Genomic DNA, 61,073 nt, shown 5'->3' with positions numbered 1-61,073 from the left:
CAATAAACTTTACTGTTTTCCCACACACTCCCTGTCTATAAATTCTTTGATTGTGACTCCCAGACCCTTTAAAACTTTCATATTGGTGAGCTAGCCAGGGGGTAAGGAGTGCATTCAAGGGGTCCCAATTTCCACTGGCTTTCTGAAAGCACTTTGGAGAAGACAAACTCTTGTTCCTAGTGCAGCTCACCTGCCCTTCCAGTTCCTCTCCACAGGGTTCCTTTCACTATTCAAGACTGCCTGTCTCTAAGGGGCCCTTTTTCTTTCCATCATGATTGCTTGCTCCCTTCTTTGCTTGATAATCCCTGTTACTGGGACAACACACTTACCCACTCCTATTTTGCCCATGCCCAATCTCTGGGGAGGATGACTGGGACTTGCCCTCTCCCTTGATGTATTGGACCTGGGCTCCCATAGTTGGATCTCCAGTATCTGAAGTCCAAGACCCTCTGCCCTTAAAACACTGGGATTCCTGTTGGTTCCTAAAACAGATACTTGAGGAATGGCTCTTAAACCTCCTCTGGAAGAGTTGCTATCTAGATGCTAGCAGTTGATTATTTACCTAGAACTTTCATTTCTCACACTTAGATATAGCCTCTGGAGGCTTCTGTCCAAGAAGTGGTGCACATCCATTCTGCTGTGAACCATGATCAGAGGGTCTGAACAGCCACTTCAGCCTCCCCCGACAGGGACTCTTTTTGGGGATACCTATCTAGACCTCTCACGTCCAGGTTCACTCCAGAGTCTAAGAGAGTTCTCACAGGTTTTTCCCATCCTTTTTGTCCCATAGGAAATATGGGAAGAACCAGTTCCACTCCAACTGAGTCTCCATTCTGCTCATCCTGAGAAGCTGGGAAGGTTTTGATCCCAATAATTTTTTTTAAAAATCAGTGTTTTCAGGAGAAATCTAAATTCCTTGCAGAGTCTGCTCTGTAAATGGGCAAGATGCAGGACATTGGAGATTTGACTGTCCGTGCTCCCAAAGAGGAGGGCATGCACCCAAGACTCCAATGGCCAAGTCAAGATTAGAGGAGGCCTGGGACACCCCCTGCTGTTCCCACAGAGAGTTGAGATTTCTTCTGCAGAATCCAGATTGATTGTGGAAGTCCACTTAGTCCCTATTGGATAATGGGGCAAATTTTTCCTGCCTGCTCTCTTTCAGAGGGAAACTGTCTTCCAGGTCCATGATTGTTGTGGGAGTGGATGGAAAACCTAAGACCCAAAGATTCAGTTCCCAAATCTCCTTTTGGAACTAATATTTTCTCACCAATTCCATATCACCCCTGAGTGTCCTACTCCCCTTTTTGTAAGAGACATACTGTCCAAGCTAGGACTGTCTCTAACAGTTCACACAGCCCATGACATGTGCTCAGTGCAGAGTCTGCCAGAAATTTCCACTGAGGTGGCATCACAAGTGAGCTGTTTGGCTTGGTATGATGGAACTCCAGGCTGAGCAAAAACCACAGATCCCATCAGTATCTTCCTCAAAGACCCCAATCAGTTTCCTGACAGGAAACAATACCCCTTAAAATCTGAAGCAAAATGGGGGCTACAGGCATTACACAAGGTTTTCTGAAACACAGGCTGTTAAAGCCCTGTGAGTCTCCCTGCAACACTCTGATCTTGCCAGTAATAAAGCCCACAAGGGAGTACAGGATGGAGCAAGCAAGACTTGCAGTTAATTAATGAGGCTCTGGTCCCCATCCACCCACTGGTGGCAGTCCCATACACTCTCCTTGCCAAGATACCACGTGACACAATCTGGTTCTCTGTTCTGGACATAAAGGATGCCTTCTTCTCTATTCCCTTACACCAGACTGCCAATTTCTCTTTGCTTTTAAATGGGAGGACCCCTAAGGAAGGGAGGAGGCAATGATCCACCTGAACAGTCCAACCCCAAGGATACAGAGACAGTCCTCATTTTTTTTGCTCAGGCTCTTAGCCAAGACTTGAGGGACCTTCAACTGAAAACATGAGAGATTCTCCTCCATGTGGATGATCTGGTGATTTGTAGCCCTACTCAGGAGGCATCAAATGTTAACACCATACAAGTTCTCAATTTCTTAGCTACAAGAGGATATAAGGTGTCAAAGAAAAGGCCCAAATTATCCAACACAAAGTACAGTATTTGGGGTACATCCTCACACCAGGGACATGACAATTATCTTGGGAAGGTATCAAGACCATTTGTGACCTAGGATCCCCCAAGAACCAAACAACAGCTCCTCTCATTCCTGGGGATGGCAGGATTCTACAATCTTTGAACCCCTCATTTTGGCCTATGGCCTGTCCTACCTGGCAACCTGGGACCCAAAAATGGAGTCTCTTGACTAGACTCAGGAAATAAACCAAGTTTTTCAGGCCCTAAAAAACTGCCCTGACAATGGCCCCAGACCTTACAAAACACTTTATCTTGTAAGTGGCTGAGAGGAAAGGAGTGGTTGTAGGAGTCCTAATATAAAAACTGGGAACAGAGTCCAGACCTGTTGCCTATTTATCTTGGACTGAACAGGATGGTCTTAAAGTGGCCTGGATGCCTATGGACCACAGCTGCTATCGACTATTTCACCAAGGAAGTCACCAAGATCACTCTGGGTCAGGCTATGATTTTTAAAAAATGTTTTTATATTTATACATATGTATATATATTGTTTGGGCCACCCCTCCCCTCTGCCCCCTTTTCCCCTTTACCCCCTACCTATGATGGTTTGGATCCCACACCTGGTAAAGGCAGTTTTAGAATTAAAAGGTCATATATGGATGACCGGGGAAAAACTGACCAGATTTTAGGCTATCCTGATAGACATTCCTCAGGTGAGTGTGGACAACTATAACACCTTCACCTAGCTTCATTGCTACCCACTGAGATGCTGGGGGATAATCATTCTAGTGAGGAGACAGTCTCCTACACAGTCTCCAGCAGACTGGACCTACTCGACATCCCCTGCCAGAGGTGGACCATGAATGGTTTACTGACTGGATTAGGTATGTGCTGGAGGGGCAATGGAGAGCAGGGTATGCAGTGGTCAGTGTTGAAGAGGTCATTGAATCAGGAACTCTCCCTCCCCCACTCTTTTTCCTCCCCTAACCTCAACTCTAAAAGCTCTTTGTCCTGAGCCTTGACCTTGGGAAAAGACAAAACACTTAATATCTAAACAGACTCAAAGTACGCCTTCCTCATGCTTCATGCACATGCAACCATCTGGAAAGAGAGAGGGCTCCTGTCTGGGGAAAAGACCCCCACCAAACATCAGAAAGAAATTGTCCAACTCCTACAGGTCATAGAGATGCCCAAAAAAGTGACTGTAATTCATTGGCACCACAGAATTGGCTTGGCTGATAAGGAAGCAAAGCAGGTTGCCCTCAGGCCCTATCCTTCAGCACTGCCACTGTTCCCCTCTCCTCCTTCTTTACCAATTAACTATAGCCCTGAGGAAGAAAATAACGTAGCACAAAGAGGAGGGACAAAGCAAGGTGATCATTGAAAGGTAAGAAACAAATTGTACCTCCCATGGTCACCCAGTAAAATATAATAAAACCTTTACAAGATTCTTTCTACGTAGGAAGTAATGCAACTCTAGGACCAATCATATGACTCTTGTTGAGTGTAGCAGGTTTACCAGGCCTGCTCTTAGTGTCCTTACAATAATCCTGGGCCTATCCTCCCCTTGCTGGTGGAACTCTTTGGAGATACAATGTTTTGTTGGTCCTAGTTGATACCTTCACCAAGTGAATTGAGGTCTTTCCATACTGAAAGGAAAGGTCTCTGAAAGTAACTAAGGTACTCTGCAAGGAGATCATTCCTAGGATTTGATGTTCAAGGTCTCTCCAAATTGATAGTAGATCTGCTTTCACCTTCCAGATCACTCAGGCAATAACCAGAGACCTAAGCATCACTTACCATTTATGCACCTCTTGGAGGCCTCAGGCCTCGGGAAAGGTGGAAAGGGGTAGTCAGTCTCTAAAACAGACTCTGGCCAGACTGTGTTTGGAAATCTCAGAGAAAAGGCTCACCCTTCTACCCATAGCCCTCATGAAGCTAAACAATACCCAAAACCTAAGATCCTTTAAGATCATACAAAATCCTTTAGGGTAGGCCATTTTCTTTCCAATAATTGCCAGTGTATTTAGAGATCAGGGAAATGATAAGGTATGTAATCCAGTTAGGACAATTCCAGGAGGACATAGAAAACAGGGAAAAGATTATGTCTGGTCCTCAACCAGGGGAGGCACTTCAGGTAAGGCCTGGGGATGTTCATTCGGACCTGGTGGGAGAGAGCACTCCAGGATCAATTGCCGCCTGAGTGGAAGTGGCCATATCCAGTGATTGTGGCCACTCTTGCAGCTGTAAATGTCCAGGGAATAGATAAACTGCATTCACCTTTCTAGGTGAAGTGCAAGCCAGAGGAAAGCTTCCCTGATGCACAGGAACCTGAGCCTGACTAATCCTGTGAGCCCCTGGATGATTTGAAATTCCTCTTCAGAAGAAAAAGGCCAGAGCTTCAGCAGACAGGTAAGTGATGCTCTCTCCTCTGACTCCTCTGCTTTAAAACATCCCCTCGTCTGGGCACTTCGCAGAATGTGGCTCTTGCTTGTGATTTTAGACTGCTGTGGTAGGAACTGCGTGTTGCCCCAAGAATGGAATTACGCTGTATACTGCTCAAATGCTTCCTCCCTAGCCCTCCCCTGGATCCTCATATGTTGGCCCCCCAACCACAGCCATAGTCCCTACCTGGCATCCTTACAGAAAAGTTGTTGTCTCCACCCTCGACCTACTAAAAATAAAGTCAACTTCATGTATAAGACACACTTCGATATGTGTTGAGTCCTCCCCAGGAGGGATGGAAACAGCCTATCCAATTAACTTTAAGAAATGGGTGACAACTGAGGCCAAACTTTGAGATCCATGGGCAACTCCATTCTTGTTAGCCTAAACGTTACGAAAAGAAAGGAACACCTGTCAACGGGCCAATCTTCGAAAACATGGGCCAGCCTCACGTTTGTGTACAGGCAAATGGGTAAAGGGTACTGAGACACTGAAAGCCCTTTCAATGCCCACTGACCATTACAGTTACAGAGAAATTTAGGGACCTTCATCCACAGATGAATACAGGGAGGAGGGGAGAGGATCCTACAGGTACTGGGTGGGGACCAAGAGCACTAAACTCCAAACAATACTTTCCCTGACAAGACTCTAGACACCATGAAGGCTCAATTTTGTTCATAATACCCAAAAAAGAAATGTCCAGGAAGACACTTGTTCAAACCCCATCGGTCCCTAGGATGTAATAAGTTGATTCTGAGTACCAGTAAGCTGGGACCCAAGGCCCAGAGACTTCTTGATCTCAATAGGCATCGAATCTTTTGAGAAAATAAGACTCTGGGTGCTATTCACCATGCCTGGGCACCCCAACTGCCATGGCTCTATTGTATAGTGATACAATAGAGTACTGTGCACCAGGAGGGGCTGTGGCAGCAGTGGAGTCTTGGCACATTCAGACATGTGTCCCTTCTAACTCAGTGACATCCTCCACAGGGATGTACTTCCTATGTGGGAAACAGGCTTATCTATACCTACCTACCAATTGGACAGGGATGCACCTTGGCTTACCTGTTTCCTGATATTCATCTGGCTCCCAGAGAGGGTCTCAAACCCCCAGCCATGGTCCAGATGAGACTGTGAACACAGACCATACCACTGGTCCCTTTGCTGCTGGAACTGGAGTGGGGGGAGTCACATCAGGAATCTTAGTGGACATTGGGGGATGGCAACTGCAACTGGGTTATACAAAAACCTATTCTGGGAAATATCTGAAAGCCTAAATGAGTTAGCCACCACTTTCTAGACCTCAAAATACAGGTTGATTGTCTAGCAGTCATAGTACTGCATAACACACCTGCCTTGGATATGATCACTGCCTCCCAGGGTGGGATGTGTGCCATGTTAGGTAAAGAATGCTGCTTTTATGTTAACATATGTGGGGAAATACAAAACAACATAAGACAGATACTGGAAAACATCAGAGACCTAAGGGAAGGAGCTACAAAAGGATGGCTCTCTTGGGAAGGAACTTAGTTGTCTTTCTTCCTTGGACTCTTTCTTGTAGACCACTTATTTTGCTCATCAGTCCTTATCTTTTGAACTGCCTTTCCAGGTTCGTCTCACCCAGGTGACAAGTTGTATGCTTTCAGATGCTAGCCCAGGCTCTGAAGCCCAGTGAACTTGACATGACTGGAGAATGCTTTTGCTACCCATATACCCTGGTCCCAAGTTCAGATAGATTTAGGACAAGGATCCTCTGTAGGTAGGGTTACTGCTTCTGATAAACAAGGAAGAAGTTATGATAGAGAGAGGGAGAGAGAGAGAGAGGAACCTACTCTTCCTCAACTATTCCCAAAAGATTTGGGGAATCCTCTCTCAGTGGGGAGTTGATGTAGGGGTCCAGGGTGTACAGGGTTAACATGAAGTCTGGCAGGAGAGATAAAATCCACACCTCCCAATGACCTACAGATATACACCTTTAAGGTTTAATAAATGCTTCAATTCTTGAGGTCTCTGCATCCTGTAAAGTGTGGAGAAGTGATAACCGTTCCGATCAGTTCTGAAAGTATGTGCAAGTGTAGCTCACCTGTCACCTGTATTTACCTTTTAGGTATTTTTCCCTACTTAGGGCTTCATGAATGTTACTGACATCTCATGCATAAAACATGCACAATCAGAAATCAGTAATCATCTAGCTGTCAATCAAATCTGTTAATTGTCCTAACCCCACTTGCAGAAACACACAGGTTTCTCCCAGCAGCATGGCTCAAACCACACAAAAGCCAGTGATACCCCAGACTTGACCTGCATGGCTCTAACCCTTAGTTTCTCCCTTGACAGAGATACCTTCACTTTCCACTTTCAGTAAGCTTTGCCACACATTCCTTGTCTCTCAAATCAATTCTTTGTTCATGACCTCAGACAATAGCCTAACATGACCTCCAAGTCCCTGATAACAACCAGAATCTGAGTTAATTGAGCTTCCACCAGTGTCAAAACAGGAAAAGACCTAAGAGAAGCCAAGTATATTTTGAACTTCGTCAAAATGTGAGTCATTTATGGCCAAAAGGCAAACTTTGTGCCATTAGTGACCTTCCAGCTGGGACAAGAGTCATCATGTAGCTGACCACACTGCCCTGAACACAGACACAGTGAAACACCAAGATATACACAACACAAGCCATACTGCCCTGTCCAGTTCCCTGACCCTTAAAATTGTGACAGGTAACAAGGATTTCTATTTAAGCCATATTGTTTGTGAGAGCCATATATGGGGTCCCTTCCACACTCTGGAACAGAGGATTTATTTGAGTGTGATTCATTAGAGTCCACATTAGGGCAGGTGGAGAATAGTTCCTTGTATTTAGAACAGTGAAGTTGGGGTTTCTACTTCTTAAAATTTTCATGACAGGTTAATTTTATAACATTTATTTACTTTGGAAATATTGCAGATTGCACTTACAGAGCAGAAATGCTACTTTGCAGAACATGTTCAAGGATGGCTTTTATTTTATCCAGGATCACTCCAAGATAGTTATTCCATTGTTTGAAAGAAATATGTTTGTATATTGTTTGTACCCTAACACTTTCTTTTGTAGTGTGGTTTAACCTCAGGATCTCATGCTTGCCAGGCAGGTGCTCTACCACTTATGCCAGACTCCAACCCTAAATGAGTTTGTATATTGATATATTTTATATTTGGAGTACATTCTTCTTGTAACATAGATATCAAGTGTTAAACTGTTTAAAGAGGATATCACTGAATTCAAACGTCCATTGATAGCTCTTTCTGGGGTTGCTTGACAAGGTTTGGTGTGAGGTGAGTACCTAGCTTTACTTCCAATCTTACTTTCCTAACTACATCTTAGGGTCTAATTTACTTGTCACCCATTCTGATTTTCTGCTCAGACTGCCATAACAAAATATCACAATTCTGTGGTCCCCCAAGATTTTGAAATTCCTGCTTATGGCTGGATAGTAACTCAATTGTATGGTGCTGAAATGTAGTGCTGTATAGTACTCATAATTCTTCTTATTTCTGCAATGTCAATAGTAATGTTCCCACTTAAATTTCAAATATTGTAACATGAGTCCTCTACATTTCTTCTCTGTAGTCTTACTAAAGCTTTGTCAAGTTTGTTAGTTTTTGTCAAAGAATGAATATTTTGTGTTACTAATTTTTCTCTTCTTTTTCTATTCTCTACTTCATTGATCTCTGCCATAATCTTTATCATTTCCTTCCTTTTGCTAGCTTTGTGTTTAGATTTTTCTTTTTGGTGAGATGAAATCATTCTTTTTTTAACAGGTCTGGAGAAACATAAATTTGCCTCTGAGCAGTGCTTCTGATTCCACTGTGTGAGTAAATTTTGGTACATTCTGTTTTTGTTTTCATTGTCCCACACCTTCTTTTCTGTGTGAACTTTTTTGACCCCATGGATACTTAAGAGTGTGTTATTTTTTTCACCATATTATTATCATAAGTTAGTTTCCAGTTTTTCTTCTGCTGTTTTTAAAATTTTTATTCTACTATTGTTGACCCAATTCCTTGTATGATTTCAATCTTTTTACATGTATTAAGACTTGTTTCCTAACACATCATGCTTTGTCCTGGAGAATGTTCTATGAGCACTTGAAAAGAATGTGTACTCTGCTGGGGTTGATTTTAGTGTTCTGTGTAGTCTGCTAGACTACATTGGTTTATAGTGTTGGTCAAGTTCTCTGTTTCCCCATGGATCTTGGATATGACATGTTAAAGTCTTTATTACATAGAGTTTTGTTTCATATATTTTGGGAGTATTCATATATTGGGGAATATGATAAAAATTATTGTATTTTGGTGACTATGGATATTTAGCAATATATACTGACCTTTCTTGCTACCTTTTTGATATAAAAATCTACCCTTCAGGATAATACACTGTTTTCAAGGAACAACTTTTTCCCATCTTTCAATCATTCTGTTTCTTTGTACTCTAAGTGAGTCTCTCTGAATGCAGCTTATATGGATCATAGTCTTCAAATCCATTCTGCCACTGCCTGACTTTTAAATGGACAGTTTAACCCATTGGTTTTATGGGCATTCCTGAGTGGGAAGGTCTAACTCCTGCCATTTGGCCATTGTTTTCTGTATGTATTTTTTTTTCCTTCTGGGACTGGAATTTGAAATCAGGAGTTTGTGCTTGCAAAGTAAGCACTCTACTACTTGAACCACACCTCTAGTCCATTTTGCTCTGGTTATTTTGGAGATTGGGCCAGTGAACTATTTGTCTAGGCTGGCCTCAAACTGTGATCCTCTCTATCTCAGCCTCCCAAGTAGCTAGGATGACAGATGTGAGCCACTAGTGTCTGGCTTATATGCTTATTTCATTTCATTCCTGCATCAGCATTTTTTATGGATTTAGTTTGGTTTTCAGTGCTGGTGATTTTACCTGAGGACTTCATGGAAGCTAGGCAAGGACTCTACAACTGAGCTACATTACAGTCCTTTCAGTTGAGTTTTGCTCCTGTACAATTTTGATCCCCCTTTTCTTTCTTTTTCTATGTTCTTTTTAGGTATTTTTTTATTCATTGCCTTTGGGATTACCAGGAATATCTTAAATGTGTAGCAACCTAGTTTCAGTGGTATTAAAATACTCTGCTCTTACACAGCTCTGCTCCTTCCCTTTGTATATTCTACATCACAGATTACATCTGTATGTATAGTGTTCCTCTTCATATGGAATTGTCACTCACTTCATACATTTAACTTTAAAATCAAGCACAAAAAGAAGAGTAATTAACCCAAAGTGCAATAGTACTGGTCTTTCCAATACCTCTAGTAATGTTGTTCTTCATTTGGCTTTGCGTTACTGTCTATGCTTTTTTATTTCAGCCCATAGGACTTCCTTTTGCATTTCTGGTAAGGCCCACCAACTGTTAACAAAGTACGTTCCTTTTCGTTTATATAGAAATGCCTCAATTTCTCCTTCATCCTGAAAGGATGTTTTGCTTTTTTCTTTCAGTATATTTTATATGTGTCACCCCACTGCCTTCTGGATTGCCATATGTTCTGGAGAGAAACCAACTGTTTATTTTATTGAGGATGGCTTAAAGGGAATTGGGGAAGGAGCTTGGTTACAAAAGCAAGCTCTTTACTTCTTAGATGCCATGAAGGATGAAATTTGTTCCACTCCACACTCCCTGTCATAATGTTCTTCCTCACCATAGTCCAAAAATCAATAGAGCCAGCTGACCATGGACTTAAACCTCTGTAATGGTGACTTCCCTCCTTGTAAGTTGATGATTGTGTACTGGACAGCTAAGTGTTGCAGGGTCGTTGGTGTGAGTATACCTGACAATGTGGCTCAGAAACTTGGGAATTGGTTTGGGGAAGGAATTGGGAAAGGTTTGGAGATGTGGGCTAGAGAAGTCCTACAACACTGTAAATGAGCTTAATGGGCAATTCTGGTGAGGACTCTGAAGGCCAGATTCCTGATAGGAAAGCAGACACGAAGTTCTACTACAATGTTCAGATGGGAACCAGGACTCTGTTGGGAACCAGCCTACAGGCCATATGAATGAGAATCTGGCAAAAAACTTGTGTGCATTTTGTTATTCCCTGATATTTGTTTGAGGCTGAGTTTGTAGGAGGTGGACTAGTTCATCTGATGGTGGTCAGTTGAAGACAGCACAATACTCAGGGTATGGCATGGATATAGATGACTGCTCCTAGTCACACATACATGAGAATAGGGAGAAAGAACCAGAGAAAAAGTTTTGAAAACTTGCCTTTTGTTCAGGAAAGAAACATGTGTAAAGTTGCAGCCAAGGGGTGCTTGCTACAGAGATTAGTGTTTTTAAGAGTAAGTGAATTTATTTGCAGCAGGACTTTGGAAAGTGCCTTGAGAGCATCTTAAGAATCAGCACAACCCTACCCAGCACAGCTCCAGGGTTTGAAAGTGTAAGCTCCTTTCAGAGACTTTTTCTTTTTGGAGGGTGGGATTGGGGTTTGAACTCAGGGCTTCCTGCTATACTGCTTGAGCCACACCTCCAGCCATTTTGCTGTGGTCATTTTGGAGGTGGGTGTTTTAAGAACTATTTGCCCTAGCTGACCTTGATCCATGATCCTCCTGATCTCAACCTCTCAAGTAGCTAGTATTCAGGTGTGAGCCATAGTGGCCCTGCTGTTTTGGAGACTCTTGTGTGAAGAGAAGAGGAGAAGCCTGAGGTTCTCTGCTTTCCCTGACCACCTAGGAAATTATCTCCCTGGAATTCACTTTCCCATGGTCAGCCATCTGGGCACTCAGAGACTGCTGAAGCTAAGGCTTAAGTGGGCCCAGGCTGTACAGTATGAGCGGAAGCCAGCTTTGGCATCCTCCACATGATGCTTGCTTTTAGGTCTGCAGAATGCAAGAAATATGGGGTTATAGAGGATTCCATGGAGATTTCAAGGAAAACCTGAGAAGACAAGCAGGATATAGGGCTGGAGTCTCTGCAAGCAGCCATTGAGAGGTAAAATTGTGAAGCTGTGAGAGTGAACCTGAGCAGCCATTGAGACTCCGGGAGGTCAGTTGCCACGAAGCTGGATGATATACAGAAGGAAGGTCACAGGCAGTGAGCACAGCCAGCCTAATAGCAGCCATGTTGGTTATACCTCTCAAAGCCATAGGGACAGGACTATCTGAGATCTTTGGTGCTAAGATCACAGCACCAGTGACCCCTGATGCTGGACCTGATGCTATAGGGTTTGTTGTTGGCCATGCTTGGTTTTGGTCTTGCTTTGGTCTGATTTCTTCTTTCTTTTTGATTTTCTGGGGTTTCACAGCCAGGAGTTTGCTTTGGGTCTCAGAGGAAACTCTGAACTTCTGAGCAACTCTGGAACTGTTAAAATTATGGGAACTGTTGCAGATGGACTGAATGCATTTTCCATTGTAAGAAGAATCTGACCCTTTGAGGGTAGAGATTCAGTATTATGGTGTGGATGGTAAGTGCCCCCCAAACATTCATGTGTTAAAGAGCTTAGTGTTTTGCCAGCCATCCTCCTGTGACCATCAAGACATCTGACTCACTCATCAGCAGCCCCTCAGAGTCTCAGATGGGCTCTAAAACGGAGAGATGTCACCATGGAAAAAAACAAACCCCTTGTATGCTACAGTAGAGTTCTGGGGACAATGTCCATGCCCCATCTCTGACTCTCAGCACAATGTGGTCACAGGACATCATACTGCAATTACAGAATTCTTGTAGAATTAGGACAGAACAGTGGCCTTAAGATTCCTGATAGTCCTTCTGAAAATGGTGGCCTGCTGACACCAGTGTCTGAAGGTCACTGAGCACAGAGTCTGCATTTCTGCCATGAAGGAGCTTAGAGTGTTATCTGTTCAGAATCCCTTTTAATCATTAGCTGCTATTGGAGTAACCTAGTTTGTCTCTGAAATGACTTTTACCTTAGGCTTTTGGATAATTCCCACTACCTCATCATGTCCACTGCTGTAATAAAGCCACATATAAGTAGAGTACTAGACGGTGGAATACCTGTGGTCATCATTCAGGAAAACCCATTTCTTATAAAACTCATGAGAAACAGAAATGTAAAAGTACAGAGCAGCAAAATTACATCAGAGTGTAGCTTTGTGAACACTGGTGAATGAGGACCACAGAAAGGAGCCAAGCTGAACTTGATCCAGAGAGGTTACTCTAATAGTTTTAGGGATAATGTCATTGATTGCAACCCTAGCTGGAATAAGCTGTGGAGTGGTTGCCAATCACATAACTGCAAAACAGTTGAGCAAAGTGGTAGAGGGCACCTCAGACCAGGTTGGCCTTGCTATTAAGGACCTGCAAAGGTCTTTGTCATCCCTTGCCTGTGTGGTCATGGACCACCCCCAAGCCCTAGATTTTCTTTTGGCTAAACAAGGAGGGGTAGGTGCCATTGCCAATACTTCCTATTGTACTTATACAAACACTTCGGGCATTGTAGAGGAGCATGCAGACTACATTCTCCAATAGGCTAAGTGGCTCTGAGAACAGTCCCTCAAAACTCAGATATCCACACAGGTATGGGATCAAATAAAATCCTGGCTCCCCTCCAGGACATGGTTGCTACCCTTTCTGGGGCCTATACTTGCCATTATTTTCTTACTTATGTTTGTGCCTTGCATTTTAAACTTACCTGTCAAGTTTGTTTCCTCTTGCCTAGAATCCATCAAACTACAGATGACCCTGATGGAAATGAAAATGACCTACTATTGTGGTCCCCTCAATAAACCCTCTGGTGGTCAACCCTGACTCCGTGTATGCCTTCATTGCCCTCTTTCAGCAGGAAGCAGTCCTTGAATAGACTTCTTCATCCCTGTTCCTAACAGCAGTTAGGGCAATCATTGAGAGGCGGGACTTGAAAAGTGGACTGTGGGAGGTCTGTGTTCCCAAAAGGTGACAATTAGCCAAGGGGAAAAATGCCCCTTCTCCTTCCCAAGAAACATCTGTTTGTACCAGGGTGACACTTCTCCTTCAACATCTGTCCATGCCAAAATCTCCACGCTTGGGCAATAAATAAACCTATAAAACCTGATTTCCAACCTGACTCACTGCTGCATGACCCCATGTGGTCTTTCCTTTCTCATCTCTGCGAATAAAACTTTTTGACCTTTGCTGCTCAAGTCCACCTTTGATTTCCATCTAATAGCAGAAGATGGACCTTCACTACTGAGTTTCCCAGTGTATCAAAATGGCCACAAGTATGTTGATCAGTTTTTTGAAAATTTTTGAGGAACAGATTGGGAAGTGTCCCATTCTATTCTTTTAGGACTGATTTTGGGAGGCTTGATAGCTGAAGCAAGAGTCAATTCTAGGAAAGTGTTTTGAGTCAGTCTCAGTCACAGCTACTGTGACTACTGTCACAGCTATCAGATTTTTGTCTCTAGTAAGTTGATCATACAATAGATGTACACAAAATCTACACTAATTCTGAGTGTGCTCTTACATTGTGAAGGCTTTAGATTTACCTCTAGAGGATGTTTTAAATTATCTCTATTAATAGTTTACCTGGAGTTTCAGTACCTTTGTTATTACTCAAACCTTTAATGTAAATTTAGAGACTCTAGTCTTGGACAAAGGATATAGAATGTACAAGTCCATGTTTTATTTTATATAAAAAATTTGTTTTTAAATTAGAATTTGTATGACAGGGTGGGAGAGGGGCAGACTGTTGTAGTAAAAAGGATTACGTCTCCATTAAAACTGGTGATATCTGCCTATCTTAGTAAGTATGGAAAAGGCAGAAGTAAGGACTAAGATTCAAGTGGCCAGAGAATTTTGGTTATGAAACAGATGGGATTGAATCTGTGAGAAAAATGTTATAAGAGGCCATGGTGCACCAGGTATGATGTGGAAGCACAGAGAGCTTTCCATGTTTCTAGGTGCTTTTAAAAACCTGGGCTAACCTATGGGAGAGGAAAAACCTAAGTGACTCTTGACCACCAAAAATCAATGAGTGGGGAAGACTTTGGGTGGTCCCTGGGCTAGGGTGGTGGTTTGACCTAAGGCGTGAACAATCTGCACATATTTGCCATGGAAAGGAAGGCTCAGAGAGAGGGAGAAAAATGTTCAACCTGAAATATTATATTAAGTCAGAAGAGACCTGGTCTCTCCCTAACTTAGCCTGCATTGGTACTATTAGGTGAACAATGCAGGTCCCAGCAAAAATTGGCAACTTCATCAGATTCAATCTAACACATCCAATAGCAGCTATCATTTATTAAATACTATATTGATCCTAACAACTCTAAGCAGTAGTGACTATTATTAAAGCCCATTTTGCAGCTCCTGGCACTGAGGCTCATCTGTGCAAAGAATGGCCCAATGCATTTAAGACTCTTATAAGACAAGAGTCTGACTCCAGAGCCCACGTGTTGTCTTCTGCAATAAATCCTAAACTAAGATAGCCAGCATTGCTAGTTTTTGTAGGCAAATGTAGGCCCCAAAGTGACCACATGGAGAGGAGTGATCTGGCCAAGAGATTCTTTATTGCGGGGTGGGAGAGGGAGAGAGGGGAGGGAGAGAGAGAGAGAGAGAGAGAGAGAGAGAGAGAGAGAGAGAGAGAGAGAGATATGGGGGCTTAAATACCCTCAGTGAGACTCGGCATGATCTGATTGGTTAGGATCTTATGGTTCATGCTGATTGGAGGTTGGGGCAGAAGGAGGATTCAAGCTAGACTTGAGGCAGGACCTTGACCCTGGGAAACAGAAGCTTAAGGGTACAGTAAGAACCGAAATCCATCGGTGCCATTATTGCCAACAGTTTTCCCTCTGACATTCATAATTAGTGGATGCCAATTACACAGGCACCACTTTGGCAGCAGTATGACAGGCTAACCCATGAATTCCCTAGCTACTTGAAATTTTCCTTTCCCTGAGTCCAGGCTCTGCCCCAGCACCTCACAATTTCTCCCCCTTATTTAAAAAGATTGTTTGGAGCCAGAAATTTAATCTCTGGGATCCAAGGCCCAGCTAGGCGGGGTGGTGCATTTTTCCTCTCTTTAAGATGCCATTGCAGCTCCCGGCAGGAGCTCTTTGAGGTCAAAACCTCACGTTGTCCATCATGGAATTTCCACGACTGAAATCCAATGCCAGAAGCCCGGGGGATCCGCTGTACAGCAAAGGGATGAGCTAGGGCACAAGACAGTCCTTCATGGGGTCTCTAGAATTTTTTGCTAGGGCTGGCCTCCAACCACGATCCTTATCTCGCTCTCTGGAGTAGGTAGGATTACAGGGTCGGGTCACTGCTCTGGCCCAAAGCATTTAAGCTGAAAGTTTTAAGCTATTTGTCCCACAACGCGCTGGATGGTGAGAGCAGGATTTAATACAGACGTAGGATTCCTCCCGGTATCACGTGGGTCCGGGTCTATTTGCAATAAGACCTCCTAGGAAGTACAGTGCCCCTTACTCTTGTGGGAGCTGCGCAGAACCTTATGGGAAATGTAGTCTCACGCAGTCCGGTCACAAGCATCTTCAGGAGAGCGGCGCTTCTGTGTTTTTCTGCGCAGGCGCCGCCCCACCCCTCAGTTTCCCCCAGAACTTCCGGGACTGGCGGGTCTTAGGAAGCTGTGGCGGGGTCTTTGAGTTCTTTTGCCGAATTCCTGAAGGTTCCTGAGAGGATGAGAGAGAAAAGGCCTTGGCGACCCTGAGGAGGTGTTGGCAGAACCGCACGTGGTCGTCCCGCAGGTCCGTGACACAGGTGGCCGGCGGAGCCGAGCCGGGCTGGGAGGGAAAGTGGCAGCGGCCATGTGTGTGAGTGCGGCCAGGAAGGCGCACCTTGGAGCAAAGCCTTTCCTCACTTGGTCGTGTCACATCTGGTGGCGTCCTCGTGGCCAGGGCGCGTCAGTGGCACAGCGCAGATCGTTGTCTTGCGGGTACGCGGAGGCGCCTCCTGGAACCGTCACGGGGACGCTGCCCCCAAGGTCCAGGTACATTTGTTACGCACGAGCATCAGCAAAGTACGGAGTTGCAGCATGCATGTCTCCATGAAGAGAGGAGGAATTGCAGTGGGAGTGGCTTCTGGAGTTCTCTGGACAGTGATTAGTTTGTCGTACAGCTCAAGTGATTTTATTTATTTATTCATTTATTTTGGTTTGGACACGGACTCGCAAGCACTGCACCACTTGAGTTGCACCCCCAACCCTCTTTGCTTGTAGGCATTTTTTCAGATAGGGTGTTTTTACCGTAATTTTTTGTTTAGCGGTAGTGGGTTTTGAATTCAGGGCCTTGAAGCCAGCAGCTTTACCACTTGATCCATGTCCCAAATAGTGCTTGCTTTTGCCTGGGGAAAGCCTCAGACCATGATCCTCCTCCTACCTCACCTTCCTGTGTAGCTGGGATTGAAGGTACGTGCCACCGTATCCAGCCCCAGGTGAATTTTTTTAAGTTGTACACTTTAAAAATTTTTAAATTTAATTGTGCTGTGGGCCCCTGGTGCATTTTCATCGAAGACAATTAAAATATTCTTTAATTTTGTTTTTTTGGTAGTAGCGGGGCTTGAACTCAGGTTCTCATTCTTGCTAGGCAGGCACTCCTACACTTTAGTCACCCTGCCGGCCCATGCTCTGGTTATTTTGGAGATGGGGGTCTTGTGAAGTATTTTCCCGGGGTGGCCTCGACCTGGGAATCATTATTTATTGCTGAGTCAGTTGATTATGTACTAATTAGCCCAATTGCAATTTTGTTTTTTTTGATGGGGCTGGAGTTTGAACTCAGGGACTCAGGTTGCTACTTGAGCTACTTTCTAGCTTTTTTTTTTTTTTTTTTTTTTTTTGTGATGGGATTTTTTTGAGGCAATGTCTCTGGAACTGTACCCAAGGCTGACTACAAACTACAATCCTCCTGTTACTGGAAAAATGGTCCTGAAATTACCTCAGTTCTTCCGTCCATCAGGAGAAGAATTGAAGCAAGATGCAAAGATTCAGTGAAAGTAACAGTAAGGTTTACTAGGAAGCATTACACTTTCAAGAGACTGAAAGCTGGTTTTCTCTAGAGTGACAGCAAGGGTTAAGGGGCGGGAGAGAGAGACATTTCCCATTCTCCATACCGCAAATGGGAGCAAAAACTGGTCCCCATTTCTTAAGTGTTATATTGGAGAGCTGGAGGAATACCGCTGGTTAAAGATAGTGGGTCTGGGTGGGTGAGATGGCCATTAAAACAGGAAAGGGTCATCCTACCTAATCACATCCAATCACACCTTCATCCATCCCAAAACACTGAGACAATAGGTGTGCTTTAGAACTTTCCTTTGACTATTCCCCACCCACCCAGGGATCCCTGTAGCTCCTTAACATCTCAAAAAGGAAAGCAGAAGCTGGTAGCTCCTCTTTGTCTCCCTGTTCCTGTAAGTTAGCATCTAAAAGGACAAGGCAGAGGGCTAGCTGTTCTGGCTCTACTGGTTCCAATGTCAGAGCCTGTCCCTTTAAATTTTATTAAAATAATATAATTTCCCTATCTACTCTTGTGGTCACCACCTATGTCTAACTGCTACCTATCACTCCTGAGTAGCTAGAATTACAGACATGAGCTACCAGTGCCTGGCCCAGTAATAAATTTATGTTTAATCTCTATAGGTTAATGGGCTTGTGGGTCTGTAGTTTTTTTTTTTTTTTTTTGCTGGCACTGGGGTTTGAACTCAGGACCTTAAACTTACTTACTAGGCAGGTGCTCTATTACATTGGGGTCTTTGTTGCCTTTTCTTGTATAATGGAATATTATTTTACAGAGAAGTTTAGGGTTTGGGTTTGTTTTTGGTTTTTGGTCTGTATTTCCAGCTAACTTGTAGAGTTCTGTGCAGAGAATCAGAACCAAATAATGCCTGTAGACCCATGAGTCTGCTCTTCTCTCAGGTACACCTCCAGAATGTGCTTCTAAGAGAAATAAAAAATGAACCAATTTCCGGTGAGTTTGTTTATTCTTCATTTAGTTTTACATAGTTTTTTATGAGCTTTGTGAAGTTTGTAAAAACAAATGAACTTGTGGAAAAGAGTAAAACAGCTTTAGAGTAATGCACATAAATAAGATAGAGTTGACATACTATAGACGTAGGCAGGGGGTTTCCTTTATTTTTTTGCAGTATTGGGGTTTGAACTTAGGGCCACACATTCTACCACTTGCTAGGCAGACACTACCACTTGAGCCACTTCATCCAGCCACAAGCAGGTAATAAAACATCTGTGTTGAGTACAGATTTGTCTCTGGACTTTCATTATTGAGGTTTGAACACCTTGTACTTATTAGACATGTGCTCTACCACTTAAGCCATGCCTCCAGCCCTTTTTCCTTTAGTTACTTTTCAGGGAGGGTCTTGTGTTTTTGTCTGGGGGACCAGTATCCTCCTACCTCAATCTTCTTTGTTGCTGTGATTATAGGTGTGCTCTAACACATCCACCTTGGTTTTTGAGATCAGGTCTTGGTAACTTTTTTGTTTTTGCTTGCTTTGAACAACAATCTTCCTATATCTGACTCCAGAGTATCTAGGGTTACAAGTGTGTGCCACTGTTTCTGGCCCTATCTCTGGTCTTACTGATACCATGACAAGGGGAAGACATTTGTTACATGTTTTGAATTCTACCTGAGAAGAGAGCATGGAAACTTCTCGTGGGGCATAAAAACTTCACCAAAGGCTAAAACATCTGGTTTCATAGATGGTGTAGTGAGTTTTTCATGACCAACCTGGAAGTAGTACTTTTATTGTTTTGCAGTGGAAATGGTTATGTGGTACTAATGCAATACTCTCAATAAATTTTTCTGGAGTTGCTAATATAGTATGGTCCCAGGCAGCTTTTGGAAGGCCATATTTGATTCATGGATAAAACCTGGAATATATGAAGATTGTGTTCACCACAGCTTGTTCAGTGACTACCAGTTTGTCAGCCACCTGCACACGTGCAGACTGTTCAAAGTTAAATTTCCTGGCAGATCTACTCACTGCTCATTTGCCCTTTAGTCCATTCAGCATTGTCTTTGTTCAGCTATTCACAAGCCCATTTGTAACCTAAATTGCTGTCCACATCCATTGCATTTTGCCATATTTGAAGATATGTTTGTGGTGTCCTTCTTGACATTCTTTGTTAGTTCCTGTCACAGCCTTTCTCATGAAATTCTGTTGTGCAGAATTCTTCTCCTTTTTCTGCTCTATCCTGGGACTCATTCTACTCACTTAGTGGGTCTCCTGCATGGATCTAGCTGTCTGTAGTTCACACTTCCTTACATACAGCACAACAGCCATCCCAACCATGATCCAACCCTTAAAAATGGGATTTTTCCAGGACTCTCCTCTCTGTCAGGTCTAATCTCATTTGGTGTCAACTTTTGTTTATTGTTTTCATTTTGTCCTACTGTTTGCATACAGGTAAGGTATGGACAGGATCTGATCATGCTCAAGAATACAAATGGTAACTGATATGTCAATCCTGGTAAAACCTGAAGAGTGTATTTGCACAGAACAGTGCCTGTAAACAGAACATGTGGTGACATCCTCAGGCATCCCCTAGAAGATAGCATTCAGGAGTTAGTGGAACACATTTCAGAAAAGGTCAATGAAAAAACATGCAAAAAATAAAATCTAGAAGCAAAAATTGTTTCTAACTTAATTATATAAGTTTCTTGGTGACTGTATTTGTACGTTTTATTAATATACAGTTTTCTGTAATTCAAAAGGATCTGTCATGTATACAAACTCCTTTAAAAACTGTGTTTAAAATCTATTTTAGCTATTTAAGAATAAATAACAAAAAATGGATGTTTGCATGAGCTATGGCTATGTTTATGGATTGTAACTTTTTTACAGTTGGATAAGAATAAAAAGTGATAACTTCATTAGCTGAACGTTTTAAATTCACAATTGTGTTTTGAGAGAGAGCATAGCTGTGAAATGTGCTTTACCAGTCACTGATTTTGAGCATAACTTAAATCTAATTCTCCAAACTCCATGTTTCAATCTAAGGTACTTGGTGTGGTCTCTAGTGATGTTTAACATGTTCAAACTCAAAAATGTATGGGTTTAAATAGAACTTACTGTTTGTTACCTGTCACAGTTTTGGTTCCAAGGAGGTTTGGATCTTCTCACCTGCAGATCTTCACATTAACCCTGTAAGCCCTTGACCCCTACATCATGGTGGTCTGTTATCTCATCTGTACATACCTCGTACACTGTAAGGAGAGTGGCATGAATGTGTTGGACTTGGGGCTGTGGAAGGCACCCTGCACACACTGATCTGAGTTTATTCCCACTAAGCACCTGCACCAGTGTTTTGATTACAGCCTAGTCCTTGTCTATAGAAAAGGTGCTCATGCTTCTTCACTCTGCTTTCTAGGTTCTTGCCTTTCTCTGTGTTGATGTTATGTTTCCTTAAGAAATGCCTCAGTTTGCAGTTAAGAACTTTCCACCTATGGCTTGCTTCTTGCTCACATTAAATTGAGTATCCAATGGCCCCCTTTTCATTTTACCTGTGTGTGTGTGTGTGTGTGTGTGTGTGTGTGTGGTGATCTTGGGCCTCAGGAATGCTACGCATACACTCTACCACTGAGTGACACCCCTACTTGTCCCTACTTTTCATTTCTCTTCTCCTTGGACACAGGCAATAATACAATGTAATCAATTTTTTTTCAAGAGTATTCTTCCTGTGTACCAAAATCCATTGGACAGAAGCTGTCTCTCCTTGCCTCTCACACACTCCTTGTTGCAGGTCCTTGTTCACTGGCCTTCTGTTCTCTAAGGCCAGTGAACTGGACTTTGAATGGTCGTCTTCAATTCATCTCTCTACTCTCATTTTTTCTTAGAGGCAGGCCTGGAAATCCTTTCCACCTTCTTCCCAGAAGTCTGCTTGGGCAGACCCTGAGATGGTGAGCCTCCTTGTTAGGTTTCCATACTGTGAAAGGTAGCCATTTTGCTGACTGTTCTCCAGTCTGTGATCCACAGGACTTTTTCTGCAGGTTTCAATGAAACATTTATCCTCAAACTCACCAAGAGTCCTGACTCAGTTCCAGCCTGCATTAGGAATCCTGCAGGCTACACTTCTGCTTGGTTTCCCAGCAGTGCTGCATATTGTAAATTTTTATTCCCATAGCTCTCCTGGTTTCTAGATTTTAGTTATCCCAACTATAAAAGCTCTGCTTACCTGGGTGCCTATGCAAAATACCTGTAATCCTGGCTACTCAGGAGGCAGTAATCAGGGGGATCAAGGTTTGAAACCAGTCCCTGGCAAATAGTTCCTGAGACCCTATCTTGAAAACAATCGATCACCAAAAACAAAACAAAAACAAAAAGGTGCTGGTGAAGTGGCTCAAAGGTGTAGTAAGAGTGTCTGCCTAGCAAGCATGAGGTCCTGAATTCAAACCCTAGTGCTGCCAAAAAGGAAAAATAATTCACCAAATTGTGGTGAATAGATACAATTACTGCCTTGGCTCAATAATTTAGGGAGATTGTGGTGACTGGCTCATCACAGATAACGTGAAGTCAGAACTGAGGAGGGTCATCTGAAATCCCTACAGTTGCTGCATTGGAGTAGACTCACTGTTGTCTAGCACTGGAGCTGCTGGGACTTGTTGGGATTGTCCACAAGCACATCTACTTCCATGTGGTTCTGCACCAACGAGGTAGCAGAATAGTTGCATGTACTACCTGGTGACTGGCTTCCCCCATAATTAGTCTTCCATGAGAGACTAGTGAAGCTGCATGACTTCTGAAGTCCCCAAATGCCACTTTTTTCATGTTCCACTGGCCAACCGAGTTACTGAATCTGGGCAGATTTCAAGGCTCACATTTCCACTACAGAGGGAAGTATTGGAGAGGACTAGTGGTTCCTATAGTCTTCCAGAAAGCCATTGGTAACTGTGTACATTTGTCACAAATACTTTGTCATTTCCCTTGTGAATATTTCTTTGACTCATAGATATTTCAAAGTATTGAGACTTTCTGGATATTTTTATCCCAGCGGCACTGGTTTTTGAACTGAGGGACTCACACTTGGCAGGCTGGGGCTCTACCACTCCAATCCACTCCACCAGCCTTGTTTGATTTCAGTGTTAGGGTAATGCTGTCATTAGGGAATAAATCAGGAAGTATTGATTATGCTTCTGTTCTCTAGAAGAGATTGTAGGGAATTGAGAGAATTTGTTCTGTAATGCATGGTTGAATTTACCAGTGAACTCCTCTGGACCTTGTACTTCCTGTTTTTGAAAGGTTATTCATTGTTTCTTGAATTCTTTCTTTCTTGTGTGCTGGTAGGGTTTGGTCTCTGGGCTTTGTTCTTGCCAGCGAGGTGCCCTACCCCTTGAGCCACTCTTTTAGCACTCAATTCCTTTAATAGAAATGTGTTCACACTGTGTTTCTGACTTGTGAATTTGGATAAATTGTGACTTTTAGAAATTGTTCCATTTTATCTAGTCTATCGAATGTGTGAACATAGAATTATTCATGTTGTTCCTGTCCTATTTTCTTAATGTTCATAGAAAAAGTAGTGACACTCTTTTTTCATTTCTGTTATTAGTAGTTTGTAGCCTTTCTCTTTTACTTTCTCATAACCTGACTGTATGCTTAGGATTTTATTGATATTTTTTTTGGTGGTACAGACAAATGTTTGTTAGGCAGGTTCTCTGCAACTTGAACCATGCCCCCAAGCCGTTTTTGCTTCAGGTTTCACATAGGGACTAGTGGGTTTTGCTGGGCTGTCCTCAGACTGCAGTCCTCCTACCTACAACCTTGCAAGTAGCTGGGATCATGCTACCGCCTCCAGCTTCACCTCAAACTGGTCCTGTCCATCTCTGTCTCCTGAGGAGCTGGGCATGAGGCACAAGAACTAGGAAGTTTATTGATGGTTGTTCTTTTTTCAGCCAGGATGTTGGGTTTTTTTTCTTCATTTCTTTTTTGTTCTGGGTTGGGTTCATTATGGCATTTACAAAAGTTCTTACAATATATCAAATATATCATTTGAATTCACCCCCTCCATCATTCTCCTTTATTCTCCCTCTCCCATAGCTAGAACAGTTTCAATAGGTATCATTTTTCTATTTTCATATATGAGTACATAGTATTTGCACTGTACTCAACCTTCCACACCCTTTCCTCACCTCCTCCCCTGTCCCAGTGGTACCACCCCCCAGCCCCAAATTGGTTCGTCTTCTCTATTTTTTTATTAATGTTTTTAAGGATCCTTTTTTTTTTTCCATTATTGATTTTCTTTGTTGAGTTTCTGTTTCAATTTCACTGATTCCACTTATAATTCTTACTGTTTTTCTCCTTTTGCTGGTTTTAATTTTTATTTTCTCTGCATACTTTCCTAAGGTAGGAACTTGGATTATTGATTCTAAATTCTTGTTTTTGTCTATTATACACATTCCTGCCATCAATTGTTCTCTAAGCACTGCTTTGTGTGCATCCTATAGATTTTCATAAAATGTGCTTTCATTTTCATTTAGTTCAAAATTAAAAATTGCTCTTGAGAATTCTTTTTTTTACTGTCTGTAAATATGTTGTTTAATCTATACATATTTAGAGTTTTTTAGTTATCTTTTTGTTATTTGTTCTACTCTCATCTGAAAGCAGACACTCTGTGCTGTCTAGTCTTTTATATCTGTACAGGTGTATTTTAGGGCTGAGAAGGTGGCCTATGTTGGTGACTGTCCATGTGCTCTTGGGAAGAATGTATAATCTATTGATGGAAGCATTGATTTTATTAATGCCAATTACTGCACTAGTATAATCCTTTTGTTGAATTGAGCTATGTCGTTACTGACTATATGGCTGGCGGGTCTGTCTACTTTGGAGAGTGGATTGTTGAAGTCTCCAGTTATACTTATGGATTCATCTTTCTCTTATACTTCTAATAATGTTGGTCTCCCATAGTTTCAGAAACTGTTGTTAGATATATACAAGCTCAGAACTGTTATGTGTTGCACAACTGATCAGTGCATTTTTACCTAATGCCCCTTTCTTGGTAATGTTCCAGGCTCAAGCTCTACAACTCAGCTATGTCACTAGCCCTTGGTTTCCTTTGATTAGTAGTACCATAATATATTTTCTCCATTTATTTTTAAAATAAACATTTATTTAGTGTATGTTAATTTCACAAAGGTGTTTCAAGGTGATATTTCCATACACTTATGTGCATGTTATATACTGTGGTCACATTCACCCTGTCTCCATCCATTTCCTTTTAATTCGTATGTGTTTGTATTTATTTATTTATTTTTTTTGGTGTACTGGGGTTTGAACTCAGGGCCACATGCTTGTTAGACAGGTGCTCTACCACTTGAGCCACTCTGCCACCTGTGTTTTGTGTTGAGTATTTTCAAGATAGGGTCTCCAGAGCTATTTGGCCTGGTTGGCCTTGAACATTGATTCTCCTGATGTCTGCCTCAGATGCTAGGATTACAGGTGTGAGCCAGGCATATGTGTTTACATTTAAATGAAATTCTTGTAGCCATACCCAGTTGGTGTTTATTTTGCCCACCTGTCCTGGCATGCTGTGTGTAGTTTATCCATTAGTTTCCTTAATGCCTTAATCAGAGTTTTTAAAGAAAGTTTGCTTTGTTTTTTTTTTTTTTATTTTTATTTTTTTCATTTTTCTTTTATTATTCATATGTGCATACAAGGCTTGGTTTATTTGAAAGTTTGCTTTGTGACAATGCCATGTCTGGTTCTGATGCATCCTCTGCCACTTCAAATTGCAGTTTTTGCTTTTTAATATGCCTTGAAATATTTTCTTCATAGCCTACATGTCATGCCAAATGAAAGAAATGGTTGAAAATAGTACATTTAGTAATATGGTAAGGTATCAGGGAGGGCAAACTGTGTTATTCTATTAAGGCTACTATAATAAAATGACACAGACTGGCTGCTGTATGCTCTGTCTCTACTCTATTTTGGATAAAGGATGAGTTGTTGTATTTGGAGTTTCTTCAGCTCTGTATTTGATTTTTTGGATGGAGTGATAGTTTCCTATGATTTTCAGCTTTCTATCATTATTACAAAATACCTGAGAAAATCAACTTAACAGAAGGAAAGATTTACATTGTGTGTTGGGTTTGGAATTTTCAGTGTGTTATTGCTTGGCTCCATTGCCTCTGAGCCTGTGCAAGGCCCAAAAGTACATCATGACAGGAGCTCATGGCAGAGGAAGCTGTTTACCCCATAGCCAGGAAGGGGAAGAGAGATAAGAATTGGCTAGGTCTCAATATCTACTACAGGGCACGCCTTCCATGACCTCTTAAAGATTCCACCACCCGCCTGTCTTACCATGGACCGAGTCCTATCCTTTCACACCTAGTCCTGTATGGCATTCCATATCCTTACTAAAGCAGAACTGATACCAGGATGGTACTTGTATTTTCATTTATTTATGTGTTTTTGAGGCATGATCCCTCTTTACCTCATACTGGCCTTTTGTGCTCTGGGTAGCTTAGACTGGCCTCAAACTGTTGATCTTCCAGTTTTCACCTCCTTAGTGCTTGGATTACAGGTGTATACCACCATGTCTTGTCTAGGGTCGAATTTTAAAAGGAACCTTCTCAATGTCTTTGAGAATCATTGAAACAGTTTGTCTCCATAGAATATGAATATGCTTAATTATGTTAGTGGAGCTCCTTTTTCCCTTTTTCTTTCTGAGACAGGGTGTTACTATGTAGCCCAGGCTGGCCTGGAAGTTGTGATCCTCTTCCCTTAATTCCCCATGTCTTGGAATTACAAGCATGCACCTACCATGAAAGCCTCAGAGTTCTTATTATTGAGATTTTCTTTATTTTGGTATGAACTCTGAAAATTCTTTCTTGGTCTTTGTAATCTGTTTCTTTTCCTCTATCAGGAAATACTAGTTTCCTTATGTTCTTTTCTTGTTATTTCCTTATCTAAAGACTATGCATTTCACTCACTGTGATTACTTTTGGCAGCACTAAAATTCTGTTACTTAGCAAATTATTTTATCTTCAGCTTACATCTCTTTCCTGAACTCTGGAATCATGTATGTAATTGGTAGTTGGCTGTTCCATAAATGTGGTATCAGACATTCCAAATTTGGAATGTTCAAGTCTACGTCAGTTTGTTGGACTTGGTTTTTTTGGTGGTGCTGGGGTTTGAACTCTGGGTCTGGTGCTTCCTAGGCAGGTGCTCTACCGTTTTGGTACTCAGCCAGCCCTTTTTTTATATTGATTATTTTCTTTTCTTTCTTGTTTTGTTGGGGTTTTTTTTGTTGTTGTTGTTGTAGTTCTTGTGTGTGTGTGTCTCTTGGGTATTTTTGAGATAGTGTCTCATGAACTGTTTGCCTGGGATGGCTTCAAACCTGGATCCTGCTGGTCTCTGCCTGCAGAGTAACCAGGTTTACAGGCATGAGCTAGCAGCACCAGGCCTGCTGTTGTGTTCTTCCATTTTTCCAAATTTCATGTTATGGTGCCAGCATTTAAGTGTTGACAATCAAGCAGATCATCTGGAAGTAAAATATCTTTGTTTTCGTTCAACAAATCCTTATCAAATTCTGTTCCTGCCCTTCTTTTCTTTTTTCTCCATGAAGATTACCTCTATGTTCTGCAGTCTTACTTCTTCTCTGTGATCTGATACCTCACTCTGATTTCTCACTCTTTAATTCTCCCTTAAGCTTTTCCAGTTCTCCTCCCAGGGATGGGTGTTAGAATGTAGATCTGCTCAGTTTGCTCACCTGTTCTCACCTGACCTCTTGTTTACACCTGTTGTTTGGGAAATGGCAGAGATGCTTGGAGCAAACACCAGCAATCTTTTGGAGGCAGGGAGAAAATGTTGTGATGCCTGTGTGCATACTTTTAGTTTATTAGTCATTTGAAAAGAAACCTAAGCTTCTCAGTGAAGTGCAGACTCATCATGCAAAATAGAAGTGTGTGTCCTCCTTACCTACTTCATTTACGCTGAGGCAGTAAGTCATTTTCTCTAACAGGTTATAGGTTTTTATTCATATTTAATGGCTTCTTCATGCCAGATCATAAGCTCCTTGAAGAAGCAAAATTTTATTTTATTTGTTTTTTAAATAGAGTGGAACTTTCTATGTAGCCCATGTTAGCCTTGAACTCACAGTGCTTCTATTTCATCCTCTTCAGTGCTGGGATTATAGCCATGTACCACCAGTCCTGTTTTTATTCATGTTTTATTCCCTAGGGGTAAGGATGTTTTTAGATGTGTGAGATAAAATTTGTTATAATATTTTAATACTATTTACTACTTATTAAATTATTACAATGACAGTACATTTCAGTGACTGAGTTGGTGTCCTTTGAGGATGTGGCTGTGGACTTTTCCTGGGAGGAGTGGCAGGACCTGGACAATGATCAGAGGACCCTGTACAGGGAGGTGATGCTTGAGACCTACAGCAGCCTGGTGTCCTTGGGTGAGTGAAACTGCCCTATAGCCCTCAGGAGCAACTGCTGCATTCTTAGTAAATATATGAAAACTATAGGTGCACAGTTTCAGTCCATGAAGAACTCAATTCTTCACTCTCTCTCATGAAAAGTTCACATGTGTGCCTTCATTGCACCATGCCAAAGCTGGGGTTTTTCTAGCTTCAAAGAGTCTGATTTATAATGGAGGGGATAAGCCAATTCAGGGTATAATACATATATGTATAGGAAATGTCACAGTGAAATTCCCTTTATAACCATCATAAAGAAACAATTTTTTAAAAAAAGGAAGGAATGAAAGGTAAAAGAACTCTTGTGGTATAAGAAAAGGGTAAAGGAGGGTGACTATGGTAAAAGTATTATGTATTCATGTATGAAAAGAGAACAGTGAGACCTATTGCAACAGTTCTGAGAATGGGGGGAGATAGGATAAAGGAGAATGATAGAGGGGTTGAATCTAACTATGATATATTGCAATTACTTTGTAAATGTCACAGTGTACCTCCCTGTACAACTATAACAGGGTAATATATCAATAAAAGAAACAAGAAAAAGAAATTAAACATAATTTTAAATGTACCTCTACAGTTATTCTAGTCCTGTTTCATGTGTTTGATAACCACAGTGACTAGCAGCTCCTGGCACCACTGGTCCAGAACATGTCCATTGTTGCAGAAAGGGATAGTGGGGAAAATATCTGGACTTAATCATTTGACAAAATCCTACCTTGTTTTGCATGAACAGGGCAATGCGTCACCAAACCTGAGCTGATCTTCAGGCTGGAGCAAGGAGCAGAGCCATGCATGGCACAATCCCCAAATCAGAGCCCTTCAGGTCAGTCAGTGCATTCTGGGTGGGGAGGCCATGCAAGGAGAGCTCAGCAGATATTGGCCATCTTGCGTGATTTCACCAGGTTATCTTCCAGATTGCAGACCTGAGGAACTTAAACACATCACACCTGTGCATTACTGTGTCCAGGGAGGGCTCTCACATGTATATTGTTACCTTTATCCAAAATCTAATCCCCATTCTTAGATATTTTTCTTTGTTATTACTTTCTCAGTGTTCTCATTTGCCTCACCCTCTATCCTCATGAATTCTTTAAAATTAATTTACTTTTAATTAATTAATTAATTTTCATGGGACTAGAGTTTGAATTCAGGGCTTTGAGCTTCTCTACCACTTGAGACACAAACCTCCAGTCCATTTTGCTGTAGTTATTTTGGAGGTAGAGTCCTGTGAACTATTTGCCTTGGGCTGGCTTCGAACCAATATTTTCCCAATCTCACCCTCCCACTTATGTAGAATTACAGGTGTGAGCCTCTAGCACATAGTTTAAAATTTTTTTTGAGACAGACTCCTGTAGTCTCAATCTTCCTGCTTCTGCCTCCTTAGAGATGGGTGTCTGCCACTATGACTAGCTTCTCGTGGACTTGTATTGTCTGACATTTATTCATAAATTATTTATGCTTCTCACATTGTACTGAAGCTGGTTTTAAGCACTGGCAATTTAATAGTTGTAATAATGAAGAAAATTATCAAAATAATTTCTCTTTCATCGAATTTATAGTGAAAAACAAGGAAGTAATATATTTTAGGTAGTTAAATAAGAAACATGAGCAATAATGAATCAATGTGAGAAAAAGAAACTTGATTTGTGATCATTTAGGAAGGATGGTCTGAGAAGACAGTCTTTGGTGGAGTTTGTTTCTTTGAATTTGCTGTGCTGGGGATTGAACCCAGGGCCTTGAGTGTGCTGGTCTCATACTGTAACAATGGGCTTCATTGGTGGTGGGATTATTAAGCATTTACCTGGGTATACCTTGAGTTTTGGTTCCTGTTTTCAAAATTTTACAAATAATAAGTGAATATGAAGATCTACATTTGAGTCTACATCCCTTTGGGAAGCAAAAGTTTGAAAATTGGAGCTTGAAGCTGGTATTTAAACTTTCAGAGCAGTTCACTTAGGGAATTGATAAGAAATCAGAAAAGTCCAGGGTTAGCCTGGTGAGCCATGGGGTCAGACACCATGAAACTGGAGAATCCAGCACATTGGTTTGCATTTGGGAGGAGACAGGACATTCTTGGTCCAAAGTCTGAGTGAACGAAGGGTTTCATGTTCAAGAGCACAGATCTCTGTTTGGGAGTGTAGTTTGAAGTTAGCATTCCCATCTTCTCTTAGTGATTTCATTACAAACAAGAAAGAAGAGAAATGTTCAGAAGACTTCATTCTTAAGAAAACAGTGCACAAGATAACAACATTCAGGTTCAGGAGCTGTTCGTTATGAAGCATGGCTGCCTTTACCAGGAATTTGGGGGAGAACGCCAGGTCTGTTGATCTTAGAAGGAGCCAGAAAAACACTTTATAAAGATGGTGGGTTTCAAAGGTGGGTGTCCAGGGTGGTATGAAGAAAAAAAACTTCATGAGAAGTATGAGAAACAGTAAGTGAGGTTAAATTAGGACTTTGTAGGAATCTGTTTTCATCTAAAATGAGAAAGAAGACATTTTATATTTGAAAAGCCCCCTAGATACATATAGTTATTCTCCAGGTAAGAAGAAAGCAAAAACAAAAATGTAGATGCAAACTGCTGTCCCAAAGCATGTTCCTGTTGAGGTGGCTGTCAGTTGGATATCACTTCTATTATGCAAGTTGCTGGTCCTGAAAATTTTTGCAGTGTTTAATGTAGAATAATAAAAAAGGACAGGAGTGGGAGACCCCAGGATTGCCAAAATAATAGAGGAAAAGAATAGGGGAAAGAAATGGCAGGTGAGAAGCACTCCATGGAAAACCATGACTAGGGTGTAGGTGAGTATTTTAACCAACTACTTCCTTTAAAATTTTAATTTCCTTTAAAATTAAAGGTGTAAGAAAAAACAGTTCAACAATATAAAATCTGTCAGTGTCATTTATTACTTGATGTCAGGAGGAAGAAAACTACTTATAAGCCAATACCTATTGTGGTTTTTAAGAAATCCTGTGCCAGTAGTTAGGGAAGAACCTCCTTTATCTACACATGCACATTTCATAGAAATGCTCATGTGTTTCATGTATATGCTTATTGTGTTCTTTCTCATTTTAGATGTCCAGAAGGTGGATGTCATAATTGAGACCAGTGTGGAAAGACAAGATGGACATTTGCAGGAAGCTGGAATCACTAGGAACAATACATCAACTGAGGAGAGGGTTATATTAGCACATGCCTTTCATTTGAGTTCCAACCATATTTCAAATTTGATCATAAAGAATGCAGACTGTTTAGGAGTGAAAACTGAGAGGTTGAATGTATGTCAGAAAACACATCTCCTTAGTAGGCCTGAGAGGAGGTATGCTGGTGAGAAACCCTACCAGTGTAATCAACATGGACAGTTCTTGGTCCAGAAGTCACACCTCACCAAGAATGAGGTAACTCACACTGGGAAGAAGCTCTATAAGTGTAATCAGTGTGGGAAAACCTTTGGCTGGAAGTCAAGACTCACCCAGCATGTGATAATTCACACTGGGGAAAAGCCCTATAAGTGTAGTCAGTGTGGCAAAACCTTTGCCTGGAAGTCAAAACTTGCCCAACATGAGAGAATTCACACTGGGGAGAAGCCCTATATGTGTCATCAGTGTGGTAAAACCTTTCGCCGGAAGTCATACCTTACTATACATGAGATGATTCACACTGGGGAGAAGCCCTATCAGTGTAACCAGTGTGGTAAAATATTTGGCTGGAAGTCACTCCTAAACCATCATGAGATGATTCACAATGTGGAAAAGCCCTATAAATGTAGTCAGTGTCATAAAAGTTTTGTCTGGAAGTCACAACTCACTATGCATAAGATGATTCACACTGGGGAGAAGCCCTATCAATGTAGTCAGTGTGGAAAATCCTTTCACCGGAAGTCAACCCTCAATAGACATGAGATAATTCACACAGGGGAGAAGCCCTATCTATGTAATCAGTGTGGAAAAACCTTTGTCCAGAAGTCACAACTCACTGACCATGCAATAACGCACACTGGGGAGAAGCCCTATCAGTGTAATCAATGTGGAAAATCTTTTGGCTGGAAGTCAGAGCTTACTAAACATGAAAGAATTCACACTGGGGAGAAACCTTATCATTGTAATCTATGTGGAAAAACATTTGGCTGGAAGTCACAACTCACCCATCATCAGATAATTCATACTGGGAACAAGCCCTATCATTGTAATCATTGTGGAAAAACCTTTGGCTGGAAGTCACAACTCACCAAGCATGAGAGAATTCACACTGGTGACAAGCCCTATCAGTGTAGCCAGTGTGCAAAATCCTATCGCCAGAAGTCAAGCCTCACTATACATGAGATAATTCACACTGGGGAAAAGCACTATCAGTGTAATCAGTGTGGGAAAACATTTGGCCGGAAGTCACACCTCACTAAGCATGAGAGAATCCATTCTGGGGAGATGCCCTATAAGTGTAATCAATGTGGGAAAACCTTTGGCCAGAAATCACACCTCAGCAGGCATCATACCACTCACAAGAGTGGAGTCTTTTGAAGGTAGAAGAGCTTTCTCAGAATTCAAACCTCAGGAAACATAGAATTCACAGGTTGGAAAATTCTTGTATGGCAGAGACTAGCTATGAGTCTTCCAAAAGCCATTTTCTTTCCTCTGGTATATGACAAGCTTTTCTCTGCCTCCATTTACTGTGGCAAACAGTTCACAGCTCTCTGGAGATTCAGACACGAGTGATGAACATTACTTTCTGGCCTGTAATGTAACAATGACCGCATTGCAGTCCACCCTGTCTCAGGATGGAAGCCATAGGTGTCTTAAATCACTGAGGTTTAAGACATAAGAGAACAGAGGACTTTCTACCACTAGCCCAGCACCACCCATGTGTTACATGTGAGAAAAAAAATACCTACTCTGTTGAACCATTTTATGTATGGTCTGTGCATTTCAGCACTCAGCCACTGTTGCTTACTCATATGAATTTAGGAGGTGTTCCTGAGAGACTTACTCAGTTCATGTTTATCAGAAAATTCATACAGAAGAGAATCCTGCGTGGTCATCTTGGAGAATTAAAGAAATGTGGGGACCTGGGAGTAGTATCTCATGACTGTAATCCCAGCTATTTGAGAGGTGGAGCTTGGAATATTATGTTTTGAGTCCATCATGGGAAGAGTTCTATGACCCTGTCTCATCTAATGAGCCAGGTGTCAACACAGCTATATGCAGCTGTAGCCCTTGCTCCATGATTGGCATAGGTAGGATTGTGTTCCAGATTGCCCTGAACAAAAACTGAAACCCTATGTGAAAAATAACTAAAAAACAAAGGCTTGGGATATGACTCAAGTAGTAATTGTGTGCCTAGCAAGCTTGAAGTCCTAAGTTTAAATCCCAGTACCACTACCACCACCTCCCCCAAAAAATGGGGAAATGCCTTTATCAGGAAGGGCTATCTCACTGAACACTGAGAGTAAAGTAATCCTCTATTTTGAACCTTTATGTTCAACCTACATGTTGAACCTTTCTATAAAACGTGGTTTGGGCTGCAGGTGTGGCTGAAGTGGTAGAGCACTTGTCTACTAAGTGAATGTGACAGACACCATTGAATTAAAACTCCACTACCAACAAAAATTTTTTTGTATGTGTCAGTTTGTAGTGAAGGGAAAAGTATCCATGGTGTATAATATCAATTTAGATTTTTCAAATACAAATGTTACAGTCTCAAATATATAAAACATTTGTATACCACTAATGAGATGTGAGTGGAGCTACTGCCTGCTGAGGTACATTTGACTGTGTTTGAGCCATTTTTGTTGTCCCTTCTGGATGTTGGGAGGTGCTGCTGACATCTAGACTCCACAGTTCAGAGGCAGGGACACAGCTTACAAAACACAGAGCAGCCCCTCAAGTATATAAGGTTATGCTTACAAGTACTTTATGATAGGAATTTTCTTTAATGGAGCCTAGAACAACTAAGGGAACAAAATACATATCCCTAGCATAATATTGTGATTTAGATTACTATATACTCCATTCTCTGTCAAGACTATTTTATGAGAACAGGTTTATTTCCATGTTAGTCACTTTCCAGTTGCTATGAGAAAATCACTGAAAAAACAACTTAAGGGAGGAATGATTTGGCTCACAGTGTCAGTCCTTGGCTCTGTTGCTTCTGACCCCGTGGCGAGGCTTAGCATCATGGCAGGAAGCATGTGGTGGACCGCAGCAGCTCATGGACAGACAGAATCTTTGCCCTCACAGACGTACCTTTACTAATCTGAGTACTTATGCCAATCAGTTGGCAAGATTTGCCATCAGGATTTTTCTCACAGAAAGTCCAATGTGAAGTGGTCCCTTCATTTCAGCTTCCTGGTTTGGCTGTGTCCGTGCCACATGTATGGTTTTGTCATGACCTGTTCTTGTGGGAACTAACTGTAAGGTGAGCATTGATTGTCTTTGAGGTTACGTCTTCCATGTCCTAAGTACCTCGCTAGGCTGCACCTTTTGCACATTCACCACTGCATGATAACGTAGCTTCCATGCAGCTCAGGAGGGTTTGGGGAAACGGCATATCCAACCATTGGCTGGTAGGACTTTCCCATTAAACGTCACTCTAGCTTTATGTATTGCTAAGTCTATTAAGTAGAAAGTATTGCATTATAAACTTTTCTGCTAATGTATATCAATGTTGTCATTATTACCTTTTAAAAATCCTTTTTGAGACAGATCTGAGGCTCAAGTTGGTCTCGAAGCTCCTCCTGCCTCAGCCTCCCATATCCTGTTAACAGTGTAAGCTTAAATCAGCTTACACAGCTGTGATCAGCAGTACTGGTTTCACTCTATTCAATGAATAGCAATGTCTGGAAGTGAATTTCTCCCTTGGTTCTTAGTCCCCATCCTCCATGAGGTAGCAGCAGAGCCATGCATTTGTGTGCTGAGTGCTGTGCATCTGAGCAGCCCCTGCATTATCTGTGATGGGGAGGTGGGCACAGCCCATTAACAGACCAAACACTAAATCCTGGCTCTACCACCTAGTATATGACTTCCCTTCTCCCTCTCTCTAGGCTTCTGTTTCTTCCTGTTCAAAACAGAAATAATGGAATCTGCATCAAAGAGTCAGTAAATTAGGTCAGTTCTTCCAGTATTTCCTGGCACTTGATAAATACCACAGAGTTTGTAGCCATGATGGTGACAGTAACTCCTATCACACGTCAAATTATTATATTAAAGTGGTAGCAGCCTGTAACAGATGTGCTGGACTTCACAATAGTCATCTTCACTTTTTTGACCAAGTCTTTTGTTGTTACATTACTGGAATTTGAACTCATGGCCTCCTGCTTGCTAAACAAATGCTCTACTACATGAGCCATTCCCTCAGATTTACTCGTGTTTTAGGTACTCGTTTTACTCATTTACATTTTTGCTCGGGTCCAGCCTCCCACTGCAATCCTCTTACCTGGCTCATGTAGCTGGGATTACAGGTGCCGCCACCATACCAGGCTTATTAATTGAGGTGGACTTGTTTTTTTCCCTGGCTGGCCATAAATCTCAGTCCTGATCTCTGCCTTCCAAGTAGCTGCAGTTGCAGGTGTGACCCACCATCGCTGGCTTGACAATGTCTTGACTTCGTTTTGTTACCCACTTCTACACAGTGATTCAGGGATTTATTTTGGTTTTTCTTTTTATGACTAACTTCAGTAATTCTTTAGGAGTCCTTTTGTTCTCAGTCCATATCTCAGCTCTGTTCAGGGATATAACAAAATCCGGAGGCATGTCTGGGAATGTTCTCATGAAGGAAAACAGTAGACATGTAACACATGGCTCTCCTGTTGGAAGACACTGCTATTTGTTGACATTCTTGTGGTTGCATATTGTGGCCTCATATTTGGCACAGAGAGTGGCTGGTCAGAGGTCTGTACACCCAACATGAATGATGATGTGAAGACAACTGTAATAGCCCATCTGCAGTTTCTCTGTTTTCGGATATTTAAATGGTATTGGGTTTCTCCTGTTGCATTAGAAATAGCCAGCAACTTAGCTGAAAATGACAGGGATTTACTATCTGTCTCTGTGAGTCAAGAGACTGAAAATGACTTGGGCAGGTCCTCTACTGCTGAACTCAGAAGTGTGAAATCAAGGTGTCAGCTGGCCTGCATTCCAACTGGAGATTAACTGAAGGGCACTACTTCCAACCTTATTTTTAGCATAAATCATTTCATCGACAACATAGTCCAAGGGCCTGATTTCTTTCTAAATTTGACTGGAGGCTGCTCATGGTTCCTTCTCAGTAGGCAGAGCACATGGACTGCTTGCTGCCTCATGACCCATGGGGTAGGGTTTCACTCCAGTGTGAAAGAGATCGGCTTGGACTTCATGTCATCATGCAAGTCACATTGCTGCATGTTTCTCTTATTGTTTATGAGAGCTATATATCTGGTACTTCCACACTTTGGGACAGAGAATTTATTTGAGGGTGTGATTCGTTAAGAGTTTGCAGTAGGGCATATGGAAAACAGTTACTTGTCTTTAGAACAGTGATGTGGATTTCTATCTCTGAAAATCTTCGTTTTAACTTCATAACATTCATTCAGTTTGGAGATATTGAAGATTGCATTTCCAGTGCAGAAATGCTACTTTTCAAGACATGTTCAAAGATGGCTATTGTTTTATCCAGGATCGCTCCAAGAGCCAAATTATTTCATCCATTGTTTGAAACAAATGTGTTTGTATATTGTTTGTACACTGACACTTTTTTGTTGCTGTTTTTGCTACTTGGGATTGAACCCATCACAAAGGGGCTTGGGTAGTGCCTCAAGGTGTAGGTCCTGAGTTCAAACCCAGAAGCACAAACAAGGAAAAAACAAGTCCACCGATAGCTCTGTATCGTATTGCTTGACAACAGTTGGTGTGAGCTGAATACCTAGCTTTCCTCTAATCTTTATTCCCTGTACTACTTCTGAGGGTCTAATTTATTCCTCACCTGCTCTCATTTGCTTCTCAGATTGCCATAATAAAATAGCACAATTCTGTGGTCCCCCAAGATTTTGTGTGTTGAAATTTAATCATCTTTATGAGTTATTAACATAATAAAAACTTAGCCCAACTATGGTCTGTAGAGGTGGTGCCTTCAGAAACTGATTTGGGATTAGATGAAGTCATTGAGGAAGAACCACCATGACTGAATTCTCATGGATTTATATGGAGTAGAGAGACCAGAGGAGACACACATAGATACCGGCTGTCTGTCTCATGTGTTGCCCTGCATCAGTCTAATACCAAGGAGGCCACTGCCATATGTCCCCCTCCATCTTGCCGCAACAGAACTGTAGACCAAAGTAAACCAGTTCTTTATAGTTTACCCAGTGTGTGGCAGTGTGTGTGTGTGTGATGGGCAACTGAGAGCCCAGCAGCACACAATCTATAAGATTTAATCTATAGGTATGGATGGAGCCCAGGGCCTCCCATGTGCCAGGTGAGTTTTTCAACTTAGCTATATCAACCCAAATGAGATGTGCATGTTCTCATCGGTCAGATGTCAAAAGTGCATGATACACAGACTGACGGGTTTATTCCTGGAAAAGGCTTTCACTCAGGCACCCACCCTTTTTCCCCTGTGCCTTCATGTGACATTCCCACTGTTCTGATGAGAGAGAACACTTTGGTGTCTCTTCCTTTTGTAAGAACAGCAGTGCTGTGATCCTAGACCCCTGTACTGGGGCCTCATTTGACCTAAGTCATGTTAAGCTCCCTGTGTACAATGTGGTCTCATTGGCAATTAGGGTCTCATGGGAATTTAGGGAAAATACATATATTCTGTCCACAATATCCGCTGATTTGGAATTCAATCTCCATCATTTTAGAAGATTACTTGGGGTGGCTGTTACTTTCATCTACCCAACATTTCTTCCCCACAATATTTTAGTAACAAGCCACTAGTGTGACCACAGGGATGTGAACCTGGTGTGACAGCCATAATAAGCTGCATGAGTGCTCTTCATAGCAGGTCTTGTACCCATGGTGGGGAGTAAGTGTCCTTTGGCCCTGAAATCTTGGTAATCACTGACTTTGTGTGTGGACCTGGAGCTTCTCACACCATCAGGAGTCTGTGTTTATATGGTACAGTGAAGCTGTGAGCAGTGGGTACTGAAGGCCTAAAGGCCCAGGTCTTCTGAACTTCCCTGAGGCCAGCCTATGTGATTGATAGAAGACCACTGTTTTGTTTTTTGGTTTTTTTTTTTTTTTCAGTGTGTGGTTTTTTTCTTTGGCTTTGTCTGTACAGGTGGGTCACTTCTGTTTGTAATTAGTCCTGCCTTTACAGAATTTGCCCTGTGTCTGACATCTTTTTTGTTAATGTTTTAAAATTACAGTAGGTTTGCACTCTTATGTTGTAGAGTGAATTTTTTTCTTTATGACCAAAGATATTTATTCATTATCTCACTGAAGACCTGTGTTGACTTCCTTCCCACAAGCCTTTTCTGAATTCTGATTGGATTTGCATTGATCTTAGACCTCAGTGTGTACTGCTTGGAGTGGATCACTTACCCAGGTATCGTGGCCTTTCCTGGAAGACCACACTATAAATACAGTGCAGGAGGTTCTGGCTACAATTGATCAGGCCCCAATTCCCATCCTAGAACAAAGTCATGATTTTGCCACCTCCACCACTGCTCACTGGGGACAGCCCATGCTCTGTTCACACTCCCTGATATTTCTCAAATGCTGATTATGAGATAGAGACTTTAAATGAGTACACAAAGAAGGGAAATAAATGCTTAGGTGTATCTTATGGAAAGAAAAACTACAAGTAAGTTAGAATACCTATACCTGTTCCAGCCAGAGTTGGTTTTAAAGTACAAAGCATTTTTAGAGGTTGTCCCAAATCTATAAAGGAGTGGTAAAAGATTCCACCAGTCATGCTTCTATGACAATTCTAAGTGTATGCACACCTTACATTGCAGGTTTAGCATCGATAAAGTGAACATAAAGGAGTAGGCAATTCCACACAGCAGTGAAAAGCAGTCAACATGTGCTACGCTGTGATATGCTTCTACATCATATTGCTTTTCAATGGCAAATAAATAGGATCTCCTGAGAATTAACTCTGTAGAACTAAAGCATTTGCTTAGAGGAGCACGTGAAGGCAGGAAGTAGAAAGGTCTAGGCTGGACAGCTCTGGCAGAGTATTTTGGGAATAAATAAAGCACTGGGGAATATATTGAATGGTTTCAACCATGAGAGTTTCCAGGACGTTTGGCATCCAGGGAGCAGTTTTTCAGTTCCCTAAAGAGAAGCACCACTGGTTCTATTATCACCCAAGTAGAAACTCTGTTTGCATGAAATACCACCTCCCCATTTCCCTCTCCACTCGCTCCTAGTAACGGCTAATGCCTATCTACAAATTCTGTGTCTTATCAGTAGAATCATAATCCACAAGGTTTGTCCACGTTCTTGCACCTATCAGTGCCCATTCCTGCTTATGGCTGAATAGTACTCAATTGCATGGTGCTGGCATGCACTTCTGTATAGTACTCATAATCCTTTTTATTACTGAAATGTTGATAGTAATGGTCCTACTTTAGTTTCAAATTCTAGTTTTCTTGTTTGCTACTATAGCTATTGGTTTGTCAAGTTTGTTAATTTTTGTCAAAGAATCAACATTTAGTGTTACTGATTTTTTTTCTTGCTTTTCTATTCTATAGAATCAGCAAAACCCCACCCAGCCAAACTCAAGGGTCTGAAGCTATGAACTCCTTCAAGGACTGTTTTCAAGGGGTAGGAGGAGGGACTGAGATTTGAACTCAACTAAATAGACCTATTATAAGCAATGAAATTGAAGCAGTAAGAAAGATCCTCCCACAAAGAATAGCCCAGGTCCTGTTGGGTTCATGGCCAAATTTTACCAAACCTTTAAAGTTGAGCTAATACCAATATTCATCTATGTTTTCCAGGGCATAGAAAGGGAAGGCTATACCAAACTGATTCCCAGCATTACACTCATTTCAAAACCCAACAAAGATACAACCAGAACAGAGACTTATACACCAATATCTTTAATGAACATAGACACATATTCTCAACAAAATACTTGCAAACAGAATTCAACAGCAAATCAAAAAGATCATACACCATGAACAAGATGGTTTCATTCCAGAGATGCAAAGATGGCTCAAAATACATAAACCCATAAATGTAATAACAGCATATAAACAGAGGCAAGGACAAAAACAACATGCTCCACTCAATAGATGCAGAAAAAGTCTTTGACAATATTCAACACCTTTCTTGATAAAAGCTCTGAAGAAACTAGGAATAGAAGGAATATTTCTCAACATAATAAAGGTTATATATGACATACCTATAGCTGACATTATACTCAGTGGAGAATAATGAATATGAGACAGGGATTCCCATTTTCCCCACTCCTATTCAATATAGTTCTGAAACTCCTAGCCAGAGCAATAAGACAATAGCAAGAAATAAAATGATTCAAGTACGGAATGAAGATGTCAAATTATCCCTATTTGCAGATGACATGATTGTATATATAAAAGGCCTTGGGCAAAGTACCAGTATACAAAATTAACATTCAGAAATCAGTATCCTTCCTATATACCAACAACGAACAGACTAAGAAAGAAATCATAGAATCCATCCCACGTACAATAGCCTGAAAAACAATGAAGTACCTTGGAATTGAAGGCAAACTAAAAACCACTGAAGAGAGAAATTGAAGAAAACATGAGGAGATGGAAGGATCTCCCATGCTCATGGATTGGTAGAATCAGCATTTTGAAAATGGACATACTACCAAAAGTCATCTATGTATTCAATGCAATCCCTATCAAAATTCCAATGATATGCTGCACAGAATTAGAAAAATCCATCCTGAAATATATATGAAACACAAAAGACCTCAAATAGCCAAAGCAATTCTGAGCAAAAAGTACAATGCTGAAGGCATCACATTATCTGACTTCAAACTACAGAGCCATAACCACAAAAACACCACGGTATTGGCACAAAAACAGGAAGAGCAATGCCTCAAAATAGACGACTCAGCCATAAACCCACTAATCTACAGCCAACTGATCTTTGACAAAGGAGCCAAACACACAATGGAGAAAAGTCAGTCATTTAAACCTATGTTGTTGGGAAAACCAGATATAGAAAACTGAAACTAGATCCCTGCCTTTCATCCTGTACCAAAATCAACTCAAAGTGGATCAAAGACTTTAATAGAAGGCCTGAAACTTTGAAACAACTCCAAGAAATAGTAGAAAATACACTGGAACATGTAGCTATAGGGAATGACTTCCTAAGAAGAATTGAAAAGCTCGACATCTATGAGAAACAATGAACAAATGAGACTGCATCAAACTAAAGAGCGTCTGCACAGCAAAAGAAACAGTCACTTGACTCAAGAGACAGTCCACAGAATGGGAGAAAATATTATCCAGCTATCAATCCTATAAAGAGACTAAATTCCAGAATCTACGGGAAACTCAATAAATTCAACCCCCAATGAATCAACATCCCAATGAAGAAATGAGCACATGAACTAAACAGGGAATTCTCAAAGGAAGACATACAAATGGCCAGTAAGTACATGAAGAAGTATTCAACTTCTCTGATTATAAAAGAGATGCAAATGAACACGATACTTAGATTTCATCTCATCAAACTTAGAACGGCCATATTCAAGGTCAATAACAAAAAATGCTGGCAATGATGTGGCAAAACAGGAATGCTTATACACTGTTGGTGGCAATGTAAATTAGTACAACCATGATGGAAAGTGGCATGAAGATTCCTCAAAAAGCTAAAGATAGAACTTCCATATGATTCAGTGATGCCACTCCTGGAATCTACCCCAGGGAATGTAACTCAGGATACAATCAAGACACCTGTATAAGAATGTTCATTGCAGCCCTGTTCACAATAGCCAAGCTATGGAAACAACCCAGATGGTCTACACCTAAAACTTTACTGCTTGAGTCACACCTCCAGTCCATTTACTCTGGGCATATTGGAAATGGGGTCTTGAGAACTACTTGCCCTGGTGGGTCTCAAACCCTAATCCACCTGATCACAGCCTCTCACATAGTTAGGATTATGGGTGTGAGCCATAAGTGCCTCGCTCTTTCAGAGACTTTTGTGTGAGAAGAGCTCTGAGGTTTTCTGCTATCCCTAACCACCTAGGAAATTATCTCCCTGGAATTAATTTCCCTACATGGTCAGCCATCTAGGTACTCAGAGGTTGCTGAAGCTATGGCTCAAGTGAGCCCAGGCTGTTCAGAACCAGTAAGTTCGTGGCCGACTTTGGCATCCTCCACCTGATGCTTGCTTTTAGGTCTGCAGAATGCAAGAAATATGAGGTCATAGAGGCTTCTATCAAGATTTTAAAGGAAAGCCTAGGAGGTCAATCAGTATATAGTAGGGTTGGAGTCTCTGCAGGCAGCCATTGAGAGGTCAAGGTGTGAAGCTGTGAGAGTGAACCCAAGCAGCCATCGAGATTCTGGGAGGTCACTTGCCACAAAGGTGAATGATAGGCAGAGGGAAGGCCACAGGCAGGGAGCACAGCCAACCCAAGGGCAGCCATCTTGGTTGTACTATTCAAAGTTGTAGGAACAGGACTGCATGAGATCTTTGGCGTTCAGATCACAGCACCAGGTGTCCCGGAGGCTGGGTCTCATCCCATAGGGTTTCTTGCTTATTTGCCATGTTTGCTTTTGGTCTTGCTTTGGTCTGATTTTTCCTGACATTTTCCTGTTCTTCTCTTTTGGAATGAAAACATTTACCTGTGAACCACTATACCTTGAAATATGTAACTTTCTTTTTGTTTCTCTGGGTTTTCACAGCTGTGTTTGCATTGGGTCTCAGAGGAGATGCTGAAATTTTGAGCAACTCCAGAACTGTTAAGACTATGGTAACTCTTGCAGATGGACTGAATGTATTTTCCATTGTGAGATGGTCTTGAACCTTCAGGGGTAGAGATTCAGTGTTATGGTGTGGATGATAAATGCCCCCAAACATTCATCTTTGGTAGGCTTGGCCCTCAATGCACCAGAGTCAGAGATGGAGCTTTTGTTAGATGAGTGGGATATCAGGGCCCTCACCTCACAAATGGATTAATCCACTCATTGATTCAGAGCTTAAGGGGTTTGAGGGAAGGTCCTTGTTATAACACTCAGCTTTCTCTTTGCTTCCTGGGTACCAGTACATGCATGAGAAGTTTATTCTACCTCATAGTCCTTGCTAGAAATTCTACCTCAGTGGGAGCACCTAAACTCTTCCAGGGGTAGATGTGTCTCTGTTACCAGTAATGTCAGGGCAGCACCTTTGTGATGATGACAGGTGTCTGGCCTTCTTTCTCTTGCCACTCATCCTCCTCTGAATCCCAAAATATCTGGCTCTCTCATCACCTCTCAGAACCTCGGACCAGCTCTACAAAGGAAAGATGTCATCATGGAAAAAGTAAACGCCTTGTATGCTAGAGTAGAGTTCCGGAGACCATAACCATACCACATCTTTGACTCCCAACAGAGTGTGATCACAGGACATCATCATGCGATTGCAGATTTCTGGCAGAATTAGAACAGAACACTGCATCTAACATTCTTGATGGTCCTTCTGAAAATGGTAGCCTCGTGACACCAGCATCTGAAGGTCACTGAACACCAGGTCTACATTTTCTGCCATGAAGGAGCTCAGAGCCTTGTCCATTCAAAAGCACTGTCAATCAGTAGCTGCTGTTGGGGTGACACAGATTGTCTGAAATGACTTTTCTCTTGGGCTTTTGGATAATTCCCATTACTGCATCATGCCCACTGCTCTAATGAAGCCTGCACAAAGAGCGTACAAGACAGTGGAAGACCTGTGATCATCATTCCGGAAAATCAATTGACTATGTGACTTGTGAGAAATAGAAATTTATAAGTACAGAGCAGATGTGTGAAAGAAAAGAGGGTCTGATTTTCCCCTCAGGTGAGGCTTGGCTTCTCATCCCCAGGTGGGGTGGAGTGGGATGTCATCTTGTCCATGTGCATTTGCACCCTTCCCTCATGCTGAGGACTGAGTCCTCTTTGTTGAGTGTTCACAGCAGCATCAACTTTCTGCCTAGCTGCCTCCTGTAGGTGTTTCTGTCACACTTTGCCCATCTCATACAGCATGACATCAGGATGCATGGCATCCTGAATTCTTCTGCTTAAAATGCAGGGAGACACATGAAAAGTCCTCTCAGTGAGTTGGAACTACACAGGATAGGATTCACGGTCCCCCAGCTCTGTTTGGCCTCTTGTCTGACCCTTTGACCCACATCTCCTCCCTCCCAAGCTCCCTGCCTCTCCCACTCTCAGCCTCTGAAACCTTCACTCTGCCTATTTCAAGTTCAAGTGTTTTCTGTTTGCTTAGGGTATTTTATTTTTAAATATCTAAAAGTTAAAGGTGCTCCTGGCATAAGCAGAAATGAAATGATCCTAACTGTGTTAAAACATATGCTTGGGTGCTCTATTTATACCCATGCCCTGAAACCTTGCAGGGTAGTCTTTACTGGCATGTTTTAGGATATCCAAGAAAAGAAAAACTACTTTTATTTATCAGCCTTTTAAATATCATGAAGATTTTGGTAAGGTATAATAATACATAGTATAAGCATTGGGAGAACTTTAAAAGTTATTTCTATGTGATATAAAATACCATCTAAATGTGAGTCAGGCTTCAGAGAACAGTGTTAACATTAGATGTTTTACATTTCATATTTATGAATAATGTTCAAAATACAAATGTAACACTTAATATTTGTTAACATGCTTTTGCAAATGTAAATCCTAACTTACTAAGCTTTTTTGTATGTTCTTATCATTTTTCAAATCACTGCAAGATATTACTTGTTGTATATTAAAAATCCCCATGAAACTCAACACCACTCACCAAACCCAGGATAGCATCAAGCATGCCCATGAAAATTGTTTCTCTCTACCACTTGTGTGCAAGCTACTTCTATTTTTTTTCATTTTAGTTGGCATACATTAATTGTACAGGGGAGATTCATTGTGACAATTCTGGATAACCTTACATTCAACATTTGTAGGTTTCTTCTTCTTTTCCCCTCCCTACTCCACTTAAAACAATTACAGCAGGTGTCTTTGTTCTGTTTCTTAGATGTATACAAAGCACCTTGACCCTACTCATCCTCCTTCATCTACAGCACTTTCCTTCCTCTCTCCCACAATATCCCTTCCCCCAGGACATATTTTACAGTCCTGTCCTTTATATTTAATTTCAAAGGACATTGTTCAAATGGGTGAGTATAATTTACTTTGGTCATTACTACCCCACCCCATTATTCTCCTTTACACTTTTCCTATCCTCTGGCATTCAGTAGCTTTCAGTATATATCTTTATGTCCTCTACATGCAGAGATGTAATTGTTTCAATATTCTTGACTCTGTGTCATTCTCTTTTCCTTTCCCTCCTCCCTAAGTTCCACAGCATAGTTTCATTATTACAAACATGTTAGACATATAAATGTGTATGTGATCATCTTTGGTTTTATCTATACATTCATCTTTTGGATCTATCTTCCACATATGAGCAAAAACATGTGGCCTTTGTGTTTCTGAACCTTGCTAACTTCACTTAACATATGTCCTCCAATTCCATGTGTTTACCTCCAAACAGCATAATTTCATTCTTCTGGCTGAGTAGTACTCCATGTTTACCACATTTTCATTTTTTCCTGGTGGCACTAGGGTTTGAACTCAGGCCTCATGCTTGCTAGGCAGGCATTCTACTGCTTGAGGCAATCCATCAGCCTTTTTTGTGTGTGCTGGGGATTTTAGATACAGGATCTCATGAACTCTTTTGTCTGGGTTTGACTGGAAGTGTGAGCTTCCTGATTTCTGCCTCCTAAAGAGCTAGGATATGGTAGTTCTATTTTTAGTTTTTTAAGGAATCAGTATACTGTTTTCTATAATGGGTTGTACTAATTTACATTCCTACCAACAGTGTATGAGTGTTCCTGTTTCCCTGCATTCTTGCCAAAATTTGTTTTCTGTGTTCTTGAAGATAGTCATTCCTACTGGGGAACTGGGGGAGATGAAATTAGTGTAGTTTTGATTTGCATTTCTTTTATGGCCAGGGAAGTTGTACACTGAGTATTTATTTATTGGCCATTTGTACCTCTTCCTGTGAATAATGTCTATTTCTTCATTGGATTGTTGATTCTTTGGGATTTTAGTTTTTTGATCCTCCCCCAATAAAGTCTGTTTTTATCAGATGAGTAGCTGGCAAAGATTTATTTCCATTATGTAGGCTGTCTCTTCAGTCTAGTAACTGTTTCTTTTTCTGTGTAGAAGCATTAATTTGATGCAGTCCCACTTATCCATCTTTTCTCTTGTTGCTGAGCCATTGGAGTTGTATTTAGGATATGTTGCCTATTCCTATATGTTCCAGTGGATTCCTTGCTCTTTTTCCTGTAGTTGTTTCAACATTTCAGGCCTTGTGTTAAGATCTTTGATCCACTCTGAATTAATATTGGTATAGGATGAAAGACAGGGTTTTACTTTCAGACTTCTACATGTGGATATCCAGTTTACCCAGCCACAATTGTTTAGGCTCTTATCAAAGACCAGTTGATGGTAAATACATGGATTTATGCCTGGGTTTTTTATTCTGTTCCACTGGTCTTTGTGTCTGTTTTTGAGCCAATACCATGTTGTTTTTATTGCTGTGGCTTTGTAGTTTGAGGACAGGTATTGTGATACCTCCAGAGTTAGACATTTTGCTCTGAATTTCTTTGGCTATTTGAGGTCTTTTGTGATTTAGGATTGATTTTTTTCTGTCAATGTAATGAGAATTACATTATTCTTGTACATTGCTTTTGATAGTCTAGCCATTTCCACAATATTGATTCTGCCAATCACAACCATGGGAGATCTTTCCATCTTTCTGATGTCTTGCTTTATTTCTTTCTTCACTGATTTATAGTTCTCATTCAATAGGTCTTTCATTAAATTTATTGGTAGGTATTTTTTTAAGGTTATTGTAAATGGGATTATTTCCCTGATTTGTTTTTCAGTGTGTTCATTGTTGGTAAATAGAATAGCTACTGATTTTTGTACATTGATTTTGCATATGGCTACATTGCCAGAAGTGCTTTATAATTTCTAAGAGCTTTTGGGGGGAACTTCTGGAATCTTTTAAGTATAAGATTATATCATCTACAAATAGAGAGAGTTGGACTCCTTCCTTCCCTATTTGAATTCATTTTATTTCTTGCTCCTGTCTTAATTACTCTGGCTAATAATTCCAAAATCATATTGAATAATAGAGGAAGGGTTGGCAGAGTGGCCAAGTGGTAGAACACCTGCTTAGCAAGCATGAGGTCCTGAATTCAAACCCCAGTACCTCCAAAAAAAAAAAAGAGAGAGAGAAGGAAAACCCTATGTGACAAAGCCTGGGGCAGGCTTTGAGCCAGGGTCTTCCCAATCTCGGCCTCTGATGTAACTAGGATTACTACAGGTGTGAGCCTTTGGCACCTGGTTTAAAAAAAGTTTTGAGACAGACTAGCATGGGCTTGCCTTGTAGTCTTGATCTTCCTGCTTTTGCCTCCTTAGGGATGGGATTACAGGTGCCTGCCACCATACCTGGCTTTTCATGGACTTGTATTGTCTGACATTTCTTCAAAAATTATTTATGCTTCAGCACATCCTTCTGGAACCAGTTTTAAACAGTGGCAATTTTATAGTTGTATTAATGATAGAAATTACCAAAGTAATATCATAGTATTCATAGTGTATTGAGAGAACAATAATGTATTTTAAGGAGTCAAATAAGAGCCATGAGGAATATCTCATTAAAGTGAGAAAAAGAAATATGAGTTATGATCATTTAGGAAGCATGATGAGAGAAAACAGTCTTAGTTGGAGTTTGTTTGTTTGAATTCACTGTACTGGGGATTGAACCAGTGTGCTAATCAAGTACTTACCACTGGGCTACATTCTTAGTGGGATGATTAAGTTTTTACCTTGACATAGTTTGAGTTTCAGTTCCTGAGTTCCTATTTTCAAAATTTTACACATAATAAGTGAATGTGAAGATCTACATTTAAGAGTCTTCATCACTCTTGGAAGGACAAATTTGGAAATTGGTAGCTTGAAGCTGGTATTTAAACTCACAGAGCAGGTCACCTGGGGATTTGATAAGAAAATGAGAAAAGTCCAGAGTTAGCCTTGTGAACCATGGGGTCAGACACCATTAAAATGGGGGATCCAGAATATGGGCCTGGATTTGGGGAAGAGCCAGAACATTCTTCACCCCAAGGCCAAGTGAACCAAGGGTTTCATGTTCAAGAGCTCAGATTTCTGTTTGGGAGTGGAAGGTGAAGTTAGCATTTCCATGTTCTCTTAGTGGATATCATTATAAATAAGAAATAGGAGGAGAAATGTTGAGAAGACTCCATTTTCTATGAAAGTGGGAGAAAGCTGAAAGTCCAGTGCACAGGATAACATCATTCGGGAGAAGTTGACTATCAAGCATGGGTGTCTGTACCAGGAATTGTGGGGAGAATGCTGGGGCTGTTGATCTCAGAATGAGCCAGATAAATACTTTATAAACATGGTGAGATTGAAAGGTAGATGTCCTGGATGATGGGATGAAGAAAAAACTTAAGTTTCTGAGAAGAAGAGCAAGGGAGGTTAAATTAGGACTTTGTAGAAGGGTATTTTCATCTAGAGTTGGAAAAAAGATTTCATGGGTGAAAAACTCCCTAGATGCCTATAGTTCTTCCTGAGGTGAGAACAAAAACTAAATAAACATAGATGCAAAACTCTGTCACAAAGCCCTGCTTCTCTTTAAGTGGTAGTCAGTTGGACCTCACTTGTATTCTGTAAGTAGCTGGTCCTGAAAATTCTTGAACCTTCAAAGTAGAATAATAATGAGAAGAACAAGAGTGGGAGACCCCAGTGTTGTCAAAATGATAGAGTAAAAGAGTTGGGGGAAGAAATGGCAGGGGAGAAGCACTCCATGGAAAAGCATGATTGCCTGTCAGTGAATATTTTAACCAAACACTTTCTCATGGAATAAAAATTAAAGAAGCAAGGAAAAACAGAAATCCGTCAGTGTCATTTATTACATTAAGTCAGTAGGAAGAAAACTATTTACTTAAGAAGCCAAAACCTGTTGTGATTTTTATAAAATCTTATGCCAGTAGGAGAATCTTCTTCCTGCACATTTCATAGAAATGCTTAGATGTATTTCATGTATATGGTTATTTTGTTTTTCTCATTTTAGATTTCCAGAATGTGGATGAAATTGAGACCAGTGAGGAAAGTCAAGTCAGAAACTTGTGGAAAGCTGGAATCACTAAGAATAATGCACCAACTAAGGGGAAAGTTATGTTAGGACATGCCTTTCATTTGAGTTACAACCATATTTCAAATTTGATTGTAACAAATGCAGTTCCTGTAGGAGTGAAGCCTGAGGAATTGAATGTACATCAGAACACGCATCTTCCCAGTAGGCCTGAGGGGATGTATGCTGGTGAGAAACCCTATCAGTGAAATCAGTATGGAAAACACTTGGTGCAGAAGTCAAACCTCATTATGCATGAGAGCATTAACCCTGGGGAGAAACCCTGTCATTGTACTCAATGTGGAAAATCCTTTCATCGGAAGTCACACCTCGGTAGTCATTAGACAACTCACAAGAGAGGAGCCTTTTGAAGGTAGAAGAGCTTTCTCAAAATTCAAACCTCAGAAAGATTCAGAGAATTGACATCAAGAGAAAATTCCTGTATGGCAGAGACAAGCTATGTGTCCTCCAAAAGCCATTTTCTTTTCTCTGTGATACAGCAAGCTCTTCTGTGCCTCTCTTACTGTGGCCAATTGTTCACAGCTCTCTGTGGAGATAAAGACACAAATGATGAACATTATCCAAGCCAGTAATGTAACAATTGACCTTGCAGTCCTCCCAAACTCCGGATGGGAGCCATAGGTGTCTTCAGTTATGGTTATTTAAAGCAGAATTGAAGAGAACAGAGGACTTTCTACCCCTGGCCTAATACCTTCCATTTGTTACTTGTGAGAAATAAACAACTAATCTGTTGATTCATTTTATGTGTGGTCTGTGCATTTCAGCACCACAGCCACTGTTGCTTACTTTATGAATATGGGAGGTGTTCCTGAGTCATCCTGTTCACGTTTAACCTTTTGGGGGATATAGCATACCCAAACCATGCCCGTTATGATGAAATGTCACTCTAGCTTTGTATCTTATTAAGTATAGAAGTAGAAAATCTTGTGCTATAAATTTATATTGCCATTGTTACCTTTTTATTATCTTCTTGAGACATGCTGAAGCCCAGGTTCTCAGACCTCCTCCTGCCTCAGCTTCCTAAGTCCTGAGTTTACAGAAATGTACCACTGCACCTGCCTCCAAATTTTTAAGAAAGTGATTTGACCCTATATTCTGCAGCTAACATATGCCAGCCAGTGGGTCTAAAAGAAACAGTATTTTCATAGAATTCAAAAAGTTACCCACATAATTGTTAACAGCTTATGCATGAATCAGCTTACACAGCTGTGATCAGCAGTACTGGTTTCACCCTATTCAGTGAACAGCAATGTCTGGAAGTGAATTTCTCCCTTCATTCTTAGTCCCCATGCTCCATGGGGTAGCAGTAGAGCTGTGCATGTGTGCTGAGTGCTGTGCATCTGAGCAACCCCTGCATTTTCAGTGATGGGGCAGTGGGCACAGCCCCACTAATAGAGACCACACAGTAAATCCTGGCTCTACCACCTAGCCCATGGCTTCCTTCCTCCTCTCTAGGCTTCTGTTTCCTCATGTTAAAGATAGAATGATGGAATGTGCATCAAAGGGTCAGTATGAGGATTAAATTAGGTCAGTTCTTCCAGTATTTCTTGGCATTTGATAAAATAGCATACTGTCTGTAGCCATGGTGGTGACAGTGACTATCATCACTTATAAAATTACTATATTAAATTGGTAGAAGCCTCTAACAGATTTGTTATACTTCACAACAGCCATCTTCACTGTTTTGACCAAGTTGTTTGCTATTGTTGCAGTACTGGGATTTGAACTCATGGCCTCATGCATGAATTCTAGGCAGATTCTCTACCACATGAGTCATTCCCTCAGCTCTTTGGTTTAGTTATTTTCAGTAGGGTCTCTGCTTTTTGCCCAGGGCTGGCCTCCCACTACAATCCTCTCACCTGCTACTTCTCATGTAGCTGGAATCACAAGTGCTGCCACCAGGACAGGGTTATTTTAATTGATATGGAGTCTCTCTTTTCCCAGGGCTGGCCTTAAACCTCAATCCTTCTCATCGATGCCCCCCAAGTAGCCTGGATTACAGGTGCGAACTAGCATGCCTTGTCCTGACAAAGTCTTCATTTAGTTTTGTTACCCACTTCTACATAGTGATTCAGGGATTTATTTTGGTTTCTCTTTTTATGATTACGTCGAGTATTATTTTCTTCTGGAGTCCTTTTGTGCCCAGAACATGTTCCAGCTTATTTCAGGGATATAGTAGGATTCAGGGGCATGTCTGGGAATATTCTCACATATGAAAACAGTAGACATGGAACCCATGGTTCTCTTGTTAGAAGACACTGTTGTTTGTTGACACTCTTGTGATTGCATATTGTGGCCTCAGATGTTGGACCTGAGAGTGGCTGGGCAGAAGGCTGTACAGCCAATGTGAGTGGTGAAATAGCCAACCCTAGAGTTGTGTGTTTTGGGATACTTAAGTGCATATTGTTTCTCCGGTTGCATAAGAAACAGCTGAAAATGACAGAGATTTGCTATCTCTGTCTGTGAGTCAGGAGACTGAAGATGACTTGGGCAGGTCCTCTGCTGCAGATCTCAGAAGTGTGGAATTGAGGTGTCAGACAGGCTGCATTCTACCTGGAGACTAACCAAGGAGCACTACTTCCAATCTCATTCAGGTTTTGGCAGAAATCATTTCCTCAAGGATGAAGACATCTTCCAAGGCCTAACTTCTTACTGATTGTGACTGGAGGTTCCCTACATTTTCTTCTCTGTACGCAGAGCACATGGACTGCTTGCTTCCTCATGACCCATGAGGCAGTGATTAACCCCAGCGTGCTAGGATTAGCTTGGACTTCACGTAATCGTCACATTAATGACCTTTCTCATATTGCTTGTGAGAGTCATATATCAGGTCCCTTCCACTCCGGAACAGAGGATTTATTTGAGGGAGTGACTCATTAGAGTTCACATTGCAGCACTCATTTTTTCTTAGGGGCAGAGAGAGGAGGCTGGTAGTCCTATCCACCTTCTTCTCAGATGTCTCCACAGGCAGACCCTGAGAAGGTGAGCCTCCGCTCCGGGCTCCGTGCTGTGAGAGGTAGAAATTTTGCTGACTGTTCTCCAGTCTGTGATCCACAAGACTTTTTCTGTAGGTTTCAGTGATACATTTATCCTCACCAAGAGTCCTGACTCACTTCTAGCCTGCCTTAGGAGTCCTGCAGGCCACACCTCTGCTTGGTTTCCCAGCAGCGCTGCACATTGTAGCTTTGTATTACCACAACACTCCTGAATTCCAGATTTTAGTTATCCCATCTGTGTACAAGCTCTGCTCACCAGGGTGCCTGAGCAAAATATCTGTAATCCTGGCTACTCAGGAGGCAGTAGTCAGGATGAAGTTTCGAAAACCATCCCTAGCAAATAGTTCCTGACATCCCACCTTGAAAATAATTGATTACAAAAAAAGCACTGGTGGAGTAGTTCAAAGGAGTAGTCAGAGTGTCTGCCCAGCAAGTGTGAGGCCCTGAATTCAAATGTTAGTGCCGCCTAAAAAGAAAAATAATCAGCTCAAATTGTGATGACTAGAAACAATTATTGCCTTGACTCCATGATTTAGGAAGATGCTGGTGCCTGGCTCATCTCAGGCACAGAAGAAGTGAAATAAAAACTGGGGAGGATCATCTGAAAACCCAATGGTTGCTGGTGTTGGAGAATACTCACTGTGGAATGGCACTTGTGCTTCTGAGGCTTGTTGGGGCTGTCCACAAGCACACCTGCTTCCATGTGGTTCTGCACCAATGTGACTGGCTTCTCCCAAAATTAATATTCCATGAGAGACTAGTGAGGCTGCATGACTTCTTTCAGCCTTACCCCTGAAGTCCCCAAGTGTCACCTTTGCCATGTTCCATTTGCCAACCAATGAAACATGAGCCTCAGTGGCTGGGCAAGGTTCAAGGCTCACATTTCCAACACAGAGGAAACAATTGGAGAGGATGTGTGTTCCTATAATCTTCCAGAAAACCATTGGTAACAATGGGTACATTTGCCACAAATACATTGTCATTTCCCTTGTGACTATTTCTTTGAATCCACTATTCCAAAGTATAGTATTTGATTTTCAAATATTGAGGCTTTCTGGGTATTTTTTCCCCAGTGGTACTGGGATTTGAACTGAGGGCCTCGCACTTGCCAGGCAGGTGCTCTACCAGTAGAGGTACTCCACTAGCCTTGTTTGGTTTTGGTGTTAGGGTAATGCTGTCATTGGAGAATAAATTAGTAAGTACTGATTATGCTTCTATCTTCTAGAAGAGATTATAGGGAATTGATAGAATTTGTTCTGTAATGCATGGATGATTTTACCAGTGAACTCTTCTGGACCTTGTACTTCCTGTATTTGGAGGGTTATTCATTGTTTTCTGAATTCCTTGTGTTTTTGAGAAGTGGTGCTAGGGTTTGATCTCAAGGCCCTGTTATTGCCAGGCAGATGCTCTTTACTCCTTGAGTCACCCACCTAGTCCTCAATTCCTTTAATAGAAATATGTTCACACTGTGTGTTTCTAACTTCTGAATTTGGATAAATAGTGTCTTTTATGAAATTGTTCCATTTTGCCCAGCCTATCAAATGTGTGGGCATAGAGTTGTTCATAGTATGCCTCTGTTATTCTTTTAATGTTCATGGAATAAATAGTGACATCTTTTTCCATTTCTGTTATTAGTGTGTTTTGTCCTTTATTTTCTCATAACCTGCCTATGTGCTTAAGGATTTTATTGATTTTTTATTGTATTTGTGTTTGAATTTCCAAGGAGGATGACCACATTGAAGTAGGTCATAAATCTGTTCTCACAGATTTCCCTTTTTTTTTTTTTCTGTTTTCTCTTTTTGCAGCACTGGGGTTTGAACTCAGGATCTTGTGTTTGCTAGGCAGGCACTCTAACACTTCAGCTATGTCCCAGTCTTGTGTTTGAACTCAAAGCCTTTGAAGTGTTTGAAGTCCCTGTACTTGTGTTTGAACTCAAAGCCTTCTTTCTGCTAGGCACGTGCTCTGCCATTTGAACCATGCCCTGATCCATTTTTGTCTCTGTGTTTTTCAGATAAGGTCTTGTGGTTTTGGCTGGTAGGGTCTGAGACTGTGAACCTCCTACCTACAGCCTTCAAAGAAGCTGGGATCATGTCACCATTCCCAGCTTGCCCATCCTTTTCAGTACCTTCCATATCATGTTTATCTCTCATATTGGTCCAGTTTCATTCACCTCAACAAGGTAGTAATGTTGTGGCAATATAGTCAGAGGAGAAACCAAGCGACACTCAGAGAAGTGGAGAACTCAGGTTTTAATTTTACGCCAGCGGGCCCAGACGTGTACCTGTGTCTGAGCCCTGAACAAAGCATTTACAGGATATTTAAAAGGCAGTGCAGGGCATCAGGTTACAAGGAATGTGCTCTCCCATAAAGTAGGGCTAGTAGTGGGTTAGAGATCTAAGGTTTAGATAAGAACAGCAGGGGAGTCCTGCTTTGGAAAGTTTATTTACAAGTGGAGACAAGGGAAGGCAGGAATGGGTGTTTATCTCTGCATGGTGCCTTTCATCTCAGTCCTGAACTTTTGCATGGCTCTAATGAGCAATTCCTCACAGCTCTGTCTGAGGTTACAGCATTTAATTGACAGTTTACCATGTTTTACAACCCTGTTGCAAGGCTATCTTCCTCTTCGGTATGTGTAGTTATTAATGTAGTGGGTGTCGTGTGTGGGGTTGTGAGTGGACTTCTGTTGCCTTATAACTGTGAGGATATTTTTTAGCAAATAGAAGGGGTAAACCTCCTAGGCATCTCCACGAAGTGCAGACTCATCATGCAAACTAGAAGTGTATGGTCTCCTTCCTGGCTGCATCTACACTGAAGCTTTAAATCAATTCCTCTAACATATTATGGGTTTTTATTTACATTTAATTGGTTCTTCATATAAAATCATAAGGTCCTTGAAGGAGCAAAATTTTATTCACTTTTTTGTTTGTTTTGTTTTGTTTTAGGTAAAATTGAACTTGCTATGTAGTCCAAGTTGGCCTTGAACTCACACTTCTCCTATCTCATCTTCAATACTAGGATTATAGCCATGTACCACCAGGCCGGTTTTTACTTATACTTTATTCCCTAGGGGTAAGTATGCTTTTTAGACGTGTGAGGTAAACTTTGTTAAAATATTTTTAATACTATTTAGTACTCAATAAATTATTACAGTGGTGGTACATTTCTGGGACTTTCCTTTATCATACGGAGTGCAAAACTAGCTGCATTTTTTGCAAAATACATATAAGAATCCTTTCCCCCCATTCCTATTCCCATATTTAGAAGCCAGAACTTCCATATTCTAAGGGCTGGTGAGTTGAGAAGAAATATGGTGTTCTAGGAGTCTGCATTTGGGAAAATGGCTCTGGACTTTACCTGGGAGAAGTGGGACCTGAACAATGCTCAGAGGACCCAGGACAGGGAGGTGATGCCTCATGTCCCTAGGTGAGTGCAACTGTCATGTAGTCCTCAGGAGGTGCCCTGAGGAGCAAGTGTTGTCTTCTTAGTAAATATATGAAAACTATTTAGGTGCACAATTCCAGCCCTTGAAGAATTCATTTGTTCACTGTATGTTATGAAAAGTTCACATGTGCCCTTTATTGCACAGTTCCAAAGCTGGGGTTTGTTTGCTTCAAATAACATCATTTATAATGGAGGGGATAAACCATTCAGGGTATAATATATATATATATATATATGGAAATGTCACAGGGAAATTCCCCATATAACCATCATAAGCAAACAAAATTTTTTTTAAAAAATTGAACAACAGAAAGGAAAAACAAATCCAAGGTTTGATATGGAATAAGGAATGGCTGAAGTAGGGTGAATATGGTTTAAATATTTATTCATGAATGAAAATGGAACAATGAGATCTGTTGAAACTATTCTAATAATGGGGTGAGGGAGGATAATGGAGAATGATGGAGGGTGAATCTAACTAAAATATATTGTAAGGACTAGAGTAGTCCTACTTCAAGTATTTGATAATCACTATGGCTAACATCTCTCTTGCTGGAAGCACAGGTACAGAACATGCCCATTATTGCTGAACGGGATAGTGGGGGGAAAAATTCTATCATTTGACAAAATCCTATGTTGTTTCCCACAAACAGGACAAGGCATCACAAACCTGAGCTGATCTTCAAGTTCTAGCAGGGAGCAGAGCCATGGATGAGAGAACCACCAAACCAGAGCCCATCAGGTCAGTCACTGCATACTGGGCGGGGAGGCCATGAAGAATGGAGTCCAGCAGATGTTGGCTGTGTTGTGCTGATTTCACCAGGTTATCTTCCAGATTACAGTGGACTTGCACACATCAAACCTGTGCATTACAGTCTCCAAGAAGGTGTCTCACATGTATACTGTTAACTTTATTCCAAATCTAAGCCCTATTTTTCTTACATATTTTTATTTGCTATTTATTTTCTGTGTTCTCAGTTACCTCACCCTCCATTCTCAAAGACCTTTTAAAATTTATTTTAATTAAAAATTATTTTTTTATGGGACTGGGGTTTGATTCAGGGTTTTGAGCTTCTAAAGCAGGCAGGCACTTGCAAAGCAGGTACTCCACCAATTAAGCCACACCTCTAGAACATTTTACTGGAGTTTTTTTTGGAGGTGGAGTACTGTGAACTATTTGTCTGGGGCTAGCTTCAAACCAATATCTTCCTGATCTCACCCTCCTACTTAGGTAGAATTGTGAGCCTCTGGCACATGGTTTATAAATTTTTTTGAGACAGACTCTTGATATATACTCTGGCTGGCCTTGTAGTCTCAATCTTACTGCTTCTGCCTCCTTAGTGATGGTGCCTGCCACCATGCCTGGCTTCTCATGGACTTATATTGTCTGACATTTATTCAAAAATTATTTATGCTTCAGCACATCTTACTTGAGCTAATTTTGAAGCAATGGCAGTTTTATAGTTATATTGATGACAGAAAGTATCAAAATAATATTTCTTTCATTGAATTTATGTGTGTTGAGAGAAAAACAAGGAAGTAATGTATTTTAAGGAGTCAAATAAGAACAATGAGCAATATTTAATCAATGTGAGAAAAAGAAACTTGATATGTGATCATTTAGGTAGGATGGTCAGAGAAGACTAGCTAGGGTGGAGTTTGTTTGAATTTGCTGTGCTGGGGATTGAACCCAAGGCTTTGAATGTGCTGTTCAAGTATTGTACCACTGGGCTACATTCATAGTGGGATTATTAAGTGTTTACCTGGGCATATCTTGAGATTCAATCCCTGTTTGCAAAATTTTATACATAATATGTGAATATGGAGATCAGCATTTGAGAGTCTACATCACTCTCAGAAGCACAAATTTGAAAATTGGTAGCTTGAAGCTACCAAACTTACAGAGCAGTTTACCATGGGATTTGATAAGAAAATGGGAAAAGTCCAGAGTTAGCCTTGTGAACCATGGTATCAGACAGCAATAAAATGGAGGATGCAGCATATGGGTCTGCATTTGGCGAAGAGCCAGGACTTTCCTGGTCCCACGCTCAAGTGAAAGTTTTAAGGATAAGAGCACAGATCTCTGTTTGGGAGTGAAGTTTGAAGTTAGCATATCCATCTTCTCTTAGTGGATATCATTATAAACAAGAAAGATGAGGAGAAACGTGAAAGTAACAGAAAGGTGGCAGTCCAGTGCACAAGATAACATCATTCGGGAAAAGTTGATTATCAAGCATGGATGTCTGTACCAGGAATTGTGGGGAGAATGCTTGGGCTGCTGTTCTCAGAGGAGCCAGAAAAGCACTTTTAAAAGATGGTGGGCATCAAAGGTGGGTGTCTAGAGTGGTGAGATGAAGAAAAAAACTTGTTTCTGAGAAACAGAGTCAGTGAGGTTAAATTAGTTCTTTGTAGGAAGCTGATTTATATAGAATAGAAAAGAAGACATTTTAAATTTGAAAAACTCCCTAGATGCATATAGTTATTCTCAAGAAAGAATGAAAGCTAAACAAATATAGATGTAAAACTCTGTCTCACATGGCAGTCTGTTGGACTTCACTTGTATTATGTAAGCTGCTGGTTCTGAAAATTCTTCCACCCTTCAAAGTAGAATAATGAGAACAGTAGCAGGAGACCCTGGTATTGTCAAAACAAGAGTTAAAGAATGGGGGAAAGAAATGGCAGGGGAGAAGCGCTACAAGGAATATCATGACTAGTCTGTCTTCCTCATGGAAATAAAATGAAAGAAGCAAGGAAAAACCATTCAACAATGTAAAATCTATCACTGTCATTTATTACTTGAAGTCAGTAGGAAGAAAACTATTTACTTGCAAGCCAATACCTGTGTGGTTTTTATGACATCTTATGCCAGTAGAAGAACCTCCTTTATATACACATGCACATTCCATAGAAATGCTTAGATATGTTTCATGTACATGGTTATTTTCTTTTTTCTCATTTTAGATGTCCAGAAAGTGGATGTCATAATTGATACCAGTGAGGAAAGTCAACATAGACTTTCCTCAAGTGGAAATCAAGTGGAATCAGTATAAACAACACACCAACTATGAAGAGAGTTACATTAGGACATGCCTCTCATTTCTTTCTAAATAATACAGGCCCTTTAAAAGTGAAGTCCAAGGAGTTGACTGTATGTTAGTACAGATGTCTCCCTAGTAGGCTTGAGGGGATGTGTGCTGGTGAGAAACCCTGTAAGTGTAATCAGTACGGGAAATTCTTTGTCCAGAAATCACACCTCACCAAGCATGAGAGAATTCACTCTGGGGAGAAGCCCTATCAGTGTAGTCAGTGTGGAAAATCCTTTAACCAGAAGTCAACCCTCAATAGACATGAGGTAATTCACACTGGAGAAGCCCTATCATTGTAATCAGTGTGGACAAACCTTTGGCTGGAAGTCATGCTTCACCATGCATGAGATAATTCACACTGGGGAGAAGTTCTACAAGTGTAACAAATGTGGAAAAATCTTTTGCCAGAAGTCACAATTCATGCAGCATGAGAGAATTCACGCTAGGAGGAAGCACTATCAGTGTAATCAATGTCAAAAAACCTTTGGTTTGAAGTCACACCTAACCAAACATGAGAGAATTAACTATGGGGAGAAGCTCTATCAGTGTAATCAATGTGAGAAAACCTTTGGCTGGATGCTGTACCTAAGCAGGCATCAGACAACTCACAAGAGTGGAGACTTTTGAAGGTTTCTACCTTCAAAGAATTTACATGTTGGGAAAATGCTGAATGGCAGACCAGCTATGTGTCTCCCAAAAGCCATTTTCTTTCCTCTGTCATATGGCAAGCTTTCCTCTGCCTCCACTTCCTGTGGCCAACAGTTCACAGCTCTCTGTGGAGATATGGACACATGTGGTGAACATTACTTCGAGGTCTGAAATGTAACAATTACCTTGTAGTCCTTCCAGATTTGGGATGGGAGTCATAGCTGTCTTTAATCACTGTGATTTAAAACAGAAATGAAGAGAGGACTTTCTACCACTGGCCCAGTGCCCTTCATATGTTACATATGAGGAATAAACACCTACCCTGTTAAGCCATTTTTTTGTGCACTCACAGCCACTGTTCCTTACTCACTTTATGAATATGGGAGGTGTTCCTGAGAGACTCGCCCAGTTCAAGTGTATCATAAAATTCATACAGAAGAGAAACCTGTGTTATCATCTTCATCTCTAAGTCAGGTTTTGGGAAAATGAAAGAAATGTGGGGGTCTGGAAGCAGTGGCTCATGCCTTTAATCTCAGCAATTTGGGAGGTGGGGGTTGGAGGTTTGTAGTTTGAGGACATTCATGGCAAAGGGTTAGCAAGACCCCATATGAACTAATAAGCCAAGTGTCACCACAGGTGTACCCAGCTGTAACTCTAGTTCTGTGATTGGCATCGATAGAAAGATTATGTTCCAGGCCTCCCTGGGCAAAAACTGAGACTGAATGTGACAAAAATGTCTAAAAAAAAAAAAAAAAAGGCCCTGGGATATGCAAGTGGTAGCTGTCAACCTACCAAGCTTGAGGTCCTTAGTTCACACACATTCTGTCTATAATACCCACTGATTTGAAATTTATCTCCATCCTGTTTTAGAGGATTATTTGGGGGTGGCTGTTACTTTCTTCTACCCAACATTTCTTCCTCACAGTATTTTAGTAACAGGCCATCAATGTGACCACAAGGATGTCACTTGACTGATGTGCCTGCCATAATACAATGCTGCACATACAGTCTTCATAGCAGTTCTTGTGTTCAGGGTGGGGAGTAAGTGTCCATTGGCCCTGAAATCTTGGTAATCACTGAGCCTGGACTGCTGACATCATCAGAAGTCTGTGTGTATAGTGTAAACTGTGAGCAGTCCTGAAGGTATTCTCAACATCCCTAAGCCCAGCCCATGTGATTGATAGAAGACCACAGTATTTTTTTTCAGTGTGTGTTTTTTTTTCTTTGACTCCTAATCTGTACAGGTGGGTCATTTCTGTTTGTAATTGAGTCCTTCTTTGACTGCATTTTTCTTGTGTCTGACCTCTTCTTTTTTAATACCTTAAAATTACAGTAGATTTACCTTTCTTTAGTATGTTGTAGAGTGAATTTTTTCTTCTTTATGACCACTGGTAATGATCCATAATTTCACTTATGACCTGTGTTGACTTCCTTCACACATCTACAAGCCTTTTCTGAATTCTGATTGGATTTGCATAGATCTTAGATCTCAGTGTGCACCCCCTTGGAAAGGAGCACTTCATCTAGTTACCATGGCCTTTCCTATGAGACCAGACTACAAATACAGTAATAGTGGTTTTATCTACAATTGATCAGGCTCCAATTCCCATCCTAGGACAGATGTCAAAGTCATGCTT

General features: G+C 41.2%; 1 protein-coding gene across 1 annotated transcript; it reads left to right on the top strand.

The window, feature by feature from the left end:
- Window positions 1-16,072: 16,072 nt before the first annotated feature.
- On the top strand, window positions 16,073-59,415 carry LOC109687846 (uncharacterized). Its single transcript, XM_020165976.2, has 7 exons — window positions 16,073-16,242; window positions 18,405-18,456; window positions 27,764-27,905; window positions 28,660-28,749; window positions 30,997-32,421; window positions 58,897-59,054; window positions 59,137-59,415. The coding sequence occupies exons 2-7, from the start codon at window positions 18,442-18,444 to the stop codon at window positions 59,413-59,415; spliced, it is 2,109 nt and encodes a 702-aa protein (XP_020021565.2). The 5' UTR covers window positions 16,073-16,242; window positions 18,405-18,441.
- The last annotated feature ends 1,658 nt before the right edge of the window (window positions 59,416-61,073 follow it).

Source organism: Castor canadensis, chromosome 16 (genome assembly GCF_047511655.1).
Source record: "Castor canadensis chromosome 16, mCasCan1.hap1v2, whole genome shotgun sequence".
In the NCBI taxonomy this organism is placed as follows: domain Eukaryota; kingdom Metazoa; phylum Chordata; class Mammalia; order Rodentia; family Castoridae; genus Castor; species Castor canadensis.
The sequence above is the reverse complement of the archived record's forward strand: the minus strand, read 5'-3'. Positions and strand labels throughout refer to the sequence as shown.

Excerpts from the sequence above, each read along its gene's own strand:
- LOC109687846 (XM_020165976.2), top strand. Across the intron at positions 27,906-28,659 it reads CAGCAGCCTGGTGTCCTTGG|GGCAATGCGTCACCAAACCT; the intron begins GTGAGTGAAACT and ends TTGCATGAACAG. Across the intron at positions 28,750-30,996 it reads CCCAAATCAGAGCCCTTCAG|ATGTCCAGAAGGTGGATGTC; the intron begins GTCAGTCAGTGC and ends TTCTCATTTTAG.